Source organism: Arachis hypogaea, chromosome 2, assembly GCF_003086295.3.
Source record: "Arachis hypogaea cultivar Tifrunner chromosome 2, arahy.Tifrunner.gnm2.J5K5, whole genome shotgun sequence".
In the NCBI taxonomy this organism is placed as follows: Eukaryota; Viridiplantae; Streptophyta; class Magnoliopsida; order Fabales; family Fabaceae; genus Arachis; species Arachis hypogaea.
The window spans coordinates 7,704,677-7,776,765 of NC_092037.1; the positions used below are offsets into that span (position 1 = coordinate 7,704,677).

Below are 72,089 nucleotides of genomic sequence, written 5' to 3' on the forward strand. Positions count from 1 at the left end.
AATTAGGGTTTAGCACATCCAAATTATATTTATGTTACGAAAACCCCCAATCATACATAGTTGTGCAAGCAGAAGTAGCTTAGACGGAGAAGGATCGCGACAATGGAGGAGACCCAGGACGGAGGAGGCGCGCATGGATAGAGGAGGTGTGTGGGGAGCTGTGAGTCGCCGATGGAGCTGCGCGTTGCCGATGGAGAAGTTCTTTGATAAATGATGCAATGTTTTATAGCAAGAGTGTGTGAAATATTGCAACAGAGAAGAAGAGAGTGAAGAATTAAAGAAGCTTAGATGTATTGAATGACAAAGCTCAACTACACTGTTAGTGCTACTTTCTTACATAGACATATAGATAGGTGCCACATTAGTTGGCTTCTAACTAACTACCAATTACTAATAGAAAAGATTCTACTCCTAACTATTAGTAGCTCTCTTGTTTTTAGAATCAGCAAGTTGTTAGTTCAAGTTGGTTAGATGGTTCTCTTATAAATCAGGTAACACTCTTTCTCAAGTTAGGGGTGAAAATATTCTTTAGACCTAACTTGTCAATTAGAACAGAAAAGACTCCTGGATTAAGAGGTTTGGTCAATAAGTCTGCAACTTGCTCACGAGTAGAAATTGGCAAAAAATGAATGATTTTCTCGAGCAGCATGTCTTTTACAATGTGACAATCAACTTTAATATACTTGGTTCATTCATGAATAACTGAATTAGAGGCTATATGAATTGCTACCTAGCTATCGCAGTAGATGCTAACTGATTGCTTTAGTTCCAACCTTAAGTTTAACAAGATCTTCTTGATCCATATGGCTTCTCTAGTAGCTGATGCAAGTGCCCGATACTTAGCTTCTACGAAAGAGACAACTACAGTTGTTTGTTTTTTACTCTTTCAGGACACAATGGAGCTTCCAACATATAAAAAATAGGCAATGGTGGATCTTCTAGTGTCTGGGCAAGCTATCTAATCTGAATCTGAAAATCCTGTGACTGTGATGTCTGCGCTTGTAGGAAAAAATAGACCATTGGCTGGGGGTCCTTTGATGCATTTGAGAATCGTGAGTGCTGACTTGAAGTGCACATCAATTGGTGCTTCAAAAAACTGACTCAATTTGTCAATAGCAAAACTAATTTCGGATCGAGTATTAGCTAAGTAGAGCAATCTGCCAATGAGCTTTCTATACTCAGTGTTGGAGGGCAGTGGTTTCCCCCATCTTTTGTCAATTTCGAAGAGTAATCGATTGGTGTGAAAGCTGGTTTGCCGTCCTCAAATTGATGGTATCTCAAAATGTCTAGTACATACTTTTTTTGGTACAGGGCTAGCCCTTCTTTGCTTCGGGTAACTTCTATACCTAGAAAGTATTTTAAGTCACCAATGTCTTTTATTCTGAATTTTTTATCCAACAATGACTTGATGAAGTTAATTTCGGTCATGTCATCTCCAGCTATCACAACATCATTAATATAAATGAGTAATGTAATATTCTGAATTTTTAAAAATTAAATAATAAATTATTTATAATTTATTATATTTATAAAAGGTGGTATTTTCAGAGATTTTTATATTAATTTGGTAATTTTTTATTTATGATTTAAAATTTTAGTAATTAAAAAATAATGAGAATTTTATATGTTTCAATTTGAATATTTAGGTTTTGAACCTTATTTTAAAAATAAAGGAGAATTAATTTGATTATTTCCAATTTTTATTGAATTGGTATTTATTTAAAAATAATTTACAAATTAACAATTAAATGATATTTTAAAAATAATTATTTTATATTTAATTTAATTTTAAAATTATTACTCTACCCTTTTATTTTTATTAAAATTCTTACCAAACCCTACAATCCCTAAAAGAAAACTCTAATTTTACCTAACCCTAACTCACTCGTACCCTCCCCTCACCCTCACACACACAAGCCGCTACCCTTCTCCCTTACCCCTCACACCCACGTAGCAAAAACAAAGAAAAAGAAAAGAGAAGGAGGGAGGATCAAAGAACGGAGAGGAAAGAAGAACTGAGGAAGAAGAAGAGATAGAGGGAAAGAAGAGGATGGCGCCAACATGGCTGGGTGCCACCATCGCCGTTGTGTGTTTTGTGTGTGTGTGTGTGTGTGTGTGTGTGTGTGTGTGTGTGTGTGAGAGAGAGAGAGAGAGAGAGAGAGAGAGAGAGAGAGAGAGAGAGAGAGAGAGAGAGAGAGAGAGAGAGAGAGAGAGAGAGAGAGAGAGAGAGAGAGAGAGAGAGAGAGAGAGAGAGAGAGAGAGAGAGAGCGATCCGCCGCTGTTGGAAAGTGTCGTCGAGGAGCTTGCGCGAGAGAGAAGGAGACGCGGAGGGAGGAGCTACCGCCGGCATCTTCGTGCGTCGCCGTCGCCGTTCGTGCAAGTTGCCGCCGCCGTCGCTGCCCACTCGCTACCGTGCCTCCATTGTCATCGTCGGGCTGTTTCTCAGTCACTGCCAGAGTTACATCGCCACCGTTGCATTGGTTTTAGACAAAGTCGCTGCCGCCGCCGTCAAGTCAGTCATTCTGGCCACTGGAACTGCTGGGAACTTGATGCCACTTCTTTTGGCTCTGTTTCCATTGCTGTGGCCGTCGAAACCACTGTCGGAGCTATCGCAGTTCTGTTCAGTCGTTCCTCCTTAATTACGATAAGCGATTTCGTTTCGAAACCCTTCAAATTAGTATTCTGTTATAATCTACTAGAGATTCTGAGGGGTTGGTAACGTAAGGTCGAGTTTTGATTCATGCATGCTAGGTTTAATGGTTGTTGCATGTGACATTAAGCTGCTGCGTCGCTGCCAGAGCTCTCTGCCGCTGTTCTACTTGCCGAAAGTCACCACCGGAGCTATCACTGCTCCGTTCTCTCGCTTATTCATAAGTACAGTAAGTTGTTCTTTGTTCCAAACCTCTATAGTCACTGTTCTGTTATATATTACTAAGGTTCTCGCGATGCTAATATCTCAGAGTTGAGTTACTATTGTTGTATGGTGCTTTCGTGGCTGTTGGTACTGTGGGAAATAGTTGGAATGGATGCCATGGAATTGCGGGCCGAGAAAAAGGATTTTTAGATGCGTTTGATTTTGGGGCTTTCGACTATTCGAGGTAGGTTTTTTCTTAAAACCGTTTCATTATAAAGAATTGTTACAAGTCAATATTAATATAAAAAATATATTATTATGATTACGTGAGTCTTATGGATTGAATTGAGTTGTTTTGGATGAATGTAATTGTTTGTTTGATTAATTTATTGACTATTTGAGGAGGTTGAGTATTCTGGTTTGTTGGTTGACTTTGTTGAATTGGTTTTCTTGATATTTGAAAAAGAATTTGATATTGAAATTGGTTTGATATTGGAAGTAAATTGATATTTGAAAATAAATTGATATTAGAATTGGTTTGATATTGGAAGTGAATTTATATTTGAAAATGATTTGATATTTGGAAGTGATTTGATACTGAAAATGGTTGAGAAGGATTTGAGGAATATTTGGATGGGACCCGTGAAAGGGGCAAAGTCCAAGTTTTAGGAGAGATACTGTCAAAATTTTTATAAGTTTAAATAAAATTGAATACTAAAGAAAATGAGATTTGCTGTTGCCCTCTAGACTTTGTCGTGGAGTTTAATTTAATAGATTTTGATTTAAAATAATTTAAGTGATTGATTTAAGACTAAATGATTATGTTATTTCAGTTAAGATTTTGATTTACAAACAGGATGATTTTTGGGTCTTGTGAAGGAGATGTTTAAATTTGAAAAGATTTTGAAGTTAGTTTGGAATTTTTTGGTTGAGTAAAAATGAGGATTCAACTTATTTTTCAAGAGAATGAATTTGGGAATGGTTGTTGAGTTAAAAAATTAACTAAATCAATTAGTGATGACAAACATTATTTTTGGGTAAAATAAATAATTAGTGTTGATTATTGATAATTGTATATTACTAATTATTTATTAAATATTGCAAGCCAAAATTCAATTTTATAACCCAAATGGAATGAAAATAAAATAGCAAGGCAAGTGGGCTGATAACAAAAATAGAAGCCCAAAGAAAAATAAAGAAAGAACTCAGATGGGTCAAATAGGTTGCATGAATCAAATCCGATCCAAGCCCGTTAGCATTAAATCCCTCCAATTTGATCTCACATCACAAGCAACGTTCACTTCTATGTGTTGGTCAGAAACTCTGAAAAGTGAGAAAGAGAGAGAGCTTCTTCCCTAAGTTAATCACCAAAGAAGAAAGAAAAAAAGAGATTAAGCTTGAAAGGCAGATGTCAAATCGGCAAGTTCAAACCAAATCAAGTTTAAGAAAAGATCAAAGGTAAACCATTTCCTTATACATGCATCTCAGTTTCTTCTCCTCTCCCAACTCTCTGCTCAGTCAAAAAATGGCATACAAGGGAAAGTTGATTTCTACCCTAATATGCTGTGTATCTACGGTCACAAGTAAATCTTGGGGACCAAGTTGTGTTTCAATGGTTAAGATCTGGGTTTACCATTGAAAAAATCTTTTTTGCTGATAATGTGGCTTTCAATTAAGATAGAGAAGTCAGAGCTAAGTTTCCATTGTGGGGATTAATGGAAAAAAGCGAGACAGTGGGTTGGTGAAGCTCAAGGCTCAAGAAGTTGACCTAGGAAGAGCAACCAAACAACATGCAAGGAGATAAAAGAAGATTTTCTATTCATTCAGAAGCAAGAAGAGAAAACTAGAGTTTGGTGAGTTGTGTTCTGTGAAGAAGTTCCTCTACTTGGATAATGCTTTCTTTCAAAGAAGCATTCGGCCAATACTGAAGAACTGAATCTGAGGTTTGCAAATCTGGTTTATCACATAGCACAAAAGCTGTTGATGAAGTCAATCTCCTTCATGTTTTACAGATTGTAATGTACTTTTCTATGTTTATCTTTCTATAATTTCTTGTGTGAAAAGGCATATTAAGAGAGCTCAAATAAAAGCCATGAGTGGAAAAAGACTGAGTGATACACTTGAGAGAAAAGCCTAGAGTTATTTTCAGATTTCTTTAGGTATGTCTATGTCTTGTATCTTGTACTTGTGAGGTATCCCTTCCTTAGTTAGGTTAGCACTAAGGTGAAGAGTTGAGTATTAACATAGCCAAAGTCAAGTTAGGTTAGAACTTGAGTGTGAAAGAATTAGGTCAATCCTGTGGAATTGGTGTATGTAATACTTTCAACTATAGTGGAAATTCCTCCATTGTTGTGGAGGAGACTGGACGTAGGTTGCATAGCACAAGGCAACCGAACCAGGATACATGCTGGTGTTAGCTTCTCTCTTCTCTGTTGTGTTCTATTTTTTGATATTCATGAGACAAAAATAAATTGTCTCATAAATTTCCGCTGCTGAATACAAATAGAATCAGAATTGAAAGTTTGTTTTAAAAGGTCATAACAGCAACTTAAAAGGAAGGCATAGATTCAACCCCATTCTCTAAGCCTATCACAACCTTCAATGCTTTATTTTTGGATGCATTAAATTTTTGAGTAAAAGTAATTTTTGGTTAAATCAAAAGTGAGTTTTATTCAATTAATTCTAATTTGAGAGTTATGTTCTTGGAAATTTCAAATGGATTTAAAGGAATAGATTGTTGAAATTAGTTTGATAACTAAATTAAAGAAAATTGGAATATTTATGATTTAGTTAATTTTGAAAAATTAGTTTGTAAATGCCAAGAATTATAAGGTAAAGGTTGAGGATCTTGAGAGTACTTTAAGTTGAACCTGTGAAGTTTGAAAGTTGTGTTTAGTTAACCCCTAAAGTAATTAAGTAAAAAATGACATATGAAAATGAATGAGAAGAATATTAAATTTAATTAGTGATGATTATGATTATGTTAATGATGAGGTTGATTGAAATATAATTATTATATAATTGCAATTTTGATGTTGAGCTTGGTTATGTCTGATTATGATATGATTGAAATGAGATAAAGATTTGATACTTAATCCGGGTTGAGATTTTAAACACCTGTCTGGGTAGATATAAAGATTGTGGTTCGTCCCACTTGCATCTAGGATTGTGGTGAAAGGCACGTGCCTGGGTAGATATAAGAGTTGTGGGTTCATCCTATTTGCATTCAGGATTGTGGTGAAAAAGCACCTGCTTGGGTAGATGTAAGCATTGTTGTTCGTCCCACTTGCATCCAAGATTGTGGTGAAAGAGCATTTGCATGGGTAGACGCAAGGATTGCAGTTAGTCTCACTTGCTCTATGATATGGTGTTTTATGTCCGGATTAGCTACCAGATGTGTCGGGTCTGGCATTATATCCGACACGTAAGCTCATAGCCAGTAAGACAGGTATGTATCATATGCATTTATATGATATTGTTTGGGTGTGTATATTGTATTTGGTTTGCCTATGTGAATATTTCTGTTTAACTGTTAATTGCCATACTTGCTGTAATTGCTCTTGATTGCGTTTGAACTTCATTACTTGTGATTGTGACTGATTGGTTTGGATTATGGTGGTTTGAACATGATTTGATTTTGTTTTAGACCGAAGGGCATGATTGGATGAATCAGTGATAAGTTTGGTGAAATGCTATGAGATATTATGTTTGATTGGAGTTTTTACAAGTTAAATTATGAATAAAATTTTGGTTTATTAATTGTTATGATTTGAAAGGATTTATAAGACGAGTGATAATTATTAATTGTTATGATTTAAAAAATTCCTTAGTGAGACTATGTGATTAGATTCTCACCTCATGCAGCCTTATCTTTTTTAGAAAATGGAGGAGAAGTCTACGAATACCTTTCTGAGTATTTTGGTTGCTATATCTATTTTAGTGCTTTAGTTATTGTTTTTCCTCGTTATTATTATTATATCTTGTAAAGAGGGATAGAAATTGTAATGAGATATATATATGAGGTTTGGCATGTTCCTTATATGAAGAAAAATACTCCTATGTTATTATTAAGTATATGGAAGTCGTCATAATACTTCTCGCTATCAGAATGGCGCAACCGGAAGCGTGATATTCTGGTAGTAGGGGTATTACAAGCAAGGCAGTGAAGCCACTCAGCTTAGACTTGGTAAACAAACTATAATCAGACTTTGATTGTGAGTAACCAGAATCTAATAGAACTGTCTTCAATTTGGCTGAGTTTGGACACCGAAATTAGCTTATAATTGAAAGAAGGTATGCATAATGCATTCGTCAAATACAGATTTTTTGAAAAAATTATTGTTCCAAACTTCGAATTGTGTTGCTGAATTTAATAATGTCATCTGACAACTGCACTACAATTGGATCAATTTTATGATATGTTTGAAATCATCAAGAAAGTATGATACATGGTCTATAGCCCTAGTATTAATTACCCATGCAGTGCACTTATTATTTGAAATTGTTAGTGTTTTAACACTTGTTTTGAATTGAAGAATGCGTACCAAATTACCTTGATGAGGTGGTGACTGTGATTGCACTACAACATTTTGGGTCTATGGCCACGATTTTTTACCGTGACACAAAAAAAAGTTATGGTCACGGTTTTTCTGGAAAAGGTGATTATAGAGTATCTATAATCACGATTTTTTAAAAAATGATCACTTAAAAGGGTCTATGATCACGGTTTTGAGGGATGGCCTAAAAGGGTCTATGGTTACGGTTTTTTAAAAAAGGGTGACTTAAAAGGGTTTATAGTCACGGTTTTGGGAGGTGACCTAAAGGGGTCTATGATCAAGGTTTTGAGAGGTGACCTAAAAAGGTGTATGGTCACGGTTTATTTAGGATGTGTTAGTGTTAAGAAGATTTAAATTTAAATTTTAAATTTCAATTTCGTTATTCTGTTTTTTTGGATTTGTTTTTAAATTAAAAAAAAGATAATAAATCTATTTGGATTTTTTGTTTTAGTTTTTTTTAATTAATGTTTAAAAAAATTGAATAAATAACAATATTCAAAAGATGCCTAAAGCTGGACCAGGTTTGTTTTGGGTTAATATCAAAATTAGTCTTGAAAAATATATGTTTTTTAAATTTATTTAAAAAAATTATTGATCAAATTATTTTTTTAAATATTATAAATTAATTATATTTGTATTTTTTTGTCATTTTATTAACCATTTTAGTCAATACTTAATAATATAAAATATTAATTTACAGTATACATAATAAATGTCATGTATAATATTAATTAATATTCTATCTTATTAATTATTAACAAAAATTATTAATAAAATAATAAAAGAACAAGGTGATTAATTTATAATTTTTAAATGGCCAATTTAATTGATAAATTTTTAAAAAATAAATTTAAAAAACAATTTATTTTAAAAAAATTAATTTAACTATTAATCCATTTTGTTTTGTTTTGTTTTTTGTTTTTATGTTTTCTAATCCTAAATCTGGCCTATCAATAAGTGCATATACATAAATATATATGGCCTCTAATCTCTATATATGCTATGCAGCAGAAGTACCTCCAACTGATTAATTAATTAATTAATTAATTAACAGAAATTACTATGTAGCATGTGTTTAGACAGACTAAATCTCCATTTTGGTCCCTGAGATTCACGCGATTACTCATTTTGGTCCCCGAAATTCAAAATTACCTATACTGGTCTCCCAGATTTAAGTTTGGGCACTAATATGGTCCTTCAACTCTTTCCGGTGATGATTAGGCAAATGGAGTGCTGAGATAACACCCTTCCTGTCACGTTGGACGCTGTAACAGCTAGTTAATGTAGCGAGGGTTGTATTTGTATCCAATTTAGTCCCCCTTATTAAAAATTTGTCATTATAACTCAGATAAATAATAAAATAATTAGGATTGTAGGGACTAAATTAGATACAAATATAACTCTCGCCATGTCAGCTAGCCGTGACAGCATCCAACATGACAGGAAATATGTCATCTTAGCACTCCATTTGCCTAATCATCACCGAAAAAAATTGAGGGACCATATTGGTGCCGAAACTTGAATCTGGAGGACCAGTATAGATAATTTTGAATTTTGGGGACCAAAATGAGTAATTGCATGAATCTCAGGGACTAAAACGGAGATTTAGTCGTTTAGACAAGTAGTAAATTAACAAATAAGTAGGGTTTCATCTTCGTATGGATGAGAGCACATTTGGATTCTCAAACAATCAAACTTATTAAGAGGTCAGCTAATTAGTTATGCTGAAAAATATACCATTGTATTGTTGATAAAAGATAGCTGAAGCTATTCTTTTTCTTAAAAAAAAAAACACTCAAAAGACAAATTAAAATATGATTAATTTAGTTCTTTCAAATTACGCTATCCAAGAACATTGGATAATGTGCTTGAATGAAGAAATTTAAAATGAATATAGTATTTAAAATAATTTATTTGATATATAAAAGTTATTTTTGAGATTCCTGTGAAATTTATCACATTATTTTGACAATTTAAAAAGAAAAATTCAAATCTCCTATAATAAAGAAACAATTATAAATTTCTTGATAAGGAAAAAAAAAACAACCACGTATCATTTCTCCTATCCTATCTTAAAATTTTTCCCTAGAATATTAATTACTGCATTATATTTTTTCTTTTTGTCTTAATATTTGATGACGTATTCCAATTAAAAATTACAGTACTGCAATTAAATTAAATTTACTTTGTATTTCGAAGTTTTTAAAAGCTTGTAGTCAGGGACGGTTCTATGTACAATGGTGTGGGGGCAAGCGTCCCACTACGATTTGAATTTTTTTTTAGAATTATATGATAATAATATTTATTTGTTTCTATTAGATTATTAAATTTGACTCCACAATAATTTTTTACTCAACTTCTGGTACTTAATCGTCAATTTAAAAACTTTATATTAGAAATTCGTTAGAATGATTAATTCTCAAATTTAAACAAAATTAGTGTTTTTTTTAAAATTAACTCAAAAGAATATTATTTATCTTCTTTTTAAATTAGTTTTAATTTTTGCATAGTAACTGTATTAATTGAAAGAATTTTTTTAACTATAAATATCAATAAGAGTCGATTTCTAATTGCGTTGGGAAGTGAAATTCTAAATAATTATTTAGTAATATATATAAAAGAGAGAAATTTTGATAGTAGTGTTAAGAGAAAAATTATTTAATTTTTTAAAATATAAAACCTAAAACAATAGAATTTTAAATTATATATTATTATTTAAATTACTATTTTAGTATTGTAATTTATATATTAGATATTTTGAAGATTAATCACATTTTATAATAATAAAATATAATCATATTAATAATTATGTTATATGTACATAAAAAATAATTATTTATATAAAATATATATTAAAATATAAAATACATATTAAAAATATGTTAAATAATATATATATTTATACATATATATATATAATGGTTAATAAATAATTTAATATTTAATTTTTTATATATATATTATTTTTATTATAAAAATTATTATAATATTATATAAATTTTGTTCCCACTACCAAAATTTTCTGGATCCGTTACTGTTTGTAGTTTTTCTTCCCTTCAATTTTTTTTATTAATTATTTCTCTCTCTCTCTCATATTTAAAAAAGGTATATACGATAAAAATGAGTCTAACTAAAAAAATCAAATATTTCTTAATTAATATTAGAAATTTTTATATTAGTATCTTCTTTTTTTAAATTTAAATTTTAAACATTTTAATTTGAAACCGAGAGAGTAAGTGAAAGAGCGACCTTTGCATAATGAATGGTGTGTAATTTTGTATAATTATTTTAACATGTAGAATGATTGTTATTTTAATTATATTAAAAGTCTAGAATATAAAATGATGTATCTTTGTTATTTTAACGAGTTAAGAGCTCATATTTAATTTATCAATAAATTATAGTTTAAATGACAAATTCTTAAAAAGTCTCGAATTCGAATCTTACTCTTAATTTAAAAAAAAAAATTCATATTTAGTTTTCGTCATTTGTTTCGCCGAAAGAAGACACATATATACGTACAAATGTACGTTGGTACGTACAATAAGGGGACCAATGGTAGTCAGACACGCAATTCCAATATTATTAGCATTTCCAGAATCAACCACCAACATTGAAAATGCATTGATTATACTATTGCATCTAAGTCGTTATAATTTGAAAAGGCCAAAAAAGAAGGAAATAACTGAGTTAAAACAAAATTAGAGTCCTAACTTTTATAACTGTATTAAACTTGGTTAGAAGTACTGCTATTCTAATAAATAATGAGAAGTGTTATGCATGTTAGATACGGTTTTCATGAAGTCATCAAAGGTTTGCAGAGACGTCAAAATACTAGCTAGGTGATGATGCCATATCATTGTTGACATGGCACAGGAAGGAGCTGAAAAAATGTTGTTTATATCTTTTAGTTGACGCCCTCTGCATGAGATTAAACTCGCCCTTTGGGTATGTTGGTTGTGGCTATGACTACAAAAGAACAAAAAAAATATTCATACATGCATACATAAAATACATAGGAGCATTGTGGAAATTGCACGCGTACTTTCTAGTAGGGACACTCATCCAATGCAAGGACTCAGTTCTCAGAACCTTAATTTCTCTCAAACAAGCACATTTAATTTTTTTTAAGATCATCATCGTCACATCATATATTATATATATTCAGGTCTTCAACGGCAATGGCAGTGGCAATGCCCCCCAAAGTCAAAAATAAGATAATTGCATGAAATTGATCATCTTCTGTGAGCTTATCCCCTTCCAAACTTGCTCCTGCTTTTACCTTCATTACCCAAGCCATGCATATATGTTTTCACTAGGCTTTGGTTTCATAAATTTCCATGTGATTTCCCAATACTTATATGCCTAATCACACATTAGGATTCAATTGTATCCCATCACTTCGTTCTGTTCATCGGCTACTCATCTGGATGAAGAATTGATTCAACAAAAAAAGCACCAAATCCAAACATATTTAGTATAATTTGTAGAAAGAGCAATCAATAATTAAGCTATTCTTAGACACTTAAATTAGCTATACATAGCTAGTTTGGAACTTTGCATTATCCATGAAAATAGGGAGATAAAAAGGGACAAAATAAAAGAGGCTTACCCGATGATCTATCCAACCGCAAGTGCCAAAGAATGCAATGCAATAGAGTTGCCTAGTTTCTAGAAGACAATAACGCAAAACAAACTATACACTTAGCTTGTTGCCCTGCCTACCAATCTCCATGTTCTTTACTTATTGCCTCAACTTCTCTAGCTATCTGAATATCTGAAGGCCATAGGATTTGAGAAGCAACCTTGCATGCAAATCGAGGGAGCAATGCCACAACTGTTACAAGCAAAATCGTTGTCCAATATGTTGGGGAGCACGCTAGATGGTAAATAGTCCTGTAAATGAAAATCATATAATTAGTTAGAGATATAACTATTTATGTACCTTATCAGTTTAAACTTTTAAAAAAATGGTTTCATAACAGATATCAATCATATACTAACCAGTAATTCGGAAGGAGAGGTATAGAGTCCAATACTATGAGGCAACCATATGTAATGAAAATTGAACCCCATACAGCAACATGCATGATCAATATCCAACCATTAACATCCATAGCCAAGTGCACGGTTACAAGGATAACAATCGCAATTGTCCACAAGCTGCCCAGGCTCCAAATATCCATTGAGCTGTTCTGATAAGTCAGTACTGGAATCAAGAACACAACAAGGCTCTGCCATAGTGTGTCAATCATTGTTAACCAAAACAATCGAATATTGTAAGCCTCTTGCCGGTGACCAGCACCATACAGCTTCGGATACTGCAACAGAGTCTTCTGACTCAAGTCTTTGTCCATAACACCAACAATCACGGTAGGTATTGATGTGTATATCACGGAGTATAATACACAACTCCACTCTGTCAAGGCAGAAGTTGTAGAAAAAGCACTGCACAGTATATACCTATAAACAAGGAAGACAATGCCATTAGAGTCATTCTACAAAAAAGAAATACCACCCTAATATGGATATATTATACTTTATTTACTTCTCAGCCTATGGATATATAGTTTCAGGATGGCACCAAATAAAGTAGTTCAAAGAAAGAAAGAACCGATTTTGTTCAAAGGGCCTGTAATATCCAAAAGAGAATTATACTCACCAAAATAGCATGAAAACAAAGACAGCATTACGGTAGAAGTTGTAAAGAACTAGATAGCCAAGACGCTGATAATTCCAGTGACCATGAACCAGTAGTAGTTTTCTCAGGAACCGAAATTGACCCATTGCAAAATCTGATGCCATCACTGCTTGGCGCCCTTCCTGGCCACATATTCCAACACCAACGTCCGCCATTTGGATCATTGACACGTCATTGGCCCCTATCCAAGAAAATAGCCAAAAAATAAGAACATGTATGATGTGATCAAAAGTTAATACCAGATTATATCTGAATTTTGAATGTAAAAGTGGAAACAAGGCTTGTAGAAAAGAAATTACCGTCTCCTATGGCTAATGTCATATCATCTGTGCGGCTCTTAATAAGATTAACAATTCCTGCTTTCTGCAAGGGTGCAACCCGGCAGCATATCACAACCCTACAGGCAGTTGCAAGGTCGAAAAGCTGTTGAAAAAACATAAACGGAGAACAAACAATAAATATGTTTATGATGAACAAGTTTGACATACAGTATATTTTTCAAATTAGAAAGGAAAAAAAATCTAATAATCTAATCTTGCCTCTGATTCTGCTTCCTTCTCCAAAATATAAACCAAGCTGGTGCCATCAATTATGAGTGCCATTGGAGCTGTATCTTCTTCGTCTTCTTCCTTTCCTAAATCAGCAATGGTTTTGCACTTGCCATTCCCATGTCCTTTACCCGAAGGTCTCACACCATATCTGGCTTTAGCTTCAACCAAGAGATCTCTGCAATGAGCCTCGGAATTGGCATTTATGATAATCTTATGCATATCTGGGGTGAGAAGTTTGCAGGAGACACCAATTGAAATGGCAGTTTCTTGCTTGTCGCCGGTTAGAACCCAGACCTTAATTCCAGCTTGTCTAAGGCACTCAATGGTATCAGGGACACCCTCTTGCAGCCTGTCTTCAATCCCGGTAGCTCCAAGCAGCTTCAACTTGCATTCAATGAGGGATGCTGCATGGCGCAATTTGGTAGCCCGGTCGTACAATGCTGTGCTGGCTTCTGCATAGGCGCTTTGCCACGCCTGAAGCTCTTCCTCTGAGAGATCTCTTGAAGCCAACACAAGTGTGCGCAAACCTTCCAAAGAATACTCATTCAGATGAGTCTGCGTCCCATGCCATACACTGTCCTTGTCATTTGCCAAGATGCTAAGCATGGAAGTATCTGCGCCTTTAACTAACACCTTCACAGCATTGTCCGGAAACCGAATAACAACAGACATTCTCTTCCGCACACTGTCAAACTCATGCATCCCCAGCACTTCCAGTCTATGCATGCAAATACAATTGAAGCAAAACATCAAACATCTAGACTGCAACCAAAAACCAAAAGAGAACCAGTCCTTATTCTTTACCTGATTTTTTCACCATTTTTGTCAACAACAACATGTCCACTTGTTCTCTCAAAAAGAGTGTAACCGTATGCAGAGGCAGCAGAAACGAGAGCTTGTTCATCGGGAGACTCTCCCTGGTAATCAATGTTAACTACACCATCATCTTCCTTGGAAGGCCTAGAACCATTAACAACAGGGATCACAGTATTACAAGCAGTCAACGTGATGAAAAAATCGTGAGCAGCAACTCTTTCCTCGCTACTTGGATCTTCTTCTTTCTGCAACAATGTCATCAGATCATAATCGATGGGAATTTCAGATTTGAGCTTCCATCTTCGTTTACTTTTAACTGCTGCAGTGATAAAATATAACATTAACATTAACATTGTCAATGCAACACACATTGAAGATATGAAGTTCCATAAACAAATACAATACAAAACAATACCAGGAGGCACAGGGATGGAGCTTTCGTAATTTTTTCCAAACACACTAGCTTTCCGGAATTCCATTTTGTTTTCTGTGAGAGTTCCAGTCTTATCAGAGAATATATAACGTATCTGACCCAAATCTTCATTTATATTGAAGGACCTGCACTGGAATCTTAATCCACAAGAAGAATCATGCATATCCATGTCTTCCACCATGAAGTAAGACTGTCCCACACGAACCAACTCCATTGTGATGTAGAGAGAAATCGGTATCATGATCTGAAAGACAATAACGGAACTGAGAAAGGAGAAGAGTATTTCCATGGGTATGCCGTAGTATCTATAAACTTCTCCAAAATGGGGGCCAAGGTTGAGGTATGTCTTCCTGTAGTAAGGCAAGGTCTCTAGCTGCTGCTTGTGGCGGACGAGCCACACGGCCGTCCCAAGGGCCACGGCGGAGCACATCACAAAAAGAAAAATCGAGAGCCAACCGGTTTCTCTATTCATGTATATCTCCAGCTTGCTTCTCTTGGGAGGAGCAGCTGCACTGTTGAGCATTGCTTTTGTTTCCTGTCCGGCACACACCACCACTCCGATTAACCAGTCAGTGTTCTTCAACACGCAACCCCGAAGCACGATGTTGGATTGGTTCAGCGGAATCTTGTTCCCGTTAAACTCCATGTTGGCTGCAAACTCATAGATGTTCCTGTTAGGCTTCTCGCATCTGATAACTCCCGTGACTCCACACGATTCTGACGTCACTGCCGTAACCGTTTCTTGCCTCGCAAACCTTGTTTTCAGGTTCGATTCTCCATCCAGATTCATGGTCTGAATGTAGGCAATCCCACTCTGATCACTCGTTCCCAGCAAGACTATGTCGGCCGGGATCATCTCGTCGGTGGAGATCTTAACCACGTCGCCGGCTTGTATTCTCTTCCATTTCTTGGGGCGGAAGTTACCATGTTCCTGAAGCACGAGGCATTCCCTGTTGTTTTCGAATCGATCGGAGCGGTGCTTGCGCCAATCCTCGTAGCCATCTTTGATGGCGGTGACACAGAGGACGAAGAGGAGGGGGAAGAGAGAGGCGGTTCTTCCAAAGACAGCCAATGGAGGAAGCTGGTTGAGAGCGGCAATGGCAAGGAAATAGAGATAAGCAACTCTGTGGAACTGAATGAAGAGATTCTTAGGCAAGAAGGTAAGCAAAGTGTAGCTGCTTGTTCTGATCTCGTTCCCTGTGAACTCATAGTTTTCATTGGTTCTCTTGGGATCGTTTATGTACACAGACCTGGCAATGGCTTCATGCACGTAAAAGCCGTCATCGAACTGCCCGCTTTTGAAGCGACTCCGACTCCGATGATGATGATGATGATGATGATGAGGTTTACTATTCTCACATATTTCAAATGGCAAGAGAGAATTCGAATGCGAACGCCGATGCGAATCCATTGGCGTTCCTTGACCCTGCTCCTGCCCTTGCCCTTGCCCTACTTGTCCCTCCTTCAATAGAGGGAAACTTTCCACTGCATGGCCTTTAGACAAATTTACCAACACCGGTTCGATTCCGATTCCGAGGACATTGCTCAATAACGTGAATAATCGACGAAGCTTTACATCTAGCATGAAACAATGCCCGCCACCATGGCCTTAGATACGTTTATTTCGTTTGCATTTTCTTTAATTATGATGATGAATGATGAATGATTGAATGATGTTAATGACAATGACAATGATAATGATAATGATAATAATGATAATAATGACGATAACGAAGAGCGTTTCAAGCTACTCCCCTCCCAGAACTTGTGTTTTCTGGTTCAGCAACTCAGAAGGCAAGCCTCCTAAAACATAAAATAGAGGAGAAATAAATAAACATGTGAAATGATGGAATGGAATCCAAATACATTCAAGGAAAGAAACAAAGAGAGAGACAAAACGATGAAATGTTCGTACCTGAAATTACAAAAGCGGTTGGGAGGGGAATGACAAGAAAAGGGGTATGGGGCGTTATGTCAGAAGAGAGGTTTGATTGAATGAATAATGCATAGAGAAACAGAGAATATGGGATCTGCTCACGTCGTCTACCTAATTACTTTTTGCCTTTCAAATGCAAACCAAAAATTATATTATTTAAAATTAATTTTGTGGGTCCAATTCCAAATCCATAAAGGAGATAAAAAGGAAAATTAAAAAAAATAAAGAAGAAAATGAAACGTTGTCTTATGAATAGATTATGAATAGTTAGATGTAAGATTAGTAAGTAGAATGACAGCTAAATTGACATGGAGGTTGGAAATGAGACAGAAGCGGAGAACCACGCATGATTTGTAATTGCATTTGCATACCTGCCTGCTTAGTAAGCTCAGCTCGGTCACCAGTCATATCTATCCGACTCCTTGTCACTTTTTTATTTTTAATATTGGATTAACAATGATATTTTTTAAATTATAATTAATTGTATTATTTTTTTAAAATATGAGATAATTTAATATATATAATATAAATCGGACCGTCTAATTTTTAAAAAATACAAAAATTAGATAGTTTGATTTTAGGTACACAAATCGGATTGTTCGATTTCTGTAGTCGGATCGTCCGATTTGTGTTGAAAAAAAATTAAAATTTTGAAGTACACAAATCGGACCGTTCGATTTGTGTTTAAAAAAAATTAAAAATTTTGATGTACAAAAATCGACCCTCCAATTTGTGTACTTCCACATATTTAAAAAACACCAAAAATTACGATGTTAAAGTATATCACCATTTCTATTTTCATAACAAAAAAAATTAACCGACCTTTTGTAACTTTTGTGTTATATATTGTGTATATTTTCTTTCTATTTTTTAATATTTTAAATGAAAGTTAAAGAAAAAATGTTAAATAATATTTTTAATATAAATATTCACTTAAAATATATTATAAACGGGTGGAAATATTATTTGTTTATAAATAACTTATTATATTTATTTGTTTATTTAAACGATATAAATATTATTTGTTAATTTAAATTATGATTTTAAAACCCGGATGTATATGTCACCAAAAAAAAAAACCCGGATGTATATATTCTTTTTAGCTTTTACATAGATATGGAACATATTTTTCATCTAGAATGATAAATATCGATTAAAATAAAATAATAAAAATTTTGTTTATTGTTTAGTAAAAACGTAAAATTTATAGATTTAGGTTTGGTAAAGTTTTTTGAAGATGTGTTTGTACTTTAGTTTTTAAATGACTACGATACTTTTGAACATAGTTGTTAAAATCGGATCGGACCGACTGATTCGATCAGAAAATTGGTAAATCAGACCCTATACCGATTCGGTCCAGGGATAGGATCGCTCAAGGTTGAGAACCGAAATGGACCGAAAAAGAAATCTCATGCCACCAAGCTACACTCATTCTTACTAACATATATCCCAATTATAATACATATAGTAACCTTTTATTATACTAATATTCAATTAATTTTAATTTTAAAGTCACTTATTTTTAAATCAATTATATTTTATTTAACTATATATTTTATTAATATATATATATATATATTAAAAAGATAAACAAAAAATTATTAATCACAAATTATTTTTTCTTTTCATGATTATATGATATCTATTAATATTATTTTTTCAATAAATACTTGTAGTATATAATAATAGGTAAAGACTCACATGCAGTTATTTTCATATGAAGTTGATGGTTGAAAATCATTAGATGATATTTAGTTTTTTTTGGTGACTAAACAAAAAGAAACAAAGAAAAAAAGAGATTATCCTAAATCAACAAGCATAAGATGCTGAAGCTCATCACAAGGTTCCGACCAAATAACATGAGTTGGATTGGTCTTGACCGCATATCTCGCCAGCCAATCTGCCACGGCATCACGGGTAATCCATTCAAAATCCACAACCCAAGGTCTTGATAGAAGCTCCTGTATCTTCTGAAGAATATCAACCACATCACAATTTAGCCCATTTACCGGATTTTTTAAAATGTGCAAAATGTCAAGAGAATCTGTTTCGCACATAATATCTCTCAAGCCATAATCCCAAGCTTAAATCAAACCCCTCCAAACAGCAAAAAGCTCACATCTGACGATAAGCCCTGGAGGATAGCTACTAGAACAACCCGAAATCCAACGCCCATTAGAATCTCTAATAACACAACAAATTCCTGCTAGGTTCCAATCAGAAAACAGACTCACATCACAATTAATTTTAAAAGTGTCCACCTCCTTCGGGTGACACTATTTAGTTAAATTTGTCAAATCATTTAACTATTTTTAAATATCAACTTCACATAAAAATTAACTGTATGTAAGTTTTTATTTATAATAATATAATAATACAATAAATATAAATTTAATTAATAAAATATTAAAATTTAAAAATGATAATTATTTTTATAAAAACAAATAAAAATACTTATAATAAATAAAAATAATTAAATTTTACATAATTATTTAATTATACCGGGTTAACCAGTTCGACCAGTGACCCACCGGTTGAACCAATAACTCAATGACCTAATAATTTTACCGGTTTGATCACCGGTTCGGTTCTGATAACTATACTTTTAAAAATGTACTTTTTAAAATTTAAAAATCTAATATACTCTCATATATTAAGTAATTTTTAAATTTAACACTTAAATTTGTGTTTTTTTATAATATTTTTAAATTTTAAAAACTACCTTATTAAATGTAATTGTCAATACTTGTATTTATTAAAAATTATTTTTAATTTAATTTACTAAACATAAATATTATATTTTTTTAAAAAAATATTTTTTTAAATTAAATTTTATAAATTACTTTTAAAAAATAAAAACTTTATCAATAGTTTCGTTCCCACCCTAGTTTTATTTATTTGTTTTCTTTGGTCGGTTTTCCTTGGAAAGAAGTGCGAGGAGAGGAGTTTAATGTTTTTGGGCCTTCCAGTTTGATGGATGAGGTTTCCATTTGAAGCCTTAATTTGGACCAAGAAAAATAGAAGAGAGTGATGGATAAAATCATAAAGTGAGGTGAGCACTGAGCAGTGAGGAGGGAGTGAAGATGTGGCAAAAGAGCAACCGTTACTGATTTTTGAGAGGGGAAGGTGCCAAGGTGGAAAGCTTGAAGGCGTCATTTCTTTGTTGGGATTGGAATGAAATGAATGTGGTGTTAGGCATGGCTTCTCTACTCCCTCCAACTCCAACTGCCACTGCCACAGTCCAACAGCATTATTGTTATTATTATAATTTGCATAACAACCAAATAGCGGCAATCTGCTGCTTCTCGCCTGCTCACAAAAAACTACTCCCCATCACTTCAAAGAGGAAGAGTAGGAGGGGCCTCATCAGGTGCAATGCTTTCTTTGATGACGTGGCAACCGGTTTGTTGGAGTTGGAGAATGCTCCTTACTTTCAGGGCTTATCGGAGACGCAGCGGTGGTGGATAGTGGCTTTTGGCGGCCTTGCTTGGATTTATTTCACTGCAAGGCCCGGGGTTCTCATCGGCGCCATCGATGCATACCTTCTGGCCCCTCTTCAGCTCGCGCTGGACAGTCTTTCCGGAAGGAGGAACCTCAAGAGGACTGATTTTCTCGTCGGAGAAAAGCTCGGCGAGGGGTCCTTCGGTGTTGTGTACTCTGGTGTACTCCTCCCAAAGAATCTCAATGACTCGCCGGCGGACCAGAAGAGGCCACGACGGCCTCCGCCTCGGTCTGCTCTTGTTCCCCAATCTCAATCTAAGGACAAAGTCATTCTTAAAAAGGTATCTTACTATCTCATCTCATCGCATAACAATGTAACAATTTTAACCAAGTTGGGATGATCGAGTGGTTAGCTCACTCCTCCGGTTTGGGTTTCGGGGTTTCGAATTCTGCCATTGTACACAGCAGCTCCAAATCCTTAATGGAGCTGAAATTCACTACAGATTAGTCGTTAGGCTGTTGGGACATTGGGGATAGAGTGAGAAATCAACAAACTAACAATTGAGAATTGTTTTTCTGCAGGTGAAGGTTGAGATCAAAGGGGCCCGAGAATTCGGTGATTTTGAGGAGTGGTTTAACTACAGGCTCGCTAGAGCAGCACCCGAAACATGTGCCGAATTCCTTGGAAGTTTTGTAGCTGATAAGACAAATTCACAGTTCACAAAAGGTGGAAAATGGCTTGTTTGGAAGTTTGAGGTGCTCTAAATAAGCTGATATTTCTTCTTTCTATTCTTCTGTATAACGCAATGCCTACTAATTTCATGTTAAATCTTAGTAGTAGAAAACAAAATTATTGTCTTAGTATGGTTTGGTTCTTAGTTTACTTTCACATTAAATGGAGGGTCCTGCAACTTTACAGGGAGATCTCACTCTTGGTGATTACATGAAAGATCGCAACTTCCCCTCAAACTTAGAATCCCTCATGTTTGGACGAGTCTTGCGAGGCGCAGACTCTTCTAAGAGAAATGCCTTGATCATCAAGCAAGTAATGCGCCAGATTATTACCTCTCTTAAGAAAATTCACGACACGGGAATTGTTCACAGGGATATAAAGCCAGACAACTTGGTAGTTACTAAGCGTGGTCGGATTAAACTCATTGATTTTGGTGCCGCAACTGACCTACGGATTGGAAAGAATTATGTTCCCAACAAGACACTACTGGATCCTTACTTCTGTCCCCCGGAATTATATGTACTTCCAGAAGAAACGCCGAGTCCTCCACCAGAGCCAATTGCAGCTCTCCTTTCGCCAATCTTGTGGCAGGTTTGTTGCTTCTACCATATTCATCTGGTCAAAGTTCATGACTAGGTGCATCAGTTTTTTAGTGAAGATTTGGGACAGACTTAATTCAATATAGTGTCATGATCTGCTAATATATTAATGTTAATTGCCTCTCACTATTTGTTCCACACATGTGTGCATTATGTATATAAATTCTGCATGGAAGAGCTGAAGTGGAATTATCTGATGATTGTTGCAGTTAAACAGTCCTGATCTGTTTGATATGTATTCGGCTGGGATTGTGCTTCTGCAAATGGCAATACCATCGTTGAGGTCTGCTGCTGCTTTGAGGAATTTCAATCTGGAAATAAAAAGCTGCGGATATGATTTGAAAAAATGGAGAGACTATACTCGCCTCAGGCCTGATTTTCAAATTCTGGATAGTGAATCTGGTAGAGGGTGGGACTTAGCTACAAAGCTTATATCGGAGAGAGGTTACCTGAGAAGAGGACGGTTATCTGCTGCTGCTGCTTTAAGACATCCTTATTTTCTTCTGGGCGGGGATCAGGCAGCTGCAGTCCTCTCGAAATTAAGCTTAGACAGAAAGTGATCCGCCTAGCAAAGTAAGTATATCCTCGTATATTCTGATTCTTTCATGTTTTGATCCCTCATTGACCTTTCAGATTTATAGGGATAGTTTTAGTAGAAATTCTTTGTTTCTTGTTGCTGCTGTTGATCTTGCTCTATCAAAATATATCCATCTTCATAATTTTTATAGCCTTCAATTGAATATGTTATGTGTTAATAATAACTTAATATTATTTCTATCAGGAGAAGCACATTTGAAGACCACCCGACTTATGAGTTGACAACCATCAGTTATAAGATTTTGTTCGTTTGTTCTTATTTTTCCTGTTTGGTTTTTTTCTCCTAGTATAAGTCAGGGGAAGACTTTATACACAGTTTCAGCCACAGAGTAAGCATCGCAAAGTTTATATGTTAGACAGGAAAGGAGCTTTGCTTCTGCTAAATAGATATACATCTTTCTTGAAATCTATATGGCAGAAAACTCAGGCAGGAGCACTTAATGACTGTAAGATCTTAATCACTATTCTCCCATGGTTTGTTTCTACAGGAGGTGATTGGTCTGAGAATGCCAGGACCTTGCCTGTGGTACCATATATAATATTACATCTTGAAACAAGATATAGAGATAAGTGAAGTAGCAATTTATTAACATTGTGTTATATGTGGGTTTTTTTTTCCTTTTAATAGATGATACTTGATTGAAGATTATGTATTCATTTCCACAAGGCATTTTGATTTGGAAGTGTCTATGTGCCAAATTGAGTGTATATGTACCTGAGACCTGCAATGCTAACTTATTTTACCAGCTATCACACATGTTATATCATTCCATGTATAGAAATATTGGCATTGTACCGAAAAAGAAAGAAAAACAACAAAAAATACTATTGGACAACACAAGCAGAACGGGATGGTGAATCTCCAGTCTCTTTACTTTCTTTTTAGTATCATTTCAAGACTGAAGTTGAGACTCTTGTGTGGCATCCACTTCTATCAACACATGCATGGTTATATGACTATAATACCATTTGTGACTTTCACCACATGGTGTTAGAGCTCATCATGATATAGTACTTTTTGGAACATGCTTTTCTTCTTACAACTCCAGTGACATCTCTTAGAACACAAGGAGTTGAACAGAGCAAGCCTTGTGGATTGAAGGGATATGATGCTTGAGGTGGAAGGAGATTTTGAGAGAACAATTGAATATCCATCATCCATGTAGTCTGTTCCATCAGGAAAGAGCTGCCACAAAAGGCTTCCAGCCCCGCTACCTCCGTTCTTTGTGGAGTTAAGGATGGTCTTGTACACTGTGTTTATGAGGTTGTCTCTGTATGATGAATTGTAACCAGGATCTTTTGAAGATACACCAAACTCGGCAAAAACAACGGGCATTCCAAGGTACTTTTCAGCATCCTCGATGTGGGCTTCCATCCAAGACTTTATGAATGGGAGATGGGTATCAGCAATTGATTGTGAAATCCTTCAACCAGGTAATTAATTCTTAGTCAGAAAGATGTCATGTTCATGTCTAAAGGTGTGCATGTTGGAAAATTACTAGAAATCCTGTGACATCTACATAACAGTGTATGCCAGTACCCACTTGCATATGAATATGATATATGGATATAATTGCAGCTGTTTGAATGGAAGGTTTGCAGTTAACGTTGAATAAACTTACCAAGAGTCTGGATAGATGTGAACAGAAGCAAAGTCTACACCGAGAACCTGGTGGTTCCTGATAAAATCAGTTCCAACCTGTTGAGCAAATACGTTTGGGTTGAACTGAACTCTTTGAGGTGTCGAGGGTCCGTAAAATCCTTCAAGACCAATCTCCACTAGGTGCTTCGTATCAATGCTCTTCACATAGAATGCCATTTCTTTTATCCATTCCTAAAGCACATGCAAATATGTGTAAAGTATGGTATCCTTGAAAGAACTGCTGATTACTACTTCACTAGAATGCAATACTAGTGAGAAATGGGAGACGTTGAAGAAGATGATGAATGGGAAATGAAACAAACCTTGTTTGTTTTCTTTTAGTGGAAAGATTTAGCTATGGAGAGGCTAACCTGTAATGTATCACCTGAGGAATCCAAGATACATCGAGGCTCATTCATGAGTTCCCAAGCGAAAATTGTAGGGTCTTCCTTGTAGGTGATGTTTGTGTATGTATTTACTCTGTTGAGCACCGTCTAATAGTATTGGAACCAAATTAGTCTTGACTCTGACTCTTGAGGAATAAACTGACACAAGACAAGACAGAAAGTGTCAAAATCCTGAAGGAAGTTTTCACCTTAACATGGTTCTTGTAGTAGCTTCTGAGAGTTGGATGTGAGAAGAAGTCGTCATCGGAGGTCAAGTTGAGGCCGGCAGCAGTTCCCCATTTGACATACTGCGCTTTGCCGCCATAAGCCTCCCAGTTGTTTACCAATGACAGTATGAGCCTTATTCTGTATTTCTTTGCTTCACTCACCACAAAATCTAGTGCCTGTCTTGTGATGTTATGATGTGAATCCAACAATCTTCATCTCTTAATTTATATATATAGATCGAGATTAGAGTTACTACCTTGAAGACGCGTTCATCATAAACTGATGGAGATTTCTGAAGGGCTCGCCATTGACCGTCATTGAAGGCCCAAGTCCTGCAAACTGTCATGCCTACTGAGGATGCATGCTTGAACACCTCACTGACCTTTCCTCTGGTGGACTCGTCCGCAGCAAATACCATCAGCCAGTATGTGTTGAATCCATTCACATAGAAAGGTTGGTCCCTCACCACAAATTGGTTTCCCTTGGTTTGCACCATCTCCCATTCACCTTCTTCGACATCTCCCATTTCGCTCCTTAAAGAAACCACAATATCATGCATCAATGCCCAATGGAAGACACAACATGCATGTTTATTTCTAGAACTGTAAATTATAATACATACCTAGAGCTTTGGAAGGATATGGAATGGCTTTCCCCTTCTTCATATTCACTGCTATCAAATTCAGTTGAACTTACGCTTTTAGTAAGGATCAGAAAAAGGATCAAGGTAATAACACTCCTTTGATTCTCCATAGCAAGCTTATTAACCAGGTATTGAATGCACATTCTGTTTTAGTTATGGACCACATTATATATGTGATCACCCTAAAGAGTAGTGTGCAAGTTGAGACCATGTTTCTGATCTATTACTAAGCTTTAAAGCCAAGTTAAGTTTTTGTTCTGATCAATATTGAGAAGAGGATAGAATATTCAAGGGTAGGAGTAAAGTTGCAAAAATGTGAGTCCTAACGCCTAAGGTACGCTCAGGTGGGTTCCACAAAGCAGGGAACATTATTGGATTTGAAACTAGCTGTTGTATGAGTAAGAATTTGAAGATCGTTACAAACATGCATTATATATAGAGGAAGTGAATCCTAGATGTGATGTCTCCATCTGAATCATTTCTTGAAGAACTTGATGTTTGGAATTTATGGAAAGGAGAAAACACAAACCAAAAAGGTCATACCTGTGGCTACTTGAAAACAGGATGAGAAGACCAAAGCAAGGTTTGTCGGTGTGACTTGGCAGGCACACTTTGTATTGTATTCTAGGCAAGGTTCAATTTATCACTCTTTGGTTTGAATCACTAGTTGTAGTAGTTGAAATCATATAACTGTTCTTGCTAGTGCATAGTGATATGCCGCAATGCTAAAGATTAATCTAAGACACCAACTCAAAACAAGTTTAAAACTTGAAAAGGAATTCAATTTTAGTGAAAAGTATCACAATAAACATAGCGACTATGAATTTATGATGCTTGTGCCGGTGCTGCTTCTCATCTGTAATTTTGAACCCCAAATAATACTAAGGAGTTTGTTAAGTTCCGAGTAAAATCCATCAATCATGGAGTTCCAAATCCACAAAACAAGTCTCAATGGATATTTACAGAAGTTTGCGAAACCATGCAGCGTTGCACGCAACAAATATAGATACAGATGCGAATACCAAAAAGAAAAAATAGATACAGATGCTTGCATTGCATGGTTGCACCATTACATGTACATATTTACATTAATTCAGTCAGTTTTTTTCTTGTTAGAAAAAAAAAAAAGTGTTTCAAATATAGTATAGGACTGAGATAACTAAGCTAATGATAATGCAAACAGAGTTTCGGCTTCTTTTCTACCCAAAATAGTTTTCAATTTCAAAGGACTATGCACTTCTTACTTCTAGAATTATTTTTTAAAGAATTATCAATTATATACTTCAGATTCTTCCTTAGTGTCTCAAGTAACAATATTATTTATTCACTCATTAGTATTGATATATAACACCCGCACTTTTTTCCCTTCTCTATGTGCATCCTTCCAAAAGGAGCCTTGGAGCATTAGCTGAATTTGGCTCCATATAACCTAAGACTGCGTGTCTAGTTCTGAGAATAAGACAAAATACTGAAAATATAACACAAAAGACAAAAAGTGAAAATTCAGGTAAAGTCAACTTCATATGAAGTTGATATCTAAGAGTTGTTAGATGAAAATTTAGTCAAATCATCTAACGGCTCTCAAGTATCAACTTCACATAAAGTCGACTGCACTTTAGTTTCCACCAAGACAGAAACATAAAAATTAGTATTTTTGTATTTTGTTTGGTGATAAACTAAAATAAATTATGAAAGTTCAATTTATTCTCTTTTTTTCATTCAAAAAAATTTAAAAAATATATATAATAATAATAATAAATTAACAAAAATAATGAAAAAAATAAAAATAAGTTATATTTTTATTAGTGTTTGACTGTTTATATCCTTGTCAGGATAGATATCCATACTTACATGAAATTTCTTGGTGTGTGGATTGAAACATTTATAACCCTTTTGATTTGGAGAATAGCCAATAAAAATGCATTTTTCTGTCCTTGGATCAAGTTTACTTCGATATGAAGGTGTATGTAAAAACATAGTGCAACCAAATACTTTTAAAGGTAAGTCAGAATGCAACCTACATGTTAAAAAATTATTTTTGAAAGTATCCAACGGTGTGCAGTAATTTAACACACGTGTGGGCATTCGATTTATGAGATAGGCTGCTGTTAGAACAATATCTCCCCATAAATACTTTGGAACATTACCCTCAAACATAATGGCACGTGCTACTTCAAGAAGGTGTTTATTCTTCTTTTCAGCAATGCCATTTTGTTGGGATGTATTGGGGCATGTAGATTGATGTTGAATACCTTTCTTTTGAAGAAATTCACCAAGATTTTTATTAAAGTATTCAGTGCCATTATCACTTCTTAATATTGAAATTTTTGTGTCAAATTGTATTTCTACCATTGTTGAAAAATATTAAAAAATTTTAGAAACCTCAGATTTTTCATGCATGAGATAGATCCAACATAGTCGTGTATGGTCATCGATAAAAGTTACAAACCATTTTTTTTCAAATTGAGTTGTTATTTTTGATGGACCCCATACATCACTATGAATCAAGTGGAAATGTTTAGATGCATGATAAGGTTGAGAGTAATAAGGAGCTCTATGCCTCTTTGAACGAATACAACTTTCACATTTAAGTAAGGAAGAATCAATATTTTTAAACAAACTTGGAAACAAATGTTTGAGATATGGAAAACTAAGGTGTTCTAGTCTATTGTGTCAGAGAATTATTTGGTCCTTTATAGGCATAGAACTTATACCACTAAATTCTAGAGCTATTTTATTCTCAGAAATATCCTCAAAGTGATAAAACCCATCCATCATCTTAGCACTGCCAATCATCTTCTCCGAAGTCCGGTCCTGAAAAATATCATGAGTGTCAAAAAATATCACAGCACAATTGGAATCCTTGCAGATTTTACTAATAGAGAGAAGATTACAAGAAAGCTTTGGTACATGTAGGACATTTCTTAGGTCAATGTTTTTGGAAAGTTTAATTGTACCTTTTCCAGCAATAGATAAAAAATTACCATCAGCAACTCTAATTTTTTCATTTTCAAAGCAAGGAGAATAAGTTTTAAATAAAGGGGAGAGGCTGGTCATGTGGTCAAATGTACCTGAATCGACAATCCATGGTGCATTCAAGTTTGAGGTGCAGTTAAGGGACATAGGAATACTAAAATTGCCTGTTTGAGCCAAAGAACCACTAGGAGTACTAGACACAGAACTGGAATTTAACAGCCTTATGAGCTGCTCAACCTATTCCTTACTTAATGATGATTTTTCAGCCTCATGAACAGTTGGAGTAGAGCGTATTTTGGGACCAGGTTTATTACCTTTAAGATGTGCTGGTTTTCCATAAATCTTCCAACAGGGTTTTCGGGTTTGACGAAGTTTATTGCAGTGGTCACACCAAAGATTGGAGGGGTGCTTCTGATTTGATGAACTTTTAAGTGCAGCAAGTGCCACTAAAAGTGCATTAGACTCCAAAGAGGTTTGTTCAATCTTGTCTTTTTCCATCATCACAGCTCTACAAGTTTCCTCTCTTCTAACTTCAGTAAATACTTCTCCAATTGAGGGTAGGATTGCTCTTCCAATAATTCTGCCACGAATTTCATCTAGCTCCACGTTGAGGCCTGCAAAAAACTGAAATATCCTCCCTTCTTCCACTGTTTGTTGGTGGTGTTTGGCAGCAGCAACTGAATTTCACTTGTAGTTATTGAAGTGGTCAAGATCCTGCCACACCTGCTTCAATGTGTGGAAATATTTGGTAACATTGTCACTCCCTTGTTGAATTTCTCTAGCTTTTAGAGTAAGTTCATAAATTTGACACTATCCCACAATTCTTTGGCTGTGGCATAGTACATGTAGTTACTGCTGATATCCTCTTCCATTGAGTTCACCAGCCATGTCATCACCATGTAATTTTCGGTATCCTACACATGATATTGTGGGTAAGTGATCTTTGGCTGGCTTCGTTCACCGGTGAGATATCCAATCTTCCCTCTTCCACAGATATACATCTGAACTGATTGAGACCACCTAAGGTAGTTTGACCCATTGAGTCGAAATGTGGTGATCTGAACTGAATGGGAATCACCACTAACTAGTACACATTGCTCAAATTTTAAATATGATGGAGTAAGAGTGGTGTTCTCCTTCTGTTCAGGATTAATGACTGAGAAACTGTCAGCCATAGCTATAAATCAGAGGCACAGTGCAAAGATCTTGCTCTGATACCAAATTGAAGTGTTTGAATGTATTGTATTATCAAATGTACATGAAATCAGCCTCTTTATAGAGGAATTACAGAAATAGAAATAACTAGAAAATAGAAAAGAAGGGAAAAATACTAGTCTAAAATAAAGGAAAGATTTCTAATCATAAAATCCCTAAAATTAAACTAAACCTAAAAAGGAAAAGATTTATAATTAATTCTATTTATATAAAAGATTCATGAAAGGAATTAGGAATCTGATTTTGATTTGATCTAGTCAACAGATACAAAATACACTAATTCAGTGTTTCTGAACATAATATTTCTGTCTATCTCATCTGCTAAATATAATTTTGTATGTGTTTTTGTATCAGTATCTTATGCCGGTAAACAAACGCAGCCTAAGAATCCCGACAATCCTCAATATACATCCTTCGTTTAGAAGAATATTTTATTTTCAGAGTTTGTTACAACTGTTTACATTGTATAACTTTGTATAACTTTTATGGTATAGTCTAATAAATCTATTTTTAATATATAAAAGTAAGTACATAGGTTTACCCACATTACTTCTAAGTTATTTCTCTTCTTCTACTAACGCCATGTCAGTACTATTGCTTACTTGGCAAAATTTTAGAATACACTACTCAAATCTTGCCAAATCAACTTTTATTTTTCAAATAAAAAATACATAAAAAACCCCAAACAACTTTTCTCATATTTCTCGAAATTCTCTTCCTCTTGGCACCTCTTCCGTATCAAAATCCTATTTCCTCCATCCTCTTCCAGTCCCATGAGCCATTGTTTTTTCCTCAAAACAAATTGTCCATCGCGATGTCCATCCCCGACGGAGCCGCATTGCATAAATTGCAGAAACAGTACAAACTTCATTCTTCCTATTGCGGTTTTCCTGCCGAGCTCGATTCTGGATCTCAGACCAATGTCACCATTCGGTGTCGCCAATGTAGGAAATTCGTTCCAGGTATCTTCCTAAAAATTTTCAACTTTGCTGTTTACTCTTCTCATTCTGTTATTCAATATCATTTTCAATAGCCCTATTTATTCGTTGATAATCTAAAATTGAAAACTCAAGAGAGTATTAGAGTCAAATTCAGAGTTTTACAACCATGATTTTATTCATATTTTACACCATTTGGCATGAAGTGCATATAACTAATTCCCTCTCAAATCAAGCTTTTACAGCTTTTTCTTTTTTTCCAAAAAAAAATAGAAAAAATAAATTCTAAAGTAGAATGGAGTAATTATACCAACCTGCAGCTACTTTGTTTCAAAGTCACAAAAAAAAAAAATATACCAACCTGCAGCTAAAATTAGAAACCACCACATAAAAATATATCTCATTTGAGAATTATCAAGTGATATTGATTTTTTTTTCAATTATTTTTAATTTTTTAGCATAGTACAGTAATCCTATCAATACAGCAAAAAAGAAAACACTTCTATAGTGCTAGATTTTTAGTAATTTTGTAATGTTACTGATAAATTAAAAAGATAAATTTTTTTAAGCTAGAGAAAGTATTTGACTAGCTCTGTTGAATATTGACATTCTTTTAATCAATTGTGGAACTTCCGAAGACTAACTACTCCATTTGTTTGTCTTATTTTGATCTTTCTTTTTTGCTTTGTCATTTTTAGTACATATCAAACAGAAGTAACAAAAATGATCCCAAGCTTTTATTCTTAATATATAAAGTAGATGAATAAGTTACTTATATTATTTTTAAAATATCTTTCTCTTTTTATTAATGTCATGTCAATAACATTGTTTACTTAGCAAAATTTTAAAATTAACTACTCAATTTTTGCCAAATCAATTATTATTTCCAAATTAGTAAAAAATAAAATAAAATATACAAAAAACAATACAATAATACCAACGACGATAATTAAAAATTAATAGTGTTTAACCAAATTTGTAACTTACAATTTACAAAGACATTAAATCCATATCCCTATATTTATTATATTTTACCGTACCCCAATAATTAATTCATTAATTTCTATAAATAACTTAATAAACATTCATATTACAAATGTCATAATAATATTATTAATCATAATAAATTTTACGTTACAAATATTCAAATTCCATACTATTTGAACTACTTATATAAGTCTCTTATCACTATTCCTTCAAATAACATCAAATTTAGCACAAAAAATTTATGTCCAAACTACACAACATCTCAAACTTACTCAATGGAGATAACTATATGTTGAATGTGAAAAGTGTAAGAAGAAAGCATATGAAAAAAGAGATAACTACGTTTGTAGCACATGTAATCAAACACCATAATATCCAACAATATGGTAACTCTTTATGCTTTTCATAATCCCATCTATCAAATTATTAGTTACTAACCCAATACTTATTTTAGGTTCAAAATTCAATTAAAGGTTTCTAATCAAAGTGGTACAACAATTTTTGTACTATTTGATGTCGAAACAAAAAATTGTTAGGTACAACTGTGTACAACTGTTTCAAATCAAATGGCACTCCAGAAAAGTAATGACCTTGAAACACCACCCAAATTGAAAAATTTTTGCAACCTCAATTATATTTGAAGTCAATGTAAATGATTTTAATCTTAAATAAAGTTCTCAACAATACACTGTTACCAAAACATTTGTTCTAACAAAAAATACTGAATCTCAACACCCATTACAACAAATAAAACAGGTAATATTAAAAAAAATCACTTATTTTAGACATCATTTTTATTTCTAATTTAAATTATTCATTGATTATAGGAACCAACTTCGCCAACACTAATATCATCAAACGAAGATCACATACCCATCAAGAGATTAAGGAGAAAGAAAACCATACAAATTCAAGACACATCTTCGGAAGAAGAACATACTTGCAAAGATAGAACAAACAACACAATAAAAAGTGCATATAACTCAACAATTCATAAAGAACATGTTTAAACCTACTACAAAAAGAAGAAAGTAACAACTCTAATAACAACTAATAAATAAAAAAGAGGACGAGCGCAACATAAGAAGGCTAAGTTCATCAACTAAATCAAATACGAAAATCAAACTACCAAATAAAAATGTTATTTTGTATATACAACTCTAATATCCAAATCTTTTATACTACAAATTATTTTAAATAAAATTTTTAAATTTAAATTTAGTTTACATATTTAATTTAATTCTACAAAATATAATAATTTTTATATTTATTATATACTATTATTAATTTACCGCTCCGCGCGATGCGCGGGTCTCATCCTAGTTTAGAAATAGTTCCAACATTTTCATTGGTTCCTTATTCTGTGACTTATTGGTTTTGGGAAAATATATATAGCCCTTCTTAAGAGTGATGTCATAATCAAATCCACCAATTATGATGAGAGGATAAAAAAGTAAAATTCTGTCAAATACTAAGGCACAATAGTCTTTTAATATTTCATCAAAAGACAAACTTCGTTTTAACTATACATACTGACATTAGTTCCACTACAAGAAACCCATTTGAGTAGCAAAGGATGAATACAATCACTATTGTACTACTGGTAATTTGGTATTGAGGAACCAAATGAAGTAGAAAACAAAGCAACCTTCTTTGCCAACTCTGGCTTGTTGGCTCCTACGAGTTTATCAATTTGTTGTCCATCTCTAAAAAAGAAGAAGGTTGGTGTGGCTCTGATGTCCAAGGAAGTACTAAAATCCTGCAAAATGCAAAACATTGATTAGAACATGATTTGTTTTGTTCTCCATAACATCACATCAGGGAGAAACTACTACATGATTATTCTGTCAAATAGCTATAACAATAAAGTAATACTACATATCCAAGTTTTTTTATGAACCAAGTCCAACTAAGTTAAACAATAAGACTTGGAATAATGTTAGTCATAACTGATTTTTGTTATATTAGGCCAACTTGGTTGAACGTGATTAACAAAAAAATTTGAATGTGTAACATTATTCATAATAATGGTAATAATAGTTGATAGTTTCAAAACTTACAGTTAGTTCATCCACATCAACTAGTAAGAAGATCATTGATGAGTATTTCTCTGACAACTCACAGTAACATGGTGCAATAAGCTTACACGGACCACACCATGCAGCACTGAAATTTGCAATCAGCTGTTGAACAAGAAGCTTTGGTATTAATAATTATTGTGCCTAAGGAAATTAAACAAATCCAAAGAAAGAAAAGGGAATATACAAGTAAAATTTGCAACAACTAAAAGGGTTTTTATTGGGAGGAGGTGAGGTCATATTAAGTGAACATAATATCCTTCAGTAGTAATCTAGCAATGACCGACGTCATGTCCTTCGCAAAATGTTCAACCCTATAACATATATAGGACTTCCTCATGCCAATTTTGAGAGTAATAAGACATTGTAGTTTAAGCATGCCAATTTTGAGAGTAATAAGACATTGTAGTTTAAGGTTTCCAACAAGGTAAAGTATATTTTTTGTCTCTAATATTTTCGAAAAGTTTCAAAAATACCCCTAATGTTTAATTTGTTTCAATTTTGTCCCTAACATTTTTTATAAGTTTTAATTCTACCTGTACCATCAAATTTTTAACAGTCAACATATGGTCAACAATTTTTTTCCAATTTTACCCTTCTTTTATACCTACCACCACTATTATCATCACACTACTCTCTCTCTCTCTCTCTCTCTCTCTCTCTCCCCCCCCCCCCCCCCTTCAACCATTGAAGCAACCATCACTAGCCAAACAAGCCATTGGAACTAAGAGTCCAACACATCACTACATCAAAAGAAGAATCCAAAGAAAAAAAAAATGAAAGTTTAAGCTTTATTTTCCCAATCTTCACCCTAATTTGTTCAGATAACAAAATCAAGTTCAATTTTTCCTTTTTATTATTTTTTGATTCTAGGGCAAAGAATGAATTGGTTGAAAGAAAAATTGTTGAGGAAGCTGAAATCAATCAACCCAATTGAGTCTCAGGTAAGATCAAATCCTTCAAGTGAAAGCATTAGTCCGTTGATTTTTTCCAAAAGATTCCAACTTTCAACCTAAGTTCCCTCCTTGTTTCCCGAAAAAATGTTCCCAAGAAAATAGTTGTTGTCCACCCTTTCCAGAGAACTTTGCTACAATGAATTTTTATGGTGACCAATCCAATTAAAAGGAATCGGAATCCCATGACACCATAAAAAAGAGGGTTAAGTCTCAAGAGTCTAATTTCAGAAAGTGGGTTTAGAAAGGAGAGTGATTAGAAGAGAGAAAAAATATTTGAAGATGATGATGAAGAAGAAGTTGAACAGTAATTTTGAGGGTAAAACTGGAAAAAATTGTTGATCAGATGTTGACCGACAAAAATTTGACAGTAGGGATAAAATTGAAACTTATCGAAAACGTTAGCGACAAAATTGAAACAAATTAAACATTAGGGGTATTTTTAAAACTATTAAAAAACATTAGGGACAAAAGTATACTTTACCCTTTCTAACAAATTAAGGCAATACCATGTTGAGTATCATTTTTGAAATATAATTGGAACATAACTAAAATGCTTATATACTAGTCAACTAAACTTATTGTAAAGAAACTATAAGTGAAAGCCAGAGTTTCCGATATAATCAACAAAATATTTTATGATAGGATTAGGGGGCACTGGTGTTTGACAATTGAAATACATTTTTATTCTGTAAAACAAGCCAACTAACTTTGGATTCTGTAAAACAGCACAATAAAATGATAATTGACCTTCAGCTAGCATTAACTATTACTGGGCTACAAATTGAAAAGCGATGCAAAACTTACAATTTTGTGATCCTTCGATGATTCTTGCAACTTTTGGTCCCAAGATTCTTTTGTGGTAATAAGTTGCACATTCCCAGAAACCATGTCCACATGATGGTCAGAATCATCATCTTTATCTTGATCCTACAGACATTGAGAACATTAAAAGTCTCAGTCAAATGAATTTATCAATGAATGACTTGCTCTGATACATTACAAAGTTCTAGAAGCTCTGGGGTCCTGAAAAGTGAAAACTTGCACTACCATCAAAGACCTAATATCTGTTTCTTTTTATTCTTACTAGCAGGTAGTAATGATAACTTGATAAGGTAAGAAAATTTAGGAGGTTACTATAGATGAACAGAGTTATGTTGCGATTGGAGTACTACAGTGTTGCTAAATTTAAATAAGCCAAAGATTTTGGAGCCCGAAACTATCGCAAGGAATTGGAGCAGCAAAGGTCGATGATCTTCCATTACCAGTAAGTTATAGCTATGATGACTGAAGAATCCAAAGTAAAAATATTCTCACCTTAGCTAAACAAAGCCCCATTTAATTGTGCTGAAGCCAAAAGTTGTAAAATTTAGTTAAGCCTGCAAGTAGAAGCACCAAATATTTCATCAGCGCATCGAATTTCTCAAAGTCCTTCAAGATCAAAGTGAATGGCAGAAAGAAAACCACCACTAAATCACAAATGAATGATATATCAATGCAATAGTTGATCAGTGAGTAAGCAACTTGCGAGCTACATCAACACCGAAGGCAAAGCAAAAATAGGTTTTAGCTACTCAGGATTTAACATACATACTTTCATAACTGTTCACTTATTGATGTTAGAAATCACATGGTTATAAACATAAACAAAATAGAACTTATGCTCCAGTGTCAGACATAAAACATGCTAAGGTAGACACATGTACTCTTATAAACCACTTTGGTTAACATTCAGGCCTTCTCAACTAGTTAAGTAGAAAACATGATATACATCAATCTAAGGTCCTTGGTAACTGCAACCATAAGAGAGTGCTTGCTGTTTATATATAGCACTAAAGAAACAGAGGGAGCAATCTCAAGAGATTATACAAAGATGCAATTCACAGAGAAAACAACGAGTCCAAACACTAATTTATACGTATTAGGCATATTTAATAAGTGATTTCTCAAGTGAACAAATTATAATGCTGCAGAGACCCCCTTCATTTTCATTGATGCAAATGGGATCCAAACATTTGGTCAGAAAATTTCTTAGGTCAATGAGAACATTGAAAGTTCGCGTCTTTAAATCAATTCATATGGAAATGGAAATGAGAAAGAGATTCCCATGAAAAAAAAAATAAATCTAGCGATTTTACATATGCAAACATGGATTGAGATTGGGCATAAGAAAAATTGAAAGCAAAACCAGCATTGAATACCAGATACAGAGAAGAGTACTGTTGAATTACCTCGAAAATTGAGATTCGAGATCGCTTGGAAACCCCAATTTTTAGGTTTTACTGAAAAGGAAAGGAGATAAGAACACAATTGGTGTATTTGGAGACTAAGCTGTAAACAACATTAGCTGGAAGATGATGATGATGATGATTTAGAGCGTTTCATCATGACGTCTTCCATTATTATCAATGAATTTTTTGGATAATACTATAGAGCGTTAAATTTTTCAGACCAAGTTATTTATTTATAGTAATAATTAAATTAAACAAGACGAAGAAGAATAAGTTGATGACACCTAAAGCATACAAATACAAGGATTGTGTAAACAAAATTTTATTTATCGAAGTCATTGATGACACCGGAATGTAGTTGAATATAGAACGAAATGTTGATTTAATACACCTAATAAACAAGACGATATCTTTATGAATTGAACGGTTGATAATGCGTTAATCTCTTAAGTTGACGGTTGATGCTTGATTCCACAAGTTATTGAGGAATGCATATTCACAATTTCTATTTTAATTCATGATATGACATTACATTATATAAATATTTGAGTAAATATTCAAGAAATTTTAGATATATTTTAATTTTTTATGTTTAGCTATTTTTAGAAGATGAATTAATTTTTTGTCATTTTAATCAAATTTATTATATGTATATCTGAAAAATAAATTTTTAACAAATATTATTATATGAAAAGAGTAATTTATTTGATAAAATTATTTTTTTTAAATTTATTAAAAATAAAAATGCCTTTTTTAAAATTTGTTTGACAACTAATTTCTGGAAAGAAAAATATCAGAAGATTAAATTTTTTTTATGTGTAAAATGTTTTGAAAACCGATTCGAACTGGCCAGTCGAACCGGTCGAATCGTGAACCGTTGACAATACAGTTCGGGTAAACACAAAAATCGACAAATTTAGAAACCGAAATTAAACCGTCAAATCGGCCGGGAATCGGTCGGTCGAACCGAACCGTGACCCGGCCGGTTTTTGAAATTGGCTAGCATTAGCAAAACGTTGCGTTTTGCATGCTGAAGAAGGGGCAAAGGGGATGGACCCTAGTCTCACCCACAGACCTACTCATACCTCTCCTCTCGAGCCTCCACAGTCCACCCTCACCTCTCGCTCTCAGTTCGCACGTCTCCGGTCTCCGCCTCGAGTTTTCGGCGCAACTTCCGTCCAGCCCTGCCGTCGCAACGTTCGTGGAGCCACCACCACTGTTCGCGCAACCACGCTCCATCGCCAAGTCAGCCCTCGAAAATCACAGCCACCGCCAGCGCCACTTTTCGTCGCGCAGTTAGCGACCGCCGGCGCTAGCTCTGTTCAACCCTTCCACCCCTTCGGCCTCCTCTTGCCAGCCACTGTCCCTGTCCCCGCCAGCTCTACATTTTTCCACACTTCCAGCTTCTAACCCTAGGTATGAATTTTGATTTTTGTAATAATAATTGTTGAAGCATTGATTAATTGTTGAAGGATGATTAATTGAATAATTTTTTATAATTATTGTTAGTTCAGTTCTGTTCAAGCCTGTTCGAAGGTTACTTTGAAGTTTTGTGAAGTGTGAACTGTGAACTGTGAACTGTGAACTGTGAACTGCGATTTTTTTTATTTTTCTTCCCTAAATTCGGTTTTTTTATGCTCTGTTCAGAAATTATTGAATGTTTTGTGTTTTTGTTGAATGATTATTTAATTCTTGATTAGCATTGGATGCTCTTCTTTGGAGTAACTCGAGTTGCTGTCCATGTCCTGGTAAATGGATTGCAAACATCCAGTACACAGAGAACTTGACTGAGGAGTAGCTGGATGCCATGGCAGGGAGTGACACTCTTCGATATCAAGCAACTTCTTTTGGAGTAACTCGAAATAATAAGGTACATAAAAGTATATAATACAGTGATTTTGGAAAGCAATAGATTGAAAGTGGCTTATGAGATGCAAGTTTGTTAGGTGTGGTAAAAAATAATGTCTTCAACTTTGTCTTTTTAAGACTAAAATATAGCAGCGAATGCAATTGTCTGCTGTTTGAATATTAACTTTGGTGGTGGTGTTGTATTCAAGTTATGCTACACTCATTTCATCGCTTAATTACTTGGCATTTATGATTTGGTATCAAACAGGGAATTAGAGACATAACTGCTGTCCAGCTTTGTGAGGTATACTATATATATACACATTCTCCTACTTCTAAATTATTCTGCTGAATCAAGCAATTATCATCAAGAGTAGTTGAAATTTGAGTCTTCAACATCTTACACTAATGCTACTATCCTATGTAATGAAATAGTGGTTATTGTTGTGACTCAAAAAATTATTTTTCATCATATATATTGCATTGGAATCACTAAATAGACTATTAAACTAAAGGCATTAAACTGTTGACTAAAAGTGTTAGCTAATATGAATTAAAATTGTTGACTCCTAGACTTTTTTCATTGTGGATGGTACTAGCAGCTAGTATTATTGATCATACATATAACTATTATGCAGACTGAGAATTTTGAGTGCAAGCTGCTAGATCGGAGCCATGGTGCAGTGTGGAGTAGCACCTGCGGCATTGATGGCATTGATAGTTGATTAGTTGATTAGTGTTCATGAGAGCATGCATGTTCAATAACCATTATAGAGTTTTCATATCACCTACGTATTTGTCTGCATATGTTGTAAACTTGTAATATGAAATGAAATTTTGGCAAGAGACAACTTCTTTGGATGTTTGGTGCCATTGATTTATATGGCTCCGTTTGGTGTTGTCCGTTTTAGATGCATGAATAGGAACTTTGGATGGTATTTTTCCGCAGAATGTATTTATGTTTTTTTTATTTTATTATAAAACGGTTTTTTTGGTTCAATCACGGTCGAACCGGTTAAACCTATAAACCAGTGAACCAGTAACTAGAGCGGTTCAATGACCGGTTCGGTTTTCAGAACCTTGTGTGTAACTATTACTTGTGAGTATTTTGTGGGTAAGTCAATCCATGTCTACGTGCCACGATTTTATTGGACTCTCGAGTCAATAAGTCAACCTTAAGCTTTTGGACATATGTAAGTAGCATTGATGCTTGGTGGGAAGCATGTTAAAGCTTCGTGAACAGCATTATCTCATCGCTATGCGGCTTCATGAACCGCCAAACACCCAAACATTGAAACATGTATAACTACTTAAATAGTGTACTTACCCTGCAGAAGTCTGTAAATATCTCACTAATAACACTGCATATGATTATTTATGATATATATAACAAATAAAGTGCAGTGATTTTATAATTCTCAAACCTTTTTTGTTTCTAAGGATAAAGGAATTAATTACGGGTGAATGCGGATTGGATGGATATAACCAAAATTTCGATCTGATTTGCATTAAAATTATCGGATCGGATATATTATGCACAGTTTTATAGTGTTCTATAATCTCCTACATTTGTACTTTTATTTCAGCTGCGTCCGTCCCCTTTTCAACTGGGTCTTCTTCTCTGTTCCATCATCATTTCACCAGCAGCCAAGAGTTTCTAAAGATCAAGGGACTTTCCTTGAGGATGCGTTCAAGGTCAGACTTTTTGTTGAAAAAGAACTGGTAGATCTTAGGCTTTATCTCCACCACTCTCAATCCTTCAGGTTCCCTCCAAACACTTTCCATGGCTAACTGGATCCAGGCCGCGTTGATATGCTTGTTTGAGAGGAGTCTTCCCACAAGCTGCTCTTGATCCATTAATCTCTTCTGTTGTTGATGGTACTGCCGAAGATGACAGGGGTATCAAAATTTAATTTCGTATAGTTTTCTTTGTTTAGTTTTGTTTGTACTTTTTGCTTCACTTGTTGTGTTGAGCTTGTCCTTTCAAAAAAAAATATATTATAAGTTCTTATTCTTCTTCTTCGATTTGTTGTTCATTGTTAGTTGCGTTTTCCTTCGAGTTTGACATTGTGTTTGTTCAATGGAACAGTGCAGGACAATGTCGATAGGAGGCCAGCATCGGGCGAGTATGGCTCGATGTAACGGACTCAAGGGCACTGCACCCTCCACAACCCTAGTAGAACATTTTGGAGAAAAAAGAAAGATAACAAATGTCTACTAAATCTCCAAAGTGGTCTTTTAAATTCACAATTTTTATTATTTTAGTTCTTTAAAATCATCTATAATGGTCTCTGAAATTCAATTGTGGGCATCATATTAGTTTTTGGACCCTTTCTAGTATTGAACCAGCGAGTTAAGTGTTGAATTGGTTAAGACTTACTATACTGAGCACATGGTTAAATAGTGTTATTTCATTTTGACACTTAAACGAGGCAAAAACAAAACGAGAAAAAAGAGTTTATATAATGTGCAAATTATTATATCTCCTTTCATCATTCTTTAAAATAACTTCATTTTTGTCTTATTTAAAAGCTAAAGTTAAAAGATACTATTTAGCTATGTGTCTAACATTACAAGTCAGAGTTAGCTCAATTTTTCGTTCATTAACTTAATAATGGAAAAAATCCAAGGACCAGTATAATGTCTAGAACTAGATTTCGAGAATTAGTATAATACATTTTGAATCTAAAAGACTAAAATAGTAAAAATTGTGAATCTTAGAAATTACGGTAGAAATTTAGTCAACAAATATCACGTTACAAAGTTAAAAACTCTAAAGGCTGATTTTATAATTCTCAAACTTGGCAGTATTGTTTACGTAGAATCATACTTACTTTGTAAATAATGGCAAGAAAAATTGAAATGGAAGGTGACCGAATAAATACTTTTATACACGGTAACTCTGACATATTTACATAGGTGATGTCTTGGGTGGTCATATCTAATTGGTGGGTAGAGAGGCTAAGACACAAAGACTAATCACAATTTGAAACACGTAAAGGATATCGGTGAAAGACTCAGAATTTGACTATACAAAGTACAATAACAACATTAATCGGTCATAGTAACTATTTTATTTAGATAACAATACTAATTTACAACATGACAATGAAGAAAATATTGAACATTTTCAAAACCCAAAGAAAGAAAGATTGGGTAACATTAGTAAAGGACATCTTGTATCCGACGACACAGACGAAACTCAAGTTATAGATATATCATTATATCCCTTGTTTATCATAAATTTTCACAATTAATCATGCAGTAAAAAAAGATTGTTTACCACGAGAGATATAATTAAGAATTCTCTCTGGTGTATCTACAAATTAAACATCCATCCACCCATAACACATCTCAACTTATTATTAGTTGGTCAACACATAGTCATACTTAGTCACCCAAAATTTGGCACCAGAGACACGAAATATATACTTGAAAAAACATAATATTTTCGTCATATTTTAAAACAATATGATAATGTATAAATTTAAATAATATTTATTATGCATTGAAAAAATGTACAATAAGATTTTTAGGTTATAAATAGCCAGAGACTTACTTTGTTTATGTGTGCAGTGTCAAGGAAGACCGAGAAAAAAGTTAATAAGATCAAAGTAACAATTAAATTACATACTAAGAGTGGTTTTTTCTCTAAAAGAGATGCGAATAATATATATATATATATATATATATATATATATATATATATATATAATTAATGTGAAAGTTTATACATTGGAAATATTTAAGAAGAACATATCTGTTATTTTTTTATATATGAATGGTACTTGTTGAAAAACACTATTAAGTAAATTTTGTGTGTGTAAAACAGTAAAAGTATAGAAAGGATATTGTTTAATTATTCTAAATATGGAAGTATTTCTTTTTAGAGTTTGGTTTAGTTGGAGCTCGTGATTAGTGGAATGTTCAATTCTTAATATTGCAGTGTTATCTAATCTTTCCCATCATGAAAAAAAATGGTTCCTGGTTGTTTAAAAATTATCCTTGCTTATTGGAAGAAAGTGTGATGCTATAAAAATATGGTATGAAATCTATTTGGTGTACTGTTAACAATGTAATCACACTATGATATGTAATGAAGTGAAACTCTTGAAAAATTCTTAAGTGAATATACTCTTATGGTGGGTATGATAGTTCTATTTAAAATAGAACTATTATTGTTGGTATATATGATGACAGGTGGATCAAGGTAAAAAAATTTAGTCAATGATTAATCCTAAAAGATTGCTCAAAGTTTTCCTGGTGGTAGAGAATTACATAGTTAGGTCATTGTGAAAATAATAACTGGCAAATTGAAAACTAAAAATAAGTAAAGAAATACATTTGTGAATAATAATTAGGTTACCATCACTACAACAAAATAGAGAAGTGACGGCGGTTTTTTGGATTGTTAGCGGCGGTTTAAACTGCCGCTATGTTCAGGTCGCGACGGTACTCAAAGCGCGGTTAGGTCAACCGTTGACACAGCAGCGGTGGCGGTTTTAAAGAACCGATGGAACAACCAATGCAAGAGACACTCGGCAAATCGTGGCAGTTTTGGGCTGCCACTATGTGCTTGAAGCAGGAAGCACATATGTTTGGCGGCAGTTTTGGCAACTGATGCGTGAGCATCTTCTCTATCTTTTCCTAGTGAATTTGCATTCAAATTATTGAGTTTAATCAAAATTTAAATATCTTTTACCCACTATGGATGCTACTTTGAGTTGTGTACAATTCTATTTATTTCAGGTAGCATTCGGATGGATTTGACGGAATTTTGTAGCAGAAAAGGAAGAAAGCAAATGATGCTGTCAATCCAGACCTCCTTGCACTCAAATAGAAATAACTTGAGCTACAGAGCCTCAACTGACGTGTTTTCAGCGGCATTGAAAAGCTAACTTCCAGGACTTTTCAACGATATATAATAGTGCACATTTCTTCTCAAGCAACCTCTGCCCCCTCCACATTGAGCTTGGCTCCTGCCAAGTTCAGCGTGGATTTGAAAACTCCCAGGGAAGCACACGCCACATCCCACACTGAACTTGGAAAAGCCAAGTTCAGCGTGGACTCAAAGGAACGCGCACAAAACCACACTGCCTTCTCCACGCTGAACTTGGAAAAAGCCAAGTTCAGCGTGGACTCCAATAACACCAGTGGTCCCATGTACGTCCAAGAGCTTACAAGAATGATCAATTAATTTTGATTAAATTTGTATATTATTTTAAAATAGGAAAAATATTATTTTAGTTTTAGAAAATATATTTTACATTAATTAGGATTAGATATAAAAGGAAAAAGAATCAGCCCTTCGGGCTCTTTTCCTCTCTTCTCTTCTACCTCATTCCGCACTTTACAGTTTTACGAACCCTAGTTTTTTTCTCTACACCATGAGCAACTAAACCTCCACTGTTAAGTTTAGGAACTCTGTCTATTGTATGGATTGATACTATTATTTTTCTATTTTAATTCATGTACTAATTTATGATTCAAGAATTATTTTTGTTCTTTATTTTATGAATCTGGGTGGAACGGAAGTATGACCTTGGTTCTAATTGAGTTCTTGTATAACTTGAAAAAGTTCTTTACTTGAACAACAGCTTGAAAACATATTCTCCTAAATTTCTAATTATCTGGACTTAACGGGATACGTGACATATAATCCTCTTATATTTGGGTAATTAGGATTATTGTGGCATATAAACTAGAATTGAACTTCACCCTCTAATTGGAATTAAGTGACCAAGGAATTGGCGGTTGATGAATTTTAGAGGAGACTAAAAAGGTCTAAGGAATTAGGGTTTAGTCACATATAGTTTGCCATGAATTAAATCTTGCATGATTAAAACAGTTAGTAAGAACAATCAATCCGGAAAATAGATAACTCTGAAGGCTTAACTGTTTTCTCATATATTATTCGCAACTTGTTTACTACCTGTTTATTTAATTCTCTGAAATTACTGTTTGATGCTTTTGAACTCTCAAACACCATTTTTCGCTTGTCTAACTAAGTAAATTAATCAACCATTGTTGCTTAGTCCATCAATCCTCGTGGGATCGACCCTCACTTACCTAAGGTATTACTTGGTACGACCCGATGCACTTGCCGGTTAGTTTGTGAGTTATAAATTCCTCACCACCGCCGCAAAACACAATTTTGAAAGTTTACGTTGAACAGTCACGACGGTTTGGAACCGCCACAAAAAGACTAACAGAAATTAAAGTTGATTTTCTTGGCTCTTTTAACCGCCGCAATACCTGTAGCATTTTTTTAAATAAACAAATTTATATATAAACTGTTTCCTAATGCTTTGATCCTAACATATATATATAACTACTATAACATTAGAATCTATCCTTCAAAATAAAGTAGAAAAATCTACCAAAATAGTATGAACATTGCATTTTAAAATATAACATATATTTAATAAGTTTTACATAATCATACACAATAAGTGTTTAACAACTATATTTACATATTAAGTAAATTCAAATAGCACAATCCTAAAATTGAATTAAAAAAGAGTTTTGCTTCTAATATTTAACTATGCTGAAAGTCTAAAATAAGCAATCACTTTGATTATAAAAGTCTTCAGTCACTTCAATCATAAAAGTCTACAATCACTTCATGGAATAGTAGAAGGTGGCCTTTTCTCCATTGGTAATTCTGCAACCTAGGATTGAAAATAAATAAAAATATGTTAGAATTAAACAAAAACCAACAAATTATTTTACTAAATAAAGACTTTTTTGCATAAGTGGCAATAATAGCATAATTCATGAACAAATAAGTTATAAGTAGTGCAAAAAGACAGCAAAAGAAGTTGTGTCTAAGTAGAGAGAAACTCACACAACAGGCATCAAGTGCTATGATTCCAGAACAACAGAACTTGCACAAGGAAAACATCAATACCAAATAAGAGCATGCAAATCTACATTAAAATAAGTCACGAGAGTTTGCTTTGTGGTTATTCACATGCATCTATCATATGATCCGTCCAATTAAGAATTTAAGTCTAACATTAATAGGCATAAATTATCCGCACAAATTAGAATAATGAACAACAATAACTAAATCATTATTTACTAAACATTGGCAATAAAAGATTCAGACAAAAAATAAGAAGATATAATATTTATCCTATTGTTTGTAGCTGTAGGAAAGTTATGTAGTACTTTTTTATCCATACAATGATTAACGAAATATGTTACTTGGCCTTGTAATAACAAAATTGTTGCTTTATTCTCTTGTAATTCTACTTTCACAGAGCAAACTTTAGTCATATCAAAGTCATGATTATATGAAGAAGATACCCCTCAAAAACTATTAGTAGAATTCATCACTTAGGATAGACAAATACCAAATCCCACACATCTAACACGATCCGGGTGTTCTTTTCCAAATAACTTGATATAGGCATCATCGTTAGGAGAACTCTCATTAGCTTGAAGCAAAGCTAAGTGTTCTTATGATAAAAATTTGAGAAAGGCATCATTATTATGATAATCTCCATCATCATTAACAACACAAAGCAAAAAATTATGAAAGTTCTTACACTTTTCTCTCTAGCCCCATCATTAACAAAAGATCCATAATTTTTCTTGTGACTAATTAGATACATTTCAATTTTAGTAAAAATTCTCTTGTTTGCAATTTCCTATCAAATCAATAAATGAAAATTCAATTTCAACGCATGTAAAAATTATATAACAAAATATTATCTTGATTAAGACTCAATCACACACCAACTCGTGTTTCTTCCTAGCAATCATCTTGGATCTGAGTGTATGAGAAATTGTTTGTTTTTCTCGATTAACTGCATTTTTCTCACACATTTTCTACACATGCATATTCAATTAGCAACTTGTCAAATATAAAGTGAAATATATAATGTGTGTGTGTTTACACAATTACTTGAGTTCTTGACCTTAATCTATAATCAATAAAAGTTTCTCATTGCTCCAAGCTGACTTTAACTCCCTTCGGACACTGATGAACAGATTTTTGACGGTTTAGAATTTCTCAAATAAAATCTCGTCGAAGTATAGTTTCTAAATCAAGCATTAATCCTTTTATACAAAAAGTTGTTTGTCACTAAAACAAACCCCTAAATTTATAAACCGAAGTATTCAAACCTCGGGTCGTTCTCCCTAGGAATTGTAATGAAGTGTTTTGTTATTGGTTGAGTTATTTTTGGGGTTTTGATAAGAGGCATGAAAGATAAATGGCAAGAAAGTAAACTAACAACTATAAAAGGCTCTTGGCAAGGTATGAAAATTAGAAGTCCTATCCTAGTTATCCTCCTCAATTGTGATGAGAATTGTTCATTGCTACCACTTAGTTAGCCCTTACTAAATAAAGGAAAGTCAAGTGGATGAATTGACTTGAGCCACAAGTCCTAGCCAACTCCCAAGGAAAGACTAGCTTTAGTGCACTCCAAACCAATTAGCAATCTCTCCAATTATCAATCAACAAAAGAATTAGATAACTCAAGTGTCACTAATTACTCTACCTAGGCCAAGAGGAACAAAATCTACACTAAAACTAAAAGAGACATTTCAACAAACACATAAAGTGCAATAGAAGTAATCATTATTAAATGCAAGAATTAAAGGAATCTGCAACTACAAAAATAAGAGATCAACAATAGAAAAGCAAAGAAGACACATTTAGTATGAATTACCTTTTATTGAATTGGAAGAAAGTAGAAGAAACAAAAGTAGATCTACAACAAAAATACAAGAACAACATAAAGGAAATTACAACAAAAGAATAGAAGAAGATGAATGTAGCAACAAAGAATTGAGAAGATAGAAGTAGAAGAAGATAAATTGAAATCTAGATCTAAGAACTAAGCCTAATCTTAATCATAATCCTAGAGAGAAGTGAGAGCTTCTCTCTCTAGAAACTACTTCTAACTACTAAACTTAAGCTAATGGTAACTAACTTATGTTTCCCTCTTCACTCCTTGGGTTAAATAGCATCAGAAATGAGTTGGATTGGGCCCACAAGGCTTTAGAATTCGCTGGCCACGTTTTGCTTTAAGTGAACCAGGTGGCAGCAACGGCGCGTGCGCGTACTATGCGCGTGCGCGCCACCATACGTGTAGAAACTATGGCAAATCTTATATTGTTTCAAAGCCCCGGATGTTAGCTTTCTAACCCAACTGGAACCGCATCATTTGGACCTCTGTAGCTCAAGTTATGGTCGTTTAAGTGCGAAGAGGTCGGCTTGACAGCTTTCCGGTTCTTTCATTTCTTCATGAGTTCTCCAACTTTTCATGCTTCTTTCTTCATTCCCTTGATCCAATCTTTGTCTCCTAAACCTTAAACCACTTAACAAACATATCAAGGCATCTAATGGAATCAAGGAGAATTAGATTTAGCTATTTTAAGTCCTAAAAAGCATGTTTTCACTCTTAAGCACAATTAAAGGAGAATATACAAAACCATGCTATTTCATTGAATAAATGTGGGTAAAAGGTTATAAAATCCCCTAAAATCAATACAAGATAAATCCTACAAATGGGGTTTATCAACCTCCCCACACTTCAACCAAGCATGTCCTCATGCTAAAACCAAGAGAAAGCAAAGGGATCAACATTTATTCAATGAAAACTAACTAAATGCAATCTACCTATATGCAACTATCTACATGAATGCAATTGCTTGGTCAAAATAAATTAATTCCCAAGAAGCATATATAAGCACAAGGGCAAAAGGTATTAACAACCATGCCAAACCACAATTGAATTGAGCTATTAAATATTTTTACAAACTTGCATGAAAGGAGATGATCATTGGTGGAAATATGTAATTGAGCATCAAACCCTCACCGGATGTATTTGCACTCTATTCGCTCAAGTGTTTAGGGTTGATTCACTCAATTCTCTCCTAATCATGCTTTCTAAGATTTGTTTTTCTTCTAACAATCGACATATATTTCATGCATGCATACAAGTATCATGAGGTCTTTTCATAGGTTGTAATGGGGCTAGGGTCAAGGTAGGATGCATATTTGGTTAAGTGAGCTTGGAATTTGAATCTTTGATAAGCTTAAACTCCCCACCTAGCCTATGACATCCTATACAATTAAGTTCTAACCTAACTGCCCATTCTTCACTTTTCCACATACTCATGCATTTCCTTTTCATTTCACAACACTTATGCATTGATCTTTATTGAGCTTCACTTTGCTTTGGGGCATTTTGTCCCCTTTTTTATTTCTTTCTTTTTCTTCTTTTTTCTTTCTTTTTCTATTTTTTTCTTTTTTTCTTTTCCATATTGTTTTTCTTTTCTTTTTCTTTTCTTTTTCTCATTTTTTTCTTTCTATATACAAGAACCTCAATGCATAAGGTTTTACATTTAATCAATGCATGAGCATGTACCCAATTCCCAATATTTTCAATAAAAATACAAAACTACCCTTTTATTCACCCAATGTCCCAAGATTCCCACACTTGAATGATACTCACACACACTTGCCTAAGCTAATTAAAGATCCAAATTAAGGACATTTATTGTTTTCCGCTTTAGGCTTGTAATGTGCTAAATTAAGAACAAAGTGGGTTAATCGTAGGCTCAAATTTGGCTAACAAAGGAAGAAAAAAGGTAAGGCCATTTGGGTAAGTGAGCTAATGAAATGATGGCTTCAATCATATAAATGCATGAATACACAAAATAATGGATATAAAGGATCAAACAAATCAAAGATTACATTCATAAAAAGAGAATAATGCACACAAGAAGGAAAATAAGTGGTTATAAGATGTAACCACACCATTAGGCTCAAAACTCACTTGCTTGTGTTCTTAGCTCAAAAACATGATTCACAATATATATATATATATATATATATATATATATATATATATATTTCAAGCAAGTTTTATGAAAAGTTTTTACTCAAATCAATTGGTGCCCTATAGATAGAAATCTTGAAAATTTTCATTATTTTGACTAAGCTTATTGTGTATACATATGCAAAAATTAAGAGAATGCAAGTAAAAATCCTAAAAAACCTAAAATGAAATGCAAAAGTGTTGGGATTAGAAATTTTGTCACCCAAAATCGCCGACCGGTCGGACGACCTCCCCACACTTAAAAGTTTGCACCGTCCTCGGTGCACTCAAAGATGAGCAAGGGGGTACGGCGACTCTCCGGATTGCTTCGTGTTCTTAGTCTTGCTTCCGTTTTTGCTTGTGGTGCATTGTGCATGAAAAACAAAGATATAACACCATAAGATGAGAAGATATAAAAACAAGGAGGCATACATTGTTGGAGTGAGGTAATCACTAGAATTGAGTGAGTGAATTAGTGTGACATTGATGACAAGTAGGTGTGTGAATTCTAAATTGCGCGGTTTAGAACACACATTAGCATAAAAAGTTATGTCACAAAAGAGGCATGCACTTCACTTATCCTAGTGTGCTTGAGATGCTCTAAGTAGACTTGTAAGGTAGGACAAGCATTAAAGAAGTATGAAAGCATTCAAGCTAAAGTATATGGATGCATATGATCATGAAACACAATGCATTAAGGTAAATGCACAACATCATCCATCAAGAGGTTGCCTAATCGAGGAAAAAGATTCAAATCACATGATGGCTAGCTACAACATGCAATTCAAAAGAGTTATAAGCTCGAAGACAATTCTCATCACTTGGTATTTTTCAAAAGGTAAGCATGAAAAACTCAAAACCAAGTAGAAAAATATAACCGCAATAATAGAATCCAACAAATATTATCTAAAAAATATTCATGCTAAAATAGCATTTAGGCAATAAGGGGCAGCAATGTATAGTAAACAAAGTCAATAATCCAACACTTATAATGAAAAGAGAGAAAATAAAATGAAAATTAAACTAAAGCTAACTATAAACTCACTAACTAACTAATTAACTAACTAAAATAAATGGTTATAAATGGTGTTTGGATGTGTTGGATGAGGTGTAGAAGAAGGAAAGAAGAAAGGAGAGGGAAAGAAATGGAGGGACGAGAAGAAAAGAAAATGTAGTGAAAGAAGGGCATCCGCGCGTACGCATGCATGGCGCGCGTGCGGGTGGTGGAACAGAGAGGGAAGCGCGGACGCGCATAGCGCGCTAACGCGTAGATGGGGGTATGGGAATAGGCGCGGACGCGTACCGTGCGCGTCCGCGTGGGTGGCTAGCCAGGCCAGCGGCTCAATGGTGGCCCAGAGTTCGCACAACTCTCTGGTAAAAGTAACAGGGGTGCAAGTGGCCTAATCGACGCGCGCGCGGCATGTGCGCTTGCGCGTGCATAGCGAATTCAGCATGATGGGCGCGTACGCGCCAGGTGCGCGCACGCACGGATGGTGTTAGGCCTGAGGCTCAACACTCGCACAGTAAAGGCCTAACTCTCGGGTTTGCTAGCTGGGAGTGGAACTTCTGCATCTACGCGTGCGCGCCATGTACGCGGACGCGTAAGTGGTCGAAAATGCTCAAGGTGCGCGTGCGCACGCAGTGCGCGTACGCGTGGATGGTGCTCTGTTTTTTCAAAAAATTTTCTATGTTTTTGCACCAATCTAAGCATTCCAAACCTCCAAACAGCTACCAAAATACCATAAAACCTTATTTAACATATTATACTACCAATTAAACTCAACTAACTAAACTAAACATGAAATTAAACTAATTCTATCAATATGTACAAAAGAGAAAATGAAAAGAATTTACCATGGTGGGGTGTCTCCCACCTAGCACTTTTGTTTATTGTCCTTAAGTTGGACTTATGGGGAGCTCCTCTCAAGGTGGCTTGTGCTTGTACTCATCTTGGAACTTCCACCAATGCTTGGTTCTCCATTGTGCCCCAAGGTTTCTTATGGATTGAGCCAAGTCTTGATAGAGTTCTTCACAAGCTTGGGGCTCCCAATGTTGATCCTCTTTTTCTAATCTGGGATCCCACACTTTATTTTCACACCCGTCTTGAAGTTGATCATCATTAATAGTCCATCCGGGTGGTAAGTAAGATGAATTCTCTATATAGTGGCCAACAATCCTCCTAGACCCATCTATTTGAGCACTTCTCCAACCTTTATATCTCATGTTTGATGCATCAACCATAATGAGCCTAGAATGATGCTTCCAACCACTAACCATCTCCTTTTTACTCTTAAAGCCACAAATATATCTAAGTTGACCATCCGTTTCAAGCAAACCATATTCAAGGGGAATAATAAAGCTTGAGTATAAGGAATTTACCCACTTGAATGAGAGAGTGGATGGTGGTGGCTTGGGGAGAGGTATTTCCAATGTGCTACTAAGCTCCACTCCCTTGTTTGCTTCTTTGTCAATCTCCACCTCTTCATAAACTTCTTCATTCTCAATCCTTTGTTCATTAACTTCATCTAACTCTTCTCCATCACTCAAGTCATAAATGGGAGGTTGAGAGAAATCTACCTCCACATCACTTTCAAATTCATTGGGATAAGGTTCTTCAAATTCAAAGGATTCTTCACCAAGAAGATTGGATGCATGATCTTCATCACCAAGGGAACTCAATTCTTGCTTTACTCCTTCCAAGTCTTCGTATGGGATATGTCTTGGAGGTTGTGCACATTCCTCCTCAACATCAAATTTACTCTTCTTGGAGGGATTTTCTTTGATTTTAGCTTCCCATTGAAGTTTCGCATCTCCTAAGTTTTCAACAACTTCTTCCTTTTCTTCAATAATCATAGGCTTCTCCAATTGTTCTAATACAAAGTGGCATTCCTCATTTTCCATCGGGGTTTCCAATCTCTCCTTCATGCTATGCTCTTTAATTGCTTCTCCACATGTGACCATGGGAGTGCTTTGAGTGCTCAAGCATTGGGAGGCTAAAATGCTTACTACCTTGGTCAAGGTAGCCATAAATTCTAGTGTCTCCCTTTGCATTTTTCCTTGCCCTTGAAGTATAAGGCTAAGGATTTCATCCATTGAGGATTGGAGTGGATAAGAGGGTTCATTGTCTTGGAAAAAGGGTTCATTATAGGAAGGTGGTTCTTCTTGGTAAGGTGGTGGTGTGTATTGAGGTGGTTCTTGGGAGTAGTAATCTTGGAATTGTGGTTCCATGTATGGCTCATATGGTTCAAAAGGAGGTTGGTATGGTGGGTAAGGATCATGGTCATATGGAGGTGTTTGTTGAAAATAGGCTTGTGAGTGTGGTTGAGGTCCATGTTGAGGATATGACTCATAGGCATATGGTGGTGGTTCTTGAAAATCACAAGGAGATTCACCATAGCCATTGGATTGATATGCATCAAAAAATGGCTCTTCTTCATAGTGTATTGGTGGGGGTTGTTGCCAAGAAGATTGATCATATGCATATGGCTCCTCCCACCTTTGGTTGTCCCATCCTTGATACACATCTCCATTATAGTCCTCATCACCTACAACATAGTTGTAATCACACTCATAGCCAAAATGAGAATTCATAATGGAAAGAGAAAACAAAAATCAAAAGATAATGGAAAATAAGAGAAATAAAATTCTACAACTAGCAAATAAAGCAAGATATTCACACTATTCACATATGTACAATAACCAATAACATAACACCATTGCAACTCCCCGGCAACGGCGCCATTTTGATGAACGGATTTTTGACGGTTTAGAATTTCTCAAATAAAATCTCATCGAAGTATAGTTTCTAAACCAAGCATTAATCCTTTCATACAAAAAGTTGTTTGTCACTAAAACAAACCCCTAAATTTATAAACCGAAGTATTCAAACCTCGGGTCGTTCTCCCTAGGAATTATAATGAAGTGTTTTGTTATTGGTTGAGTTATTTTTGGGGTTTTGATAAGAGGCATGAAAGATAAATGGCAAGAAAGTAAACTAACAACTATAAAAGGCTCTTGGCAAGGTATGAAAATTAGAAGTCCTATCCTAGTTATCCTCCTCAATTGTGATGAGAATTGTTCATTGCTACCACTTAGTTAGCCCTTACTAAATAAAGGAAAGTCAAGTGGATGAATTGACTTGAGCCACAAGTCCTAGCCAACTCCCAAGGAAAGACTAGCTTTAGTGCACTCCAAACCAATTAGCAATCTCTCCAATTATCAATCAACAAAGGAATTAGATAACTCAAGTGTCACTAATTACTCTACCTAGGCCAAGAGGAACAAAATCTATACTAAAACTAAAAGAGACATTTCAACAAACACATAAAGTGCAATAGAAGTAATCATTATTAAATGCAAGAATTAAAGGAATCTACAACTACAAAAACAAGAGATCAACAATAGAAAAGCAAAGAAGACACATTTAGTATGAATTACCTTTTATTGAATTGGAAGAAAGTAGAAGAAACAAAAGTAGATCTACAACAAAAACACAAGAACAACATAAAGGAAATTATAACAAAAGAATAGAAGAAGATGAATGTAGCAACAAAGAATTGAGAAGATAGAAGTAGAAGAAGATGAATTGAAATCTAGATCTAAGAACTAAGCCTAATCCTAATCCTAATCCTAGAGAGAAGTGAGAGCTTCTCTCTCTAGAAACTACTTCTAACTACTAAACTTAAGCTAATGGTAACTAACTTATGTTTTCCTCTTCACTCCTTGGGTTAAATAGCATCAGAAATGAGTTGGATTGGGCCCACAAGGCTTTAGAATTCGCTGGCCACGTTTTGCTTTAAGTGAACCAGGTGGCAGCAACGGCGCATGCACGTACTATGCGCGTGCGCGCCACCATACGTGTAGCAACTATGGCAAATCTTATATCGTTTCAAAGCCCCGGATGTTAGCTTTCTAACCCAACTGGAACCGCATCATTTGGACCTCTGTAGCTCAAGTTATGGTCGTTTAAGTGCGAAGAGGTCGGCTTGACAGCTTTCCGGTTCTTTCATTTCTTCATGAGTTCTCCAACTTTTCATGCTTCTTTCTTCATTCCCTTGATCCAATCTTTGTCTCCTAAACCTTAAACCACTTAACAAACATATCAAGGCATCTAATGGAATCAAGGAGAATTAGATTTAGCTATTTTAAGTCCTAAAAAGCATGTTTTCACTCTTAAGCACAATTAAAGGAGAATATACAAAACCATGCTATTTCATTGAATAAATGTGGGTAAAAGATTATAAAATCCCCTAAAATCAATACAAGATAAACCCTACAAATGGGGTTTATCAGACACAAGGCTAGATTTTGCTCTCTAGTAAAATTTCAATTATAATTATCATTAAACAATTTACATCTATCATCTTTTCACTTGTCAAGCTACTTCATCATCAATTTTAAAGAATTTCTACATATTATAAACATAAAAATAATTAACTTAAATAATTATAACATAGACATACAAATAAAATTATTTGAACTTATTGATAAATAAAATTAGAACATAATTCAAAGGAATGTTCATAGACTCATGCTATGTCCATTGCCAAATTGAGATGTAGAAAATATAGTCTAAAACTGACTTTCTCCCATTAAGCAGTAAGAAGCTGAATGCATCATTGTAAATATAAGAGAGCAGAGTCATTGTAATTTATCCTTGAAAATACTTGCTACACTATTAAATTAATTCTTTAATTTTCTCCTCTTTCAAAACATGAGCAGAGAAACAAGAGACACAAGTTCTGATTCGACACATGGTTTTGATTATTAATTAGCCAATATTATTATGTGAGTAATAATATTTTATGGATGTTAACTTTGACAAAATTAAAATAAATGAATTGAAAGAAATACAATGTAAGCATAGAGTTCTATTAGGCCCCACTACTAGTAGAATCAAACTCAGATGATCCAATAAACCATAGAGTAGCAAATAGATAAAAAAAAAAAAGATAAAAGATGATATGATGGACAAGCAACAAACCCACTCACTACTACTCACCATATCTATCTCTTACGTACCACCCACCTTGTTTATACATCCAATACTAGTGTTAAACTCGTGCGATGCACGGGCTTATATTTAAATTTGATAAGTTAAATTAAAAATAATATTTTATAACTATATATTTTTTTAAATTTAGTATAACACTATCATCGTAGTTATATAATAAACGTGTTAAACATGTTGTTTTATCTTTATTCAAAGTAAAATATAAATAGAAAAGTTTGAAGTTTATAATATTCTTAAACCATAAGAAGGGAGACATGAAAAAAATAAGAACATATATAACTGTAATAATAGCATGTTAATTTTACACTAAATTTTGTATAAAAAGCTAATAAAAATTTATCGATCGATAACCTAGTATCTTACTAACTTCATTAGAAAAGCAATTGGCATAGGATGTTGTGCTCCTTGTTACACATTTCATTTCAAATCTGAAAAAAGAGTTATAGATAAATTAGTAATATCTATAGTAAATATTTGTACAAAAGTATAAATCATAACATGCTATTAAAATAAAAATAATATTATTCTTACCTAAATATTATTAAAAACCTCTTTGAACACGACATTTGTTGTTGATGACTTTGGATTGCCGTCTTCATCTAGAATTAAAACCCTGAGGCCACTGCGACTCTTAACTCTTGACAAAGCAACATAAAGTTGTCCATGGGTAAACACTGATTTTGACAAATAAAGCCCTACATGTGATAATGATTGACCCTGACTCTTGTTAATGGTCATTGCAAAGCATACTGTCAATGGAAATTGTCTCCGTTGGAACTTAAATGGCAATCCTGAATCTGAAGGGATCAAGTTCATTCTTGGAATGTACACTTTATCTCCAATATTTCTACCGGTCACTACTGTCGCTCCAATTACATTGCTGCCAAGTTCGTTAACTATTAATCTTGTCCCGTTGCATAAACCTGAAGTCTGGTCTATGTTTCGCAGTAGCATTACAGCGACTCCTGGCTTCAAAGTCAAATTGTGATTGGGTAGTCCCGAACATTTGATGTCATTTAGGAACTCTGGTGTGAACCACTCTTGTTGTACATCTTCATTCTCATCAGCTTGACATGTTGTGTCAGAGCTCAAATACTCCTTTTCCATCCCTGGAAAGATTGTCAAGACAAAATCGTTTACCTTCTCGACACTCTCAAGCGTGGGTGCAAGAATTGCCCTACTCTGAAAATACCTGTAATCTGACATGTTTTGCAACAAATTTGGATATGCAAAGTCTACCAAATGAGAGAGAGGGTCATCAGTAGTTGTAATCAATAGATCATTTGGAATTTCAACTTCTGATTCATCACCAACAACAGAGCCAATATTTCCATTTCCAACATCAAGTATCCAATTAGCAAATCTCTTCATTTCACCTTCATCTTGATCCGAAGAAGACATTAGAAGCCTCATATTTGTATGCAGTTTCAGAACCTTACAAAATGACCACAGATGGGATGAGTTAATAGCGGATGCCAATATATCGTGTCTACTTCCTTTCGGAATCACCGGAAGTATCTGTCTGAAATCACCTCCTAGAACAACAACCTTACCACCAAATGGTTGATGTATCTTATGTTGATCGGTAACTGACATAAGATCCCTGAGCGTCCGATCAAGTGCTTCAAAGCACATTTTATTGAGCATTGGAGCTTCATCCCAAATTATTAAGCTACTTTGGATGAGCAGCTCAGCCTTCAAACTGCCATGCTTGATGTTGCAAGTAGATTCATCAGTAATTGTAATGGGTATTGAAAATCTAGAATGAGCCGTTCTGCCACCAGGTAGGAGTAAAGAAGCAATTCCACTGGATGCGACATTTAAAACAATTTTTCCTCTAGACCGAATAGCAGAAGAAAGTCCATTCCAAATAAATGTCTTACCACACCCACCATGCCCATAAACGAAGTAAAAACCACCAGAGTCTGTAACAACAGCATTGAGTATCTCATCAAATACTAACCTTTTCTCATGAGTCATCTTTTGTTCTGTATATAAGTTTGTATGAGTCAACTCATTTGTGTCATATGCTAACTCCTCCTCTATTAGCTTATTCTGAAAAAGGCGAACATGAGACATCTCAGGATATGGCATTGATTGATAGTCTCTTAAAGATCTCGCATTGCTGTTGAGTATCTTCTCAATCTCAATAAGGCAGAGGTTTTTCAATTCGTCATCAGTCATGCTTAGTCCTAGAAAAAGCACATAGTGGTTTTATGAAATATTTAATAAATAATTCTAAAATAAAATTATTAATATTCTTAATAAAAATAAAGATAATAAGAGAATACAATCTTGATATATAAAAAAAGACATAGTAAAATACCTTGGTTTTTCAAAGCTTTTCTCCTCTCATATAGTATTCCATTAGCCAATAATGTCCAAGTTGCATTCCAAACACGCTCTGGGTTGCTAATGCTATTAGATATCAGTAGCATCGCAAATAATTTTCTCAATTGATGACCAGATGCAAGTTCAGCTACCTCATTAATAGCTGCAATGAATTCCCTATCATCGCACAGTAGTCCCATGGAATAGCAAGCATCTTGGAAGCTAGAATATGTAATTCCATTAACTGTCCTAATAGACTCATATGTTGTGCAACCTCTCTGAACAGCTAACAAAATTCTCATATAATAAATATCACCTGTACCCGGTGGAACATAATTTAACCTCCCGATAGAATACCCTCTTTTGCGTGGATGCCACACCCTTGATTCTCTATCATAAACAAATTGATTTGGAAACTCAGCATACGTCAAAGTTTGACCTGCTTCAAATTTTTTATTGGCCTCCATCCATGCTAAGAACATTGTACATTTTCCTTCCTCTTCTTCCACGATTTCTTCAAGATTGTCATCATCTTTAAAGATGATATTTTGCTCTCCAGGCAAATGAAAGGTTAATCTCATCACTGAAGGCCACCTTTGATGAATATCATACGCTAAGGTTCTCCACACAGCCTCACATGCAGACAAATATCTGCAATCATAGAATTGTTTGATCTCATCAATAACCTGAGCATCCTCTCCACTGGAAGCTTCCTTTGTAACTCCAACTGCTACCCTGTCTGGACCTTTATTCACATACTTGAACAAATATTTGATAGCATTCGACTTGTTGCAGTACTCTACATTAACATGCGCTTGATAAGACATCAGTAGATATGCATTGTATGGAACCACATTCCTATTATCCATATGGACTCCCTTCTTCTCAGTAACCACCCCTGTGTCTCGTCTTCTATATGATGGGTATCCACTATCATCGATAACTGTGGTTTTACTGAATGTCTTGGGATAATATTTGGTGCAGTACCCATCTTTCATGCAGGGAGATTTTGAGAATGCTCTACCACATGGTCCATGAATCATATATGTAGATACAGCTCTAAACAATTTTGGATGCTGAGCAGGATCTGGCAACTCTGAAGATATTAATTGATCAATTTGAGTTGTCGTTGTTATCTTATGGTCTCCACTTAACCACAAAAGAATGTGAGCATGTGGTAGACCTCTTTTTTGGAATTCCACCGTATACATCCCTTATACCAAAAAGACAAAAAAAAAGTTATATGTTATATTTAAACTATCTATTTTATGTATGTGCTTTGATAAATTAAGGGTGATAATAAAAAATCAACAATACGTTAAGTAAGAAAATATTTTGCCATTTATTTTATAACAATCTAAATGAATATTTCTCTAAAAATAAGGTCGGATGATGAGCAATACCTGCATCTAGCACTCCAAATGGAATTCCTTGCTTAAGATCCGAGATTATCATGTCAAGCTTAATTTTGAATACTCTACACGATATATCCGGCCGGTCTTCAACCTTTAAGTTCCTTGGATTGTTAACCTTGCCAATCTCTTGCCAACTTGAGTTACATGTCATTGTGATGAAGAGGTCTGGATATCCATATTTCTTACAAATTGCCATAGCATCTTGACAATTATTAAACATGTATCTCATGCCACCAGTGAAGGACGCAGGTAGGATGATACGCTTACCTGCTTTAGAAGCACGTGTCTCACCCCTAACAACTGCATCTTGAATCCCTTTGTATATATCACTCCTCACCTTGGTTTGGTTGTTTCGGTAGTAGGTCAACCTTTGTGCTTCAATCATAGAAAAGCAATCAACCAAGAACTGCTGAAATAATCTTCCACCATTGACAATGGTTGCATACTCGACCTTTCTCTCTTGTATTCTAAATGCTATGAACTCCCTTAAACTCACACGCTGTCTCTTTCTATTTTCATCAGCCCTATGAGATTCTCGCAAAGGAATGTCTTCTTGGTAGCCATCTTCACCGTAAGGAAACATCATAGGGTACTGAAGAGGAATAAATGCGGTGTGTGTCTCATGAATCCTTTGCAGATGTCCAGACTTTAATTGAACTATAATATCACGCCCTGCATCTCCAGAATCAAAATCTCCTACTATTAGAGCTGCGACCTCGTTAGAAGATGGTAAATTGTAGACTCTTGCATCCTTTGATCTTTTTCGGTACAACCGTAGTCTTATATTTGCGATATCTCCTTGATTCAGGTAGTTTCTCACTATCCTAAATGTGTGAGCAAGAACATTATGTTGATCGATCATGTCCTTGAGATCTAGAACTAAGGACTGGTCAATGTTGTTGTTGTTTGTTCTTGAACTGTATAAAACATCAATTGAAAAATATTAGTATTCATAATTAACCAAAATCAAAGTACGAACTACCTAAATAATTTTTTAATCAGTTTGGAATGCATGATACAAACCTGAAAATCTCTATCCTGTTTGAGAGCTCATTTTCTGTATCATAAATATATAACTGCGCAAATTTTGGTCTTTGTCCCTCAATTGGTACCAAGCTTCCAATTCTGTGGTAGTTTTGTCCACTCACAATGAACTGGGGAGGACCTGTCCCATCATTGATAGAGGTCTCTATTTTACCTCCGAGGGACGTGAAGCAAAACATGCTATTATAAGTTCTTATATTATCCTTAAAGTGTTTGCTTCTCTGGTCTGCTCCAGATAATAAACCTTGCAAGAGCTGAGGTGGACGTTGCAAAAACGAAAATTGTACCTTCCCTCGCATACAACATATTGAGAACTCAATATTGGATCCTGTTTTAGACTTTTCTGATCTCTCCTCATACCACATCATGGCGTCGCAATGCCGACAAAAAAATTCTGGGTCACCAATATCTATCACATCTAATAATCACCAAGATAATAAATTATGTTTCAGTTATATCTGAAAAAAATACTTTATATAAAAATATATCTTTCTTTCACCATGTTAGGTATAAAAATAATATTTATAAAAGATTACCGAATACTGCAATTTATAGATTAAAAAGATGAGATCATATAATACAATTTTTTTGTGCCAACCTCAAGGTTTAAGTTTTATATGCACACTAATCAAACAATAAGAATTACAATATATCAATGTTCAAATACAAAAATCATAATATATAACCATATCTTAGTTTGAATTTTAAAAACTTGAACACTAAACGATAATTTTTTGTTTATAAAAAGCATAACAATAGTAAATAATAAACTGCTGATATTGCTACTTCTTAGATTACCTGTATTCTCAGCAACATCGAATATGGCTGGGTATTCAATTTGCACAGAATCATCTAATATAGTCGTGTTTTCAGTAATATCCTCAACTTCTTCAAAAAATTTTGAAAGATTTATAGCCAATTCCTTCAAGAATGTTTTTCTTTGTCTCAGGTGTCTTCCTTTTTCAGCTATGCACACTTCTTCTAATTCTTTAGTATCTAAATTTGAATTAGATGTACTTGCTCCTGTAATCATTAGAGATAGTAAATCAAGCACTTTATATTATAAAAAAAAGAAAAATGAATATATATTAAATGTTTGAATCAGCTGAGTTATGAATATATATTATGAAAGTAGTATTAAAGATAAAAGAAGTAGAATTTTAGCTTTATGATAATTACAATCTATCATGCTTATCTTACCATGTCTCTTTTGAAGTAGCATAGTCTTTCTATTCAGTCTTGCATCCCTTTGCAATCTAATTCGATTTGAGTACTCCAATGAATCTATAATAATTATTTAGCATATATCAAAGATTGTTTTCAAGAGACCAATTGAAAAGTTAAATGTTTGGTCTTTAAGTAATAAAAGCATATATTAACATACGCTGGCTTTGCAACTGGTCGATATTGTTTGATGTTTGTTGAAGCTGTTGTTGACTTATCTGATGACATGGGCTATCATATGCTTCGCATGTGATACCTGAATTACTAATATCACTAATATTGGAACATCGTTCCTTTTCACCTACAGAGTGTAGATTAGTAGTTGGAGACCTTGATCGATATGGTGTTGGGTTATTATCTAATAAGATAACTCGAGATATTAGTTTTTTGAACATATTTTTTGTTAAAGTTTATAATTGAATAAATAGTAGGAAAATCAAAATACATAAAGTGCATGTACATTCACATAAGTAAGTTCCAAAAAAAATCATCCAAAAATTAACCTGTATTGAGTCCATTTGTAATGTTCGACAACACCGATTGAAAATGCACATCATTGGAACCATCACTCGAATTTCCTGTAATTTTTTCATAAACAAATTTAGTAACATATTACAAAAACAATGTAAATTAATAATTTATTACTTGTCAATAGCTAAATAATATATAGAAAATATTGTATTTTATGGGCTTTCATTCGTCCAAAATACTCATGACATGTTAGTTATTTTTTGTATGAAGTCTACCTTGAATTGTGGTCCGCTTTGTATTTTCTTTGTCTTTTAATATCAATTTTCTCTTCGATCTTGCTTCTCTTTGGACTTCTTGCATCTTTCAATATATACCTGGAAATACCAAATAAATAATTTTTTTAACTAATTAAAAATATATATACCTTATACCTAATACATTTTTATTATCAATTTTTTTTATATTATTAAAAAAAAATAAAGTACACAGGAGTACACATATGGCGGCGTTTGTTTTTGGTATACATATCGATCAAAACATAGATACGGGAGTACATAGGAGTACATGTATAGTGCTTGAATACTGAGACAAAAATGATGAAAGACATAGTATGGATTTAAACATATTTTATGGAAAATAATATATATTTTTATGGAAAATAATAATGTATGGATTTAAACATCTTTTATGGAAAATAATATATATTTTTTTTCAAAAGTATCTTTTTTCAAATAAATATAAGTTTAATCTCACGATCAATAAATTCAACTTACAGTTAAAATCTTTTTTTTTTATTTCCTTAAATAAAGAGATTGAAAATGAATAATTTATAAGTAAAAAGAGAGAAAAAGATGAAAGTACCTCTATTGTTGTGCTGAGATAATATAAAAAATAACAATGTAAACGAAGTAAACAGAGAAATTTATAAATGTGACAAATCAAAAAAATTTAAATTTAAAAATCAAAACGGTTAAGAAGTCACTTAATTAGGAATTAGTATTAGAATTTTAAATTTCAAATTTTTAAATAGAGTTTCCTAATTAGCTAGTTTATTTAAAAAATTTTAAATAAACTTTCTTAATTAAACGTTTGTTGTTTATTAAGAATATAGAAATTTGTTAATTTACAAATAATTTTTATTAGTTTTGTCATAAATAGTATCAATCCTATTATTTATCGATAAAAATAATAAAATTAAATATAATCTAAAAATTAATAACCTTATAAATATCGTAAATTTAGAAAAAAAATATTTAAAAAGAGAGAAAAAGATGAAAGTACTTCTATTGTGGAGAAATAATCTAAAAGATAATAATAAAAATTTATAAATATGGCAAGTAAAAAAATTTAAATTTAAATATTGAAATGGTTAAGAACTTACTTAATTAGAAATTAGTATTAGAAATTCAAATTTAAAATTTTTAAATAGAATTTTCTAATTAGCTAATATAAATTTTAAATTTTTAAATAAAATTTTCTAATCAAACGTCCGTTGTCTATTAGGAATATAGAAATTTGTTAATTTAAAAATAATTTTTTTTAGTTTCATCATAAACAGTATTAACTTTATTATACTTTTTCTAAAATTTAAACAGTATTACATTTTTTTAAATAGTATAAATAATTTCACGTCTTAATAAGACTGATAATTCTATTTACTTTATTATACTCCTTTGTAATTAGCATAATAACTTATAAATTATATAAATTCTTAAAAAATATTGTCAAATTGCTTACGTAAAAATTCAAAAAAAAAGTATATTTGAATTTAAATTTAAAATTCTAAACATAATACTTTAATTAAAAATTATAATTAGATTTTTTTTAAAAAAATAAATACACATTAAAAATTAATAACTAACTTAATTGTATCAACAATAATTCAAAGAAAAAATTTATAACTTTATGACATTAAATATTAAATTAGATATTATCAGAATATCAACGGTGAAAATCAAATTAAAAATAAAACCACAAGTAATAACCAAATAACTTCAATTTATATTTAAAAAAATTCTAAATTCCAAACATAAAAATAGAAAAGAACCAAAAGAAAAATAACAACTCAAGAAAAGATAATGTTTCCACCAAAACAAACATATGCTTGACATTATTCTATAAGATAGACTCTAAAAGGGATTCCAAAACATGTGCATCCAAATTCTCAAGTTTCTTTCTCAATCTTGATCTTCTTGGAAGTTGAGGTATCACCTTCTACCTTCGATTCTTCCGACTCCGAGCATAATCGCTTAGTTGGTGTAATAGCATTTTCCAACAATTCGGATTCATCATTGGCAGCAACTTCATTGGAGAATTCAAGCAACAAATTCTGTACAAAATACCACGTTAAATTAAAGACTTCTTTCTAACCTTTGATTTTATAATTAATTATTAATTATAAAAAAATTAATTTCTAATTTTGAGAGAACAAACAAAAAAAATTATTTTTTGAACAAATACCTTAGCACCTTTTACTTTCTCCCCTTCAATGATTGAGGATGTTTTTGAAATTGGAAGCAAACCACCGGTGTAGTCAACATCCTAAAATTATAATTAATTATTAATTATAAATTAGATACTACTAATGACCAAGGAAGCAAAAAATAAATTAATTTTTAATAGAAAATACACTTATAATTATACTCACAATTTGAATAGGGTGAGCCTCTTTGAATTTATTTATGAGGTCCACATTATCAGTCATCTTCTTAACTTTATAAGAAGGTGAAAAATGTGGATTATCAGATATTTGAACTTCAACGATGAAGAGAAAGGTCTTATCAATTAGGTTGAGCAAAAGTGTAGGTGTATCCGATAGATCTCCTTTCTGCAGGGTATTACATAATATATTAATAATAAATAATATAAAAATTACCAATAAAAATATCTTCACTAATATTTTTAGAAATAAATATTGGTTAGATCTTACCAATAGGAGTGGATCAAGTATCTCTACACAGCTCTTTCCCAAAACTTGTTTTGCCTCCTTGTCAAAGACTACAAAACATGCACAGTCAGAATCATCAATGACACCAAGCTTTATTCGATATCTGCTTAAAAAAAATAACATAAAAAAAAGTTAAATATAGACTTATTCAATATCTAATCCAATGTGCATATACTTTAATTTAAAAAAAATAAATAAATAACCTTGGAGTTATGGATAAAAGGAGACGGCCACAACTTGAACATTTGAAAGTTTTTGTAAAAGCATATGTGGATCTGTTGCATTCACATTGGCCGTACCACCAGTCTGGAGTATCCATAATATGACTTATAGTAGCCAAGACAATACAAATAGAATTTTGAAAAAAAAAAGTAATGATTTAAATTCCCTAAATTTGGTGAATTTTTTAAATAAATAAGATGAATAAATAAAAATAATCTATGTACAACGGATTTCAATTATTTTTTTCTCCATTTTTTTAAAAAAGTTTACCGTTTCGAATTCTTTTAACTGCTCGATGGTTTTGCCTTGATAAATTTTTAAGAATGCAGCCTCATTTGGAATTCCGCCGATGTTACCTCTAGATTCTTCAAATCTTACAAAGCTTGATAAATAAAGTTAAAAAAAAATTATGTTAGATAACACACACATAGTATGGAACTAAAGAATTAAAAAGAAAATACCCACCTATTTTTAAATTGGATGACAGTTGTATCTTCAAGATTGAAGAACATCTTTGTGCCATACATGGAATTTTGTAAAACAATCTTTTTTGAAAAATTTATTTTAATACAAAATGAGTAAAAATTCACATAAACAATAAGTAAAAGCTCACATATAAAAATATATTGTTAAAAAAATATGGATAAATATTACCGTTAAATAACTTCACTCTAACAAACTGTAAGACGACAACAGCTCCATCCTTATTGCTAGATCCCAGAAAAGCATTTAATTCATGTGCATAGTTGCCAAAAAGTGCAGACTCCATTATTTTTCTATATCAAATAGAATGTTTAATGTTAAAAAAGTAACTACCAATAAAATAATATCAAATTATATATATTTTATATTTTTAAAATTTAAAATTTAATAATAAAATTAAAATATCAAATACAATTTAAAAAATTAATAATTAATTAATTATTTTAAATTTGTAACAAATAAACCGCGGAAAGAATGCTTTTTATTATTTTTTTTTAAATTTGAATCTTTTTTTTTAAATCAATCCGAAGTGATTTTTTTAAAAAAAAATTAAATTTAAATACTTAGACGTTTAAAAACGGTGGCTTTGAATCTAAAACATTTTAACTAAGCTTAATGTTAGTTAAGATACATTTGTTACTTATTAATATTAATAAAAATATTTATAATAAAATAAGTTAAAATAATAATTTAAAAAGATGAGATTAGCAAAATTTGTATATTTATAAAAATAAATAGATAATTACCCATCATCAATCTCTAATTCGATAACAGTATATTTGGTAGATTTGCCATCCTTTTCAAGAGTCTTCTCATTCCCAATTCCAGCAAGATATCCAACAACATCTGAAATGATTTAAAATAAAAAAAATTATTGTCAATAAATTTGTTAAAAAAAAAACGCAGAATAAATTATCAATAAAATAAATAATTATACTTTTTCTAAAATAATAAACTTACCAACTAAATAGGTGCAATCATACCCAGGAGCATTGAGAGTGTCAAAACTCACAAACTTAAATCCATATCGTGGGATACTCGACGATTTTGGAAGTCTGTGCACATCAGTACGTTGGTTTAAATTAACCACGTATTCATGATGTGTAGTCTTGAAGTAACCCTTATTGAGTCCAACACCAAAATATCTTATTTGGTAAGATATTCCTTCCTCCAGCAAATTCACGAATCGAGACACAAAAGCCTTCTTAACTGAGGCGTGTATTTTTCCTCCCTAGAATTAATGAACAAAAAAAACGATTAGATGGGAATAAACAAATAAATTTAAAATATAAATAATATAAATTTTAAATAAAATAGAAAAAACATTAGTAGAAAACTCACGTCTTCATCGAGTCAAACCATCTCAATTGAGTATGGCAATGGAGAATTTCCGTAACTTGGCAGTGTCCATAACCGTATCACTCGTATACGTACACACAAATTGTCGATTGTAGGATTGATGTCAGCAATTTTGTGAATACCAGCCATTAGAATAAATAGAGAGATTTTAGATATATGTAAAGAAAGGGATTGATGTACTTTAAATTGTGGTGCTTTACATCTCTCGTAACTTATACTTTTATAGTTGCATCATAACTAATATTTTTTAAATTTGGTTGACTTTAATTTAAAATTTAAAAAATAACAAACTAAATAAAACAACCAAAACTTAAATTTTAAAAATAACAACTTAAACAAATTATAATTTAAAAATTCTAACATAACGTAAATTTTTATAATAATATAATAATATAATAATATTAGTACGTAACAATCGAAGAATAATTAACGTAAATTTTTTTAAAACTCTAAATTTCTTTAAAAAAATTTATGTAGCTGCAATTTAAAAAAAATTAAAATTTTAAAAAATAATGCTAAAAAGAATTAACAGATATTTAAAAAATAGTGTTATAATATAAAAAAGAACAACCTAAGTAAAATCTAAATAAAATTAAAAAAATAACAATTTAAATAAAATAATTTGAAATTTAAAAAATAACAACCTAACTAAAACAACCCAAACAAATAAAATAATTTAAAATTTAAAAAATAACAACCTATGTAAAACAACCCAAACTTAAAATTTGAAAATAACAACTTAAGCAAATAATAATTTATAATTTATAAATATAAATCTAAAAATTTCTAGTCACGACACGTAAGCAAATAAACTCCCAGACTTAACGTATGAGCGCCACGTCAGTAAATTGGCTCCCTATTTGTATTACTACTAGTGTTAAACCCGTGCGATGCACGGGCTTATATTTAAATTTGATAAATTAAATTAAAAATAATATTTTATAATCATATATTTTTTAAATTTAGTATAACACTATCATCATCGTTATATAATAAACGTGTTAAATATGTTATTTTATCTTTATTCAAAGTAAAATATGAATAGAAGAGTTCGAAGTTTATAATATTCTTGGAGGGAGATAAAAAAAAAGAACATATATAACTATAATAATAGCATGTTAATTTTACCCTAAATTTTATATCAAAAAGCTAATAAAAATTTATCAACAACCTAATATCTTACTAACTTCATTAGAAAATCATTGGATGTTGTGCTCCTTGTTACACATTTCATTTCAAATTTGAAAAAAGAGTTATAGATAAATTAGTTATATCTATAGTAAAGATTTGTACAAAAGTGTAAATCATAACATGCTATTAAAATGAAAATAATATTATTCTTACCTAAATATTATTAAAAACCTCTTTGAACACGACATTTGTTGTTGATGACTTTGGATTGCCGTCTTCGTTTAGAATTAAAACCCTGAGACCACTGCGACTCTTAACTCTTGACAAAGCAACATAAAGTTGTCCATAGATGAACATTGATTTTGGCAAATAAAGCCGTACATGTGATAATGATTGATCCTGACTCATGTTAATGGTCATTGCAAAGCATACTGTTAATGAAAATTGTCTCCGTTGGAACTTAAATGGCAATCCTGAATCTGAAGGGATCAAGTTCATTCTTGGAATGTACACTTTATCTCCAATATTTCTACCGCTCACTACCGTCGCTCCAATTACGTTGCTGCCAAGTTTGTTAACTATTAATCTTGTCCCGTTGCATAAACCTGAAGTCTGGTCTATGTTTCGCAGTAGCATTACAGCGACTCCTGGCTTCAAAGTCAACTTGTGATTGAGTAGTCCCGAACATTTGATGTCATTTAGAAACTCTGATGTGAACCACTCTTGTTTTACATCTTCATTCTCATCAGCTTGACATGTTGTGTCAGAGCTCAAATACTCCTTTTCCATCCCTGAAAAGATTGTCAAGACAAAATCGTTTACCTTCTCGACACTCTTAAGTGTGGGTGCAAGAATTGCTCTACTCTGAAAATATATGTAATCTAACATGTTTTGCAACAAATTTGGATATGCAAAGTCTACCAAATGAGAGAGAGGATCATCAGTAGTTGTAATCAATAGATCATCTGAAATTTTAACTTCTGATTCATCACCAACAACAGAGATAATATTTCCATTTCCAACATCAAGTATCTAATTAGCAAATATCTTCATTTCACCTTCATCTTGATCCAAAGAAGACATTAGAAGCCTCATATTCGTATGCAGTTTCAGAACCTTACAAAATGACCAAAACTGGGATGAGTTAATAGCGGATGCTAATATATCGTGTCTACTTCCTTTCGGAATCACCGGAAGTATCTGTCTGAAATCACTTCCTAGAACAACAATCTTACCACCAAATGGTTTATGTGTCTTATGTTGATCGGTAACTGACATAAGATTCCTGAGCGTCCGATCAAGTGCTTCAAAACGGCAGTTGTACCTTTCCTCGCATACAACATATTGAGAACTCAAAATTGGATCCTGTTTTGGACTTCTCTGATCTCTCATCATACCATATCATGGCGTCGCAATGCCGACAAAAAATTCTGGGTCATCAATATCTATCACATCTAATAATCACCAAGATAATAAATTGTTTTAGTTATATCTGCAACAAATAATTTATATAAAAATATACCTTTCTTTCACCATGTTAAGTATAAAAATAATATTTATAAAAGATTACCAAAGAATGCAATTTATAGATTAAAAAGATGAGATGATATAATACAATTTCATTGTGCCAACCTCAAGATTTAAGTTTTACAATAAATCAATGTTCAAATACAAAAATTATAATATATAACCATATCTTAGTTTGAATTTTAAAACTTGAACACTAAACGATAATTTTTTGTTTATAAAAAGCATAACAATAGTAAATAATAAAGTGCTGATATTGCTACCTCTTAAATTACCTGTATTCTCAGCAACATCGAATATGGCTGGGTATTAAATTTGCACAGAATCATCTAAAATAGTCGTATTTTCAATAATATTCTCAACTTCTTGAAAACTTTTTGAAAGATTTGTAGTCAATTCCTTCAAAAATGTTTCTCTTTATATCAGGTGTCTTTTTTTCAGCTATGCACACTTCTTCTAATTCTTTTTTTAGTATCTAAATTTGAATTAAATGTACTTGCTCCTGTAATCATTAGAGATAATACATCAAGTATTTTATATTATAAAAAAAGAAAAATGAATATATGTTAAATGTTTGAATCAGGTGAATTATGAATATATATTATGAAGGTAGTATTAAAGATAAAAAAAAGTAAAATTTTAGCTTTGTGATAATTACAATCTATCATGTTTATCTTACCATGTCTCTTTTGAAGTAGCATAGTCTTCCTGTTCAGTCTTACATCCCTTTGCAATCTAATTCGATTTGTGTACTCCAATGAATCTATAATAATTATTTAGCATATACCAATGATTATTTTTAATAGACCAATTAAAAAGTTAAATGTTTGGTCTTTAAATAATAAAAACATATTAACATAGTAACTGGTAGATATTATTTGATGTTTGTTGAAGATGTTGTTGACTTGTCTGATGACATGAACTATCATATGCTTCATGTGTGATATCCGAATTACTAATATCACTAATATTGGAACATTATTTTTTTTATCTACAGAGTGTAGATTAGTAATTGGAGACCTTGATCAATGTGGTGTTGGGTTATTACCAATAAGATAACTCGAGATATTAGTTTTGAACATATTTTCTGTTAAAGTTTATAATTGAATAAATAGTAGGAAAATCAAAATATATAAAGTGCATGTACATTCCCATAAGCAAGTTCTAAAAAAATCATCCAAAAATAAATCTGTATTAATGCTATTTGTAATGTTCGACAACACCGATTGAAAATGCACACCATTAGAACTATCACTCGAATTTCCTGTAATTTTTCATAAACAAATTTATTAACATATTACGAAGACAATGTAAATTAATAATTTATTACTTGTCAATAGCTAAATAATATATAGAAAATATTGTATTTTATGGGCTTTCATTCGGCCAAAATACTCATGACATGTTAGTTATTTTGTATACCCAATAAAAACTAAATATATAGAACTGACATACTTAAAAATACCAAATAAAAAAATATATTATTCTAACCTAAAAACAAAAATGATAAAATAATTAATTTATTTTTTTATATGAAATCTACCTTGAATTGTGCTTTGCTTTGTATTTTCTTTGTCTTTTAATATCAATCTTCTCTTCAATATAATCTTACTTCTCTTTGGACTTCTTGTATCTTTCAATATATACCTAAAAATATCAAATAAATAAATTTTTTAACTAATTAAAAATATATATACATTATACATAATACATTTTTATTATCAAATTTTTTATATTATTAAAAAAATAAAGCAGTACACATATGACAGCGTCTGTTTTTTGTATACATGTCCATCAAAATATAGACACAGAAATACATGTATGTTGTTTGTTTACTAAGACAAAAATATGAAAGACATAGTCGTACACAAACACCCATTAAAAACATGTATTTTGTGTCTCTCTAAAATGCGAAAACACTAATTTTTAACTTGAGACACTAATTTTTTTACAATTTTTTCTCATGTCTAACTTACCAAATAGAATATGAAATTAATGCCTTCTTATGTCTATGTAAAATTGCACAGATTTTATTTTCGATGGCTACTTTAATTTCTTTTTTATTCTCGTTTATTTAGTTACGTAAACATATTTTACAAAAAATAATATATATTTTTTTTATAAAAGTATCTTTTTTTAAATAAATATAACTTTAATCTCACGATCAATAAATTCAACTTATAGTTAAAGAGATTGAAAATGAACAACTTATAAGTAAAAGGAGAGAAAAAGATAAAAGTACCTCTATTGTTATAATCTAAAAAATAACAATGTAAACGAAGTAAATAGAAAAAAAATTATAAATGTGACAAATAAAAAAAATTTAAATTTAAAAATCAAAACAGCTAAGAAGCCACTTAATTAGGAATTAGTATTAGAGTTTTAAATTTTAAATTTTTAAATAGAATTTTTTAATTAGCTAGTGTAAATTTAAAATTTTTAAATAAACTTTTTTTAATTAAACGTTTGTTATTCATTAAGAATATAGGAATTTGTTAATTTAAAAATAATTTTTATTAGTTTCGTCATAAATAGTATCAATCCTATTATTTATCGATAAAAATAAATAAAATTAAATACAATCTAAAAATTAATAACTTTATAAATTACGTAAATTTAGAAAAAATACTTAAAAAGAGAAAAAAAGATGAAAGTATTTCTACTGTGGAGAGACAATCTAGAAAGATAATAATAACAATTTATAAATGTGGCAAGTAAAACAATTTATAGCTAGTATAAATT

At 32.9% G+C, this 72,089-nt stretch overlaps 4 protein-coding genes and 1 long non-coding RNA gene across 6 annotated transcripts; 2 read left to right on the forward strand and 3 right to left on the reverse strand.

The window, feature by feature from the left end:
• Positions 1 to 11,380: 11,380 nt before the first annotated feature.
• LOC112735699 (phospholipid-transporting ATPase 1-like) lies at positions 11,381 to 17,038 on the reverse strand. 2 transcript variants are annotated; one of them, XM_072213990.1, is made up of 9 exons: positions 16,827 to 17,038; positions 14,894 to 16,714; positions 14,467 to 14,794; positions 13,651 to 14,380; positions 13,411 to 13,534; positions 13,073 to 13,292; positions 12,415 to 12,873; positions 12,023 to 12,306; positions 11,381 to 11,836 (listed from the first exon to the last, which is right to left on the reverse strand). In XM_072213990.1, exons 2-8 carry the CDS (start codon positions 16,494 to 16,496, stop codon positions 12,132 to 12,134), a joined length of 3,639 nt encoding a protein of 1,212 aa, XP_072070091.1. In that variant the 5' UTR covers positions 16,497 to 16,714; positions 16,827 to 17,038; the 3' UTR covers positions 11,381 to 11,836; positions 12,023 to 12,131. The 2 variants fall into 2 exon arrangements, with proteins under 2 accessions (XP_072070091.1, XP_025641006.1); XM_025785221.3 differs by having other exon boundaries at positions 14,467 to 14,797; positions 16,827 to 17,025.
• Positions 17,039 to 19,770: 2,732 nt separating this feature from the next.
• Positions 19,771 to 22,967, forward strand: LOC112735719 (serine/threonine-protein kinase STN8, chloroplastic). The gene is made up of 5 exons (XM_025785236.3): positions 19,771 to 20,629; positions 20,871 to 21,044; positions 21,208 to 21,612; positions 21,830 to 22,193; positions 22,402 to 22,967. Exons 1-4 carry the CDS (start codon positions 20,027 to 20,029, stop codon positions 22,178 to 22,180), a joined length of 1,533 nt encoding a protein of 510 aa, XP_025641021.1. The 5' UTR covers positions 19,771 to 20,026; the 3' UTR covers positions 22,181 to 22,193; positions 22,402 to 22,967.
• Positions 22,968 to 23,066: 99 nt separating this feature from the next.
• LOC112735730 (mannan endo-1,4-beta-mannosidase 6) lies at positions 23,067 to 25,251 on the reverse strand. Its single transcript, XM_025785246.3, has 6 exons — positions 25,096 to 25,251; positions 24,730 to 25,006; positions 24,455 to 24,649; positions 24,231 to 24,353; positions 23,840 to 24,051; positions 23,067 to 23,641 (listed from the first exon to the last, which is right to left on the reverse strand). Exons 1-6 carry the CDS (start codon positions 25,224 to 25,226, stop codon positions 23,209 to 23,211), a joined length of 1,371 nt encoding a protein of 456 aa, XP_025641031.2. The 5' UTR covers positions 25,227 to 25,251; the 3' UTR covers positions 23,067 to 23,208.
• A 7,453-nt stretch (positions 25,252 to 32,704) lies between these two features.
• Positions 32,705 to 36,883, reverse strand: LOC112735740 (thioredoxin H-type). Its single transcript, XM_025785254.3, has 5 exons — positions 36,495 to 36,883; positions 35,581 to 35,642; positions 35,071 to 35,193; positions 33,293 to 33,415; positions 32,705 to 32,991 (listed from the first exon to the last, which is right to left on the reverse strand). Exons 2-5 carry the CDS (start codon positions 35,599 to 35,601, stop codon positions 32,830 to 32,832), a joined length of 429 nt encoding a protein of 142 aa, XP_025641039.1. The 5' UTR covers positions 35,602 to 35,642; positions 36,495 to 36,883; the 3' UTR covers positions 32,705 to 32,829.
• A 639-nt stretch (positions 36,884 to 37,522) lies between these two features.
• On the forward strand, positions 37,523 to 39,342 carry LOC112735750 (uncharacterized). Its single transcript, XR_003168523.3, has 4 exons — positions 37,523 to 37,910; positions 38,195 to 38,364; positions 38,611 to 38,646; positions 38,981 to 39,342. It is a non-coding gene; the product is annotated as an uncharacterized lncRNA (long non-coding RNA).
• Positions 39,343 to 72,089: the final 32,747 nt, after the last annotated feature.

What these genes read in the sequence shown, in the direction of transcription:
- LOC112735699 (XM_025785221.3), bottom strand. Translation starts at nt 16,496, where the DNA reads ATGCTAGATGTAAAGCTTCGTCGATTATTCACGTTATTGAGCAATGTC. An exon ending in CTCCATCCCTGTGCCTCCTG is followed by an intron (nt 14,798 to 14,893) that starts GTATTGTTTTGT and finishes TTATCACTGCAG; the next exon opens with CAGTTAAAAGTAAACGAAGA. An exon ending in GACATTAGCCATAGGAGACG is followed by an intron (nt 13,293 to 13,410) that starts GTAATTTCTTTT and finishes TTTCTTGGATAG; the next exon opens with GGGCCAATGACGTGTCAATG.
- LOC112735719 (XM_025785236.3), top strand. Translation starts at nt 20,027, where the DNA reads ATGAATGTGGTGTTAGGCATGGCTTCTCTACTCCCTCCAACTCCAACT. An exon ending in ACAAAGTCATTCTTAAAAAG is followed by an intron (nt 20,630 to 20,870) that starts GTATCTTACTAT and finishes GTTTTTCTGCAG; the next exon opens with GTGAAGGTTGAGATCAAAGG. An exon ending in TTTCGCCAATCTTGTGGCAG is followed by an intron (nt 21,613 to 21,829) that starts GTTTGTTGCTTC and finishes TGATTGTTGCAG; the next exon opens with TTAAACAGTCCTGATCTGTT.
- LOC112735730 (XM_025785246.3), bottom strand. Translation starts at nt 25,226, where the DNA reads ATGGAGAATCAAAGGAGTGTTATTACCTTGATCCTTTTTCTGATCCTT. An exon ending in ACTACAAGAACCATGTTAAG is followed by an intron (nt 24,354 to 24,454) that starts GTGAAAACTTCC and finishes CAATACTATTAG; the next exon opens with ACGGTGCTCAACAGAGTAAA. An exon ending in CACATCTATCCAGACTCTTG is followed by an intron (nt 23,642 to 23,839) that starts GTAAGTTTATTC and finishes ACCTGGTTGAAG; the next exon opens with GATTTCACAATCAATTGCTG.
- LOC112735740 (XM_025785254.3), bottom strand. Translation starts at nt 35,601, where the DNA reads ATGGGGCTTTGTTTAGCTAAG. An exon ending in TGGGGCTTTGTTTAGCTAAG is followed by an intron (nt 35,194 to 35,580) that starts GTGAGAATATTT and finishes CAATGTCTGTAG; the next exon opens with GATCAAGATAAAGATGATGA. An exon ending in CATCGAAGGATCACAAAATT is followed by an intron (nt 33,416 to 35,070) that starts GTAAGTTTTGCA and finishes CTTGTTCAACAG; the next exon opens with CTGATTGCAAATTTCAGTGC.